Source organism: Meles meles, chromosome X (assembly GCF_922984935.1).
Source record: "Meles meles chromosome X, mMelMel3.1 paternal haplotype, whole genome shotgun sequence".
Taxonomy (NCBI): Eukaryota; Metazoa; Chordata; class Mammalia; order Carnivora; family Mustelidae; genus Meles; species Meles meles.
This window is the reverse complement of record NC_060087.1, coordinates 60,184,855-60,245,802: the sequence shown is the minus strand read 5'-3', so window position 1 is coordinate 60,245,802 and position 60,948 is coordinate 60,184,855. Positions and strand designations below refer to the sequence as shown.

Here is a 60,948-nt window from a genome sequence, read left to right as displayed (position 1 = left end):
TTTGCTCAGCGGGGAGCCTGCTTTCCCCTCCCTCTCTGCCCGCCTCTCTGCCTACTTGTGATCTCTGTCTAAATCTAAAAAAAAAAAAAAAAGAAGAAGAAGAAGAAGAAGACATTGATGTGGCTGAGGTCACAAAGATCGCTCCCTGTGTTCTCCTCTACGATTTTGATGGATTCTATTTCACATTTAGGTCTTTCACCCATTTTGATTTATCTTTGTGTATGGTGTAAGAAATTGTCCATTTTTGTTTTTCTGCATGTGGAATATTGAATATTCTTTCCTGCTTTGTCAAAGATTAGTTGACCATAGTGTTGAGGGTCCATTTCTGTGTTCTTTATTCTGTTCCATTGATCTATGTATCTGTTTTTGTGCCAGAACCATACTGTCTTGATGATCACAGCTTTGCAATACAGCTTGATGCCCGGGATTGTGATGCCTCCAGCTTTGGTTTTCTTTTTCAACATCCCTCTGGCTATTTGGGGTCTTTTCTTGTTCCATACAAATTTGAGGGTTATTTGTTCCAGCTCTGTGAAAAATGGTACTTTGAAAGGGATTGCAATCTGGGCAGCATAAACATTTTTAACAATATTTATTCTTCCAAACCATAAGCATGGAATGTTCTTCCATCTCTTTGTGTCTTCTTCAATCTCTTTCAAATGTCTTCTGTAGTTTCTAGTTGAGAGGTATTTCACCTCTTTGGTTAAGTTTATTTGTAGGTATCTTAGGGTTCTTGGAGCTATTGTAAATTGGATTGGTTCCTCAATATCTCTTTCTTCTGTCCCATTGTTGGTGTATAGAAATGCAACTGATGTCTGTACATTGATTTTATATCCTGCCATATTGCTGAATTCCTGTATGAGTTCTAGCAATTTTGCAGTGGAGTCTTGGGTTTTCCACATAAAGTATCATGTTCTCTGTAAAGAGTGAGAGTTTGACTTCTTCTTTGACAATTTGAATGCTTTTTATTTCTTTTCGTTGTCTGATTGCTGAATCTAGGACATTTAGTACTATGTTGAACTACAATGGTGAGAGTGGGCATCACTGTTGTGTTCATGACCTGAGGGGAAAACCTCTCAGTTTTCCCCATAGAGAATGATATCTGCTGTGGGCTTTCTGTAGATAGCTTTTAAGATTTTGAGGTATGTTCCCTCTATTCCTACACTTGGAGAGGTTTAATCAAGAAATGATGCTATATTTTGTCAAATTTTTTTTCTGCATCAATTGAGAGGATCATATGGTTCTTGTCCTTTCTTTTGTTAACGTGATGTATCACATTGGTTGACTTGCAAATATTGAACCACCCTTGCACCCCAGGAATAAATCCCACTTTGTCTTGGTGAATAATCCTTTTTTTTTCCAAGATTTTATTTATTTGACAGAGAGAGATCACAAGTAGACAGAGAGGCAGGCAGAGTGAGAGGGGGAAGCAGGCTCCCTGCTGAGAAGAGAGCCTGATGTGGGGCTCGATCCCAGGACCCTGAGACCATGACCTGAGCCGAAGACAGAGGCTTAATCTACTGAGCCACCCAGGTGCCCCTAATCCTTTTAGTATACTATTGGATCCTATTGGCTAATATCTTGGTAAGAATTTTTGCATCCATGTCTATCAGGGATATTGGTCTGTAATTTTCCTTTTTGGTGGGGTTTTTGTGTGGTTTTGGGATCAAGGTAATGCTGGCCTCATAGAACCAGTTTGGAGGTTTTCCTTTTCTTTCTTTCTTTCTTTCTTTTCTTTGAAATAGCTTTAGAAGAATAGATATTAGTTCTTCTTTAAATGTTTAGTAGAATTCCCCTGGGAAGACATCTGGCCCTAGACTCCTCCTGTTTGTTAGGAGATTTTTGATTATTGCTTCAATTTTCTTACTCTTTATGGGTCTGTTCAGGTTTTCTATTTCTTGTTTCAGTTTTGGTAGTTTATAAGTTTCTAGGAATGCATCCATTTCTTCCAGATTGCCTAATGTTGGCATATAGTTGCTCATAATATGTTCTTAAAATTGTATTTCTTGGTGTTGTCATGATCTCTCCTCTTTCATTCATGATTTTCTTAATTTGGGTCCTTCATCTTTTCTTTTTGGTAAGTGTAGCTAGGGTTTTTAAAAAAGATTTAATTTATTTGTTTGACAGAGAGAGACACAGAGAAAGAGAAAACACAAGCAGGGGGAACTGGGAGAGGGAGAAGCAGGCTTCCTGCTGAGCAGGGAGCACAATGTGGGCCTGGGATCCTGGGATCCCAGGGCCCTGGGATCATGACCTGAGCCGAAGGCAGCCACTTAATGACTGAGCCACCAGGTGTCCAAGTCTAGTTAGGGTTTTATTGATTTTATTAATTCTTTCAAAGAATCAGCTTCTAGTTTCATTGATCTGTTCTACTATTCTTTTGGTTTCTATTTCATTGATTTCTGCTCTAATCTTTATTATTTCTCATCTCCTGCTTGGTTTAGGCTTTTATTTGCTCTACTTTCTCCAGGTCCTTTAGGTGTAAGGTTAGGTTGTGTGTTTAAGACTTTTCTAACTTTTTGAGAAAGGCTTGTACTGTTATGTACTTCCCTCTTAGAACCATCTTTGCTGCATCCCAGAGGTTTTGAACTGTTGTGTTTTCATTTTCATTTGTTTCTATGATATTTAAAAATTCTTTATTTCCTGATTGACCCATTCATTCTTTAATAAGATACTCTTTAACCTCCAGGTATTTGATTTCCTTCTAAATTTCCTCTTGTGATTGAATTCAAGTTTCAAAGCATTGTGGTCTGAAAATATGCAGGGAATGACCCCAATATTTTGGTAATAGTTGAAACCTGATTTGTGACCCAGTATGTGATCTATTCTGGAGAATATTCCATGTGCACTAGAGAAGAATGTGTATTCTGTTGCTTTAGTATCGAATGTACCAGTGAAGTCCATCTTCTCCAGTGTGTCTTTCAAAGCCCTTGTTTCCTTGTTGATCTTCTGCTTAGATGATCTATCCATTGCTGTGAGTGGGGTGTTGAAGTCCCCTGCTATTATTGTATTACCATCAATGTGTTTCTTTCTCTTTTTTTTAAGATTTTATTTATTTATTGGACAGAGATCACTAGTAGGCAGAGAGGCAGGCAGAGACAGAGGAAGCAGGCTCCCTGCTGGGCAGAGAGCCCAACGTGAGGCTTGATCCCAGGACCCTGGGATCACGACCCGAGCCGAAGGCAGAGGCCTTAACCCACTGAGCCACATTTTGTTATTAATTGATTTATATGCTTGTCTGCTCCCAAGTTACAAGCATAAATGTTTATAATTTTTACATCTTCTTGCTGGATAGTCCCTTTAAGTACGACACAGTGCCCCTCTTTATCCCTTAGTATAGTCTTTTGTTTAAAATATAATTTATCTGGGGCATCTAGGTGGCTCAGTCTGTTAAGCATCTGCCTTCATCTCCGGTCATGATCCCAGGGTCCTGGGATCAAGCCCTGCATCAGGCTCCCTGGTCGGTGGAGAGTCTGCTTCTCCCTCTCACTTGTCTTCTCCCCCTGCTTGTGGTTTCTCTCCCCCTCTCTCTGTCAAATGAATAAATAAAATCTTTAAAAAGAATAAAATATAATTTGTCTGATATAAGGATTGCTACCCCAGCTTTCTTTTGTTGTCAGTTACGCCTGACAAATGGTTCTCCACCCCCTCACTTTCAATCAGGAGGTGATTTTAGGTCTAAAATGAGCCTCAAGTAGACAGCATATGGATGGGTCTTGCTTTTTTATCCAATCTGATATCCTGTGTCTTTTCATTGGAGTTTATAGCCCATTTACATTCAGAGTAACTAATGAAAGAGACCATTGTATTACCTATAAAGTCCTTGTTTCTGTAGATTGTCTCTGCTTCTTTGGGGTATATACTACTTTTGGAGTCTCTCTTCATTTATAGGATCCCCTTTAATATTTCTTGTATCAGGTGCCTGGGTGGTTCAGTTGGTTAAGTAACAGCCTTTGGCTCATGTCATGATCCCGGGGTCCCGGGATCGAGACCCACATCGGACTACTTGCTCAACGGTGAGTCAGCTTCTCCATCTCCCTCTGCCTGCTGCTCTCCCTGCTCATGCTCTCTCTCTCTGTCAAATAAATAAAAATAAAATATTTAAAAAAATTTAAGTAGTTGCAGTTTAGTAATCACAAATTCTTTCAATTTCTGTTTGTCCTGGAAGTTCTTTATCTCTCCTTCCATTCTGAATGACAGATTTGCTGGATAAAGTATCCTTGACTGCATGTTTTTCTCATTTAGTACCCTGAATATATCATGCCAGCCATTTCTGGCCTGCCAGTTCTCTGTGGATAGGTCTGCTGCCAGTCTGATGTTCCTACCCTTATACGTTAAGAACCTCTTGTCTTGAGCTCCTTTCAAGATTTTCTCTTTATCTATGAAATTTGCAAGCTTCACTATTATATGTTGGCATGCTGATTATTTTTATTGATTTTGAAGGGGGTTCTCTGTACCTCCTGGCCCTGAATGCCTGTTTCCTTTCCCAGCTTAGAGAAGGTCTCAGCTATGATTTACTCAAATATATCTTCTGTCCCTCTCTTTCTTCTTCCTCTGGGAGCCCGACAATTCTTTTTTTTTTTTTTTAAGATTCTATTTATTTATTTGACAGAGAGAGATCACAGGTAGGCAGAGAGGCAGGCAGAGAGAGTAAAGGAGGAAGCAGACTCCCCCATGAGGAGAGAGCCTGATGTGGGACTCGATCCCAGGACCCTAAGATCATGACCTGATCCGAAGGCAGAGGCTCACCACACTGAGCCACCCAGGTGCCCAGTTCTTTTTTTTTTTTATTTTTAATGGATTTTATTTATTTATTTGGGGTGCCTGGGTGGCTCAGTCATTGGGCATCTGCCTTTGGACCAGGTTATGATCCCTGGGCCTTGGGATCAAGCCCTGCGACAGGCTCCCTGCTGGATGGGAAGCCTGCTTCTCCCTCTTCCACTCCCCCTGCTTGTGTTCCCTCTCTCACTGTCTCTTTCTGTTAAGCAAATTAATAAATAACATCTTTTTAAAAATGATTTTATTTATTTGAAAGAGAGAGTGAGAGTGAGCACCAGTGGGGAGAGGGAGAAGAATACACCCCACTAAGCAGGGAGCTGGATGCAGGGCCTGTTCCCGGGACCTCAGGACCACAACCTGAGCCACCCACATGCACCTGGGACCGAAATAATTCTAATACTCTTTTGCTTTATGGTATCACCAATTTCTCAAAGCCTTCTCTCAGCTTCCTTCCTTTCCATCATTTCCTCAGCTTCCTTCCTTCTCACCATTTTGTCTTCTATGTCACTGACTCTCTCTTCTACCTCACCTACCCTAGCTGTTAGAGCAACCATTTTGGACTGCATCTCAGTTAAATAGTTCTTTATTACAGCCTGATTAGATTTTGTTTCTGCACTATGAGATTCTCTAGTCTTTTATGCTTTTTTCAAGCCCAGCTAGTAACTTCATAATCATTATCCTGAATTCAATTTCTGACATTTCACTTATATCCATATCAATTAGATCTATGGTGGGGACTGTTACTTCCGGTTCTTTCTTTTACTGTGAATTTCTCCTTCTAGTCATTTTGTCCAGAGAAGAATAGATGAACAAAGGAACAAAATAAAAAAATGTCTATCATGATACCACTGAAATACACAGTAGACAAATCTGAAAAGGTCAGAAACCAAAACAGAAAAGAAAGAAAAAGGGAGAAAGAGAGATTATAATCTCACAGGTGGACAAAACAGGGTGATCCACTTGGTCCTGGGTATATTTTGGTCTGTTTGTTAGAAGACACTAAATCCCAAATAAAGAAAGAAAAAGTATATATGTGTATAGTTAAAGGAAGACCAAATGAAGAATATATCTATTAAATGTACAAATGAAAATTTAAAAAGACTTAAAAACAGAAAGTTGACAAAATGAGAAACTAGTTGCCAAGGGGAAAAAAAAACTGAAAAAGAAAAAGAAAATTTTAAACTGAAAGACAATAGACTCATGAGAAAAAACCCCAAATTCTATATACTATTTTTCCCTAGTGCAGGAGTTTTTCAGTTCTGAGTGATCCATAAACTTGTTATTTGACTGATGTTCATGCTGGTCTTCTGGGGGAGGGGCCTGTTACACTGATTCTCAGTTGTCTTTGCCTGGGTGGAGTTGCATCACCCCTTGCCAAGGGTGCAGGTTCAGTGTAAGTTGCTTTGGGTTTCTCTATGTGGCCTTTGCTTCCTGAAGACTCCTTTCACCACTCTTGCAAAAAGTGGTCACTTTTCTATCTGCAGAATTGCAGTAATTCTTTTTTTAGACTTCAGGTTGAATTCACAGGTCTTCAGAATGATTTGATACATAACTAATTGAATTCAAGGGACAGATGAAATGCAGACCACCTTTTCTTTTACCAGCTTCCCTCCTTTTATATACAGTGGAATATTATTCAGCCATAAAAAAGAATGAAATCTTGCCATTTGCAACAACAAGGATGGAGCTAGGGAACATAATGCTAACCGAAATAAGTCAGAGAAAGACAAATACCATACAATTTCACTCATATGTGGAATTTAAGAAACAAACCAAACTAGCAAAGGAAAAAAAAAGGAGAGAAACAAACCAAGAAACAGACTCTTAGCTATAGAGAACAAACTTTTAGTTACCAAAGTGGTGGGGGTTAGGTGGGAAAAAAGAAAACAGATAGATAAATGGCAGAAGTAAATTTCTCTTTATAAGTACTCACATTAAATGTAGATGGTTTAAACTCTCCTGGTAAAAGGCAGAGCTTGCCAGATTTGATTTGATTTGATTTAAGATTATTTGACAGAGAGAGAGAGAGAGAAAACAAGCAGAGGGAGCAGCAGAGGAAGAAACAGGTTCCACGCCAAGCAGGGAGCCTGATGCAGGGCTCGATCACATGCTTAAAAATGAGTTTTTAAACATGACCCTGAGCTCATGACCTGAGCTGAAGGCAGACACTTAACCAACTGAGCCACCCAGGAGCCCCTAAATTGGATTTTAAAAAGAGGATCAGAATCTATATGCTGTCTATAAGAAACTCACTTTAAACATAAAAACATAAAGAGGTTGAAACTAAAAGGATTTAAAAATATGTTCCATGAAAATAGTAACCAAAACAGCACAGGGGTAACTATATTACTGTGAGACAATTAGGCTTTAAATATAAAAAGATTACAAGACAAAAAATGACATTATATAATGATAAAATGTTTGATCCAGCAAGAATATATAACAATTTTAAACATTAAGAACAGAACCCTAAAATATATAAAGCAGATACTAACAAAGCTGAAGGAGAAATAGACAGTTCTATAATAAGTTGGAGACTTCAATACTCCATTTTCAATAATGGATAGTACAACTAGACTGGTCATTGCAGAGACAAAAACTTGAACAAAACCATAAAACATAAGACTTATAGCTGGGAGGGGCTCCTCGGTGGCTCAGTGGGTTAAACCCTCTGTCTTCAGCTCAGGTCACAGTCCCAGAGTCCTGGGATTGAACCCCGCATCGGGCTCTCTGCTCAGCAGGGAGCCTGCTTCCCTTCCTCTCTCTCTGCCTGCCTCTCTGCCTACTTGTGATCTCTGTCTATCAAATGAATAAATAAAATCTTTAAAAAAAAGACTTGTAGCTGGGGGTTTCTGGATAGCCTCAGGATGAGTATGGTAGCCAGGAGAACCAACGATGTATATAGAGAATATGGAAAGGAGAGAGGCTGGAGACATACCAATGGCCAATTATGTAATCAATCATGGCTATGTAATGAAGTCTCCATAAAAATCCGAACTGAAGAGGTTCAGAGAGCTCCCAGGCTGGTGAACATGTTTAGGTGCTGAGAGGGAAACATACCCAAGGAAAGCACGTAAGCTCCACACCACTTCCCTTACACATTTCTGTATCTTTCCATCTGGCTCTTCCTGAGTTTCATCCTTTTATAATAAACTGGTAATCTAGTAAGTTAACTGTTTTCCCGGGTTTTGTGAGCTGTTCCAGCAAATTATCAAATATAAGGAGAGGGTTATGGGGACCCCCGATATGTAGCTAGTCAGTCAGGAGCACAAATGACAACCTGGACTTGCAATTTGCATCTGAAGTGGGGGGAGACTTGTGGGACTGAGCCCTTAACCTGTGGGATACAATGCTATCTCCAGGAGACAGTGTCAGAATCGAGTTAAAGTACAGAACACTTGGTGTCTGCAGAGAGATGTGGATAATTGCTTGGTGTGGGAAAAACACCCACACAGTTGGAATACAGAAGTATTCATTTGGTAGAGGAAACAAATATGTCCCTTTCACACACAATCTACCAAAACCAACCCAGGAAAAAGTAGAAAATCCATAAAGACCTGTGAGTAGTAAGGATTTGAAACAGTAAAGAGTTCCCAACAAAGAGAAGCTCAGGACTAGATGGCTTCACTGGTGAATTCAACCAAATATTTAAAGAAAAATTAACATCAGTCTTTCTCTGACTCTTCCAAAAAAAAAAACTGAAGAGGAGGAAACTTCCTAATTCACTCTATGAGGCCAGCATCACTCTGATACCAAATCCAGACAAAGACTCCATAAGAAAAGACAACTACAGGCCAATATCCCTGATGAACATGGATGTAAAAATCCTCAACAAAATCTTAGGAAACTTATTTCAACAGCACATTAAAAGGATCATATACCATGTCCGAGTGGGATTTATCCCTGGGATGCAAGGACGGTTCAACATATGCAAATCAATCAATGTGATACACCACATTAACATAAAAAAGAATAAAAATCACACAAGCATGAGGCACCTGGGTGGCTCAGTGAGTTAAGCATCTGCTTTCTGCTCAGGTCATGATTCCAGAGTCCCGGGATTGAGCCCTACATGGGGCTCCCTGTTCAGCAAGGAGTCTTTTCCTTTACCCTCAGCCTCTCCCCCAACCCCTGTTTGTGCTTTCTCTCTCTCTCAAATGAATAAATAAAATCTTTCAAAAATTAAAAAAATAAAATGGTAAATTTCATGTTATACATATTTGGCCACTAAAAAATATAAAATAGGGGTGCCTGGGTGGCTCAGTTGTTAAGCATCTGCCTTCAGCTCAGGTCATCATCTCAGGGTCCTGGGATCAAGGCCCACGTCAGGCTCCCTGCTCAGTGGGAGGCCTGCTTCTCCCTCTCCCATTCCCTCTGCTTGCATTCCTTCACTTACTATCTCTCTCTCTCTCTGTGTCAAATATATAAATAAAATCTTTAAAAAATGAAAATAGGAGATTGAGTTCTCATGAATTCTCCCAGGAGCCACTGCTCTTCCTCTTCCCCTAAGCACCCTGAGGTGACCTCTGAAAACGGTTCGCTATTTGCTTGACCCCGAAGACCCTATGAAATCATGCAAATCAAGAGGTTCAAATCTCTGTGTTCTCTTTAATAACACACGTGAAACTGCCCAGGCTGGCAAGTGTATACATATCCAAAAAGCCACCAAGTACCTGAAAGACGTCAATTTGCAGAAGCAGTGTGTGCCATTCCCTTACTACAATGGTGGAGTTGGTAGGTGTGCCCAGGCCAAACAGTGTGCTGGGCACAGAGTCGGTGGCCCAAGAAGAGTGCTGAGTTTTTACTGCACATGCTTAAAAATGAGAGAGTAAAGCTGAACTTAAGGGTTTAGATGTAGATTCTCTGGTCATTGGGCACATCCAGGTGAACAAAGCCCCCAAGATGCAGTGTAGAATTTACAGGGCTCATGGCTGAATAACCTGTACATGAGTTGTCACAGCCACATCGAGATGATTGTTACTGAAAAAGAGAAGATTGCTCCTAAACCAGAAGAGGAGGTTGCACAGAAGAAAGAGGTATCACAGAAGAAATTGAAGAAACAAAAACTTATGGCCTGGGAGAAAAATGCTGCATAGAATAAAAGCAAATAAAAAAATAGAAAACAAAGGTAAAGTCAAAAGCCAAAGGAGAAACTCTGAAAATATATTACAACCCATCTGACAAAGGCCTGATTTTCTACTTAGTATACAAAAAGCTTCTACAAAGCAGTAAGAAAAAGAGAAATAGAAAACTAGGCAGAGGACATGGGCAATATATACCTATATTCATGGACACACAAAGGAAATACATGTGAATCTGAAACATTAGAAAGATGCTTAACCTTACTCATGATAAAAAGACTGTTTAAAAACACAATAACACTCATTTCCAGTAAAAATGGCAATTATCAGAAAATTTGACAATACATTGTTTTGGCAAGAGTGGGGCAAAACAGACACTCTTGTACTATGTTACTGGCATTATAAATTGGTATAACTTTTGGAAGGCAACTTATCAAAAACTTTTAAAGTATGTATGCCTTTTTAGTGTTAACAGAAAACCTAACTCTAATAGGCTTAAACAATAAAGAGAATTTATTGGTTCATACATAAATTCCAGCGGGTGAGAGAACTTTGCAGTTGATTTGATTCCATGGATCAAAAATATCACCAAGGACCTAATTTCCTTCTGTCATATCTCTCTTCCAAAGTGTGAGCTTCATCATAAATTTGACTTCCTTCCTGGTAGCAAAAGGGCTGTAGCATTAGAAGGCTCCACATCAGCCACACCACACTGTCCAAAAGAAAAGACAAAACTGGCTTATTATCTGTCTCAGAAGAGCAAAGAACAAAACCAAAACCAAAACCTTCTCCCATATACTTCAACAAACATCCTCTACCATTTCATTTACTTGAGCTGGGCCAATGGCCCATTCCTGAACAATCTCCTTGACAGGAGAATGGTTTGCATTCATTGGCTATGACCTGGATAGTCAGAACCAATCACTAAGGGATGGGTTTACCCTGATTGGGTTAGGAGGGTGGTGCCCCTCAGCCAGAAGCTGGAGCCGAGATCAATTCCACCCCTTCAAATTTTATGAGCACTAAACAATGGGGAAGATGTAGAATGGAATTTGGGCAGGGAATCACATTGGCCACTAACCACTTTGATCCAGGAACCATACTTCTAGGAATTTATCCTATAAATATACTGGCAGATGTATACAAATAAGTGTGTATTACACATTTCAATTATTATTATATTATATTACAAAGGAGACCACGTGTAATAACAAGATATTGAAAACAATGAAAATGCCTGGAACTGGTCAAATAAATGATATAATCATAAAAAAGAAAAGGCAGCTGTAAATGTATTATTATGACACAATCTCAAAGATATGTTGTGAAAAAAAGCAGAGTGAATAGCCTGCTGCCATTTGTGAACAAAAGGGAGAAGAAATGGATATAGGTATATAGATATAGATAAGATTTTTAAGGAGAAGGGGGAAGGTAAATTTGTTTTCATCAAAATATCTGCCAGATAGAGATACTCAAACACATGTACACATACATACACCCATTTATACTTGCATATGCATGATTTGCACAGAATGTATCTGGAAGATTCATGAGAAACTGAGACTAGTGGTAGTCTCTGGAAAGAGAACCAGGGGAACAAGGGACTAGGAGTAGGGGTAATATATAACTTTCACTGTATATCCTTTTATATAGCTTGAATTTTCTTAACCATGTGCATGTATTTTTAGTTAAAATCTGTATTAACTACATGTTTCTATTTGTTACCTGTCAGATTGGCAAAGACAAAAATATTTAATAGTTGGCAAAGATGGTGGGAAATAGGCCCTCATGTATATTGTTATTTAATATAATACATCCTCTTTGAAGGCAATTTGGCATTATTTATTAAAACTAATAATACACGGGGCACCTGGGTGTCTTAGTCAGTTAAAGGCCTGACTCTGATTTTGGCTCAGGTCATGATCTCAGGGTTGTGGGATCAAGCCCCACGTCAGGCTCCACACTCAGTGCAGAGTCTGCTTGTCCCTCTCTCTCTGCTCCTTCCCCTCCTCGTGCACACACGCGCACACACAAACACACACACACACACACACACACACACACACTTTCTCTCTCTGAAATAAATAAATAAAATCTTAAAAGGAGTCAGCCTTCTGTGGTGCTAGAAATGTTCTGTATTTAGACCTGGGTGGGGGCTTTTACATAAATGTATACACATATAAAAATATATACTTGGGGTGTCTGGGTGGCTCAGTGGGTTAAGCCTCTGCCTTCAGCTCAGGTCATGATGTAAGGATCATGGGACTGAGCCCCCATCAGGCTTTCTGCTCAGCAGGGAGCCCGCTTTCCCCTCTCTCTCTCTCTCTCTCTGCCTGCCTCTCTGCCTACTTGTGATTGCTGCCTGTCAAATAAATAAATAAAATCTTTAAAAATATATATATATATTTATGATACATGCATTTTACTAAAATATAAGTTATATACCTCAATACATGAAAAAAAGGAATGAGGTACATTATACAGTGATATGGAATAAATTTCAAGATATATTTTTAAGTGTGTATAGTGACATATATATGTCACTATGTATATATATATATATATATGTATATATATATATATATATATATATGTATATATCCATACACATATATATGGTACACTGAGAGTAGAGGAAACAATGAATAACTGCAACTCTGCTGGGTAAGTGCTGAACAGACTTTTGCTCTGAAGTTATCTGATTTCTGGTGGCCTACAGCTTAAGTCTATTTATTTATAAAGATTTATGTATTTATTTATTTACTTATTTGAGAGAGATTGAGTGGGAGGGAGAAGGAGAGAGACTCTGAAGCAGAAACTCTCCCTCTCCCGTGCTGAGCACAGAGCCCAATATGGGTTCGATCCCACCACCATGAGATCATGACCTGAGCCAAAACCAAGAGTCAGATGCTTAACCAACTGAGCCACCCAATAGCCCCCATCCCCACAGCCCAAGTTGGAAAGGCCCCATCCTTACAGGTGATGTCCAACTGGAGTTCAGGTGAAGAAGAGAGAAAACAGCAGGATTTGAAGAAAAAATAGCTGAGAATTGATGAAAGATGCCAATCTCCAATATCTGGAATCCCAAACAGAAAAAAGAAACAATGAAAGAAATCTGTACCCAGACAGGTTATAGTGAAACTTCAGAACACCAAAGAGAATACCTTAAAAGGAGCAAGAGACTTGGTATCTACTTATAAAAGTATACAATACTACCTATGACATATTCTTGCCCCCCAAAAGAGGGAAAAAATAGAACCTGAATCTAAATCTAATCAAACTTTAGATCTAATCTATATTAGGAAATAAAAAGAACAAGGGAACACCACCACAGGGATGCAATCACTAAAATTCATTCTATAGGAAGCACTACAGGATGAGCAACACAGTTTCTTCAACAAATAAATCCCATGGGAGGAAAAAAAAGGAGGGGGAGAAGGAAGGGACACCTATAGATTAAGAGATTTAAGAAACGTCAACCAATTGCAATGTATAGTCCTCATTTGGAGCCTGACAATCCTTGACAACAAACTCAAAATAAACACATAAATGTTTATGAGACAATCAGGAAAATGTGAACAGTGACTGTAACATTTGATGATAATTAAAGAATTATGATGATGGGCACCTGGGTGGCTCAGTCATTAAGCGTCTGCCTTCGGCTCAGGTCATGATCCCGGGGTCCTGGGATCGAGGTCCACATCTGGCTCCCTGCTTGGCAGGAAGCCCGCTTCTCCCTCTCCTGCTCCCCCTGCCTGTGTTCCCTCTCTCTCTGTGAAATAAATAAATAAAAATCTTTTAAAAAAGAATTGTGATGGTTTTATTCCAATGTTTAATGAAAGTCCTTATGTTTAAGAGATACATATCAAAATGTTTATGGATAAAAGGAAGTAATACAATGTCTGATATTTGCTTCAGAATAACCTTGGTGTGCAGCTGGGGGAGCAGGGGTTAGGGGAATATAGATAAAACAAGACTGGCCGTGAGTTAATAATCACGGAAGCTCAGTGACAGGTACATGGGGATACAGTATACTATTCTCTTTACTCTTGTATGTTTGAAATTTTCCATAATGAAAGCAGGGGAAAAAAGCTAAAAAGAAAAGATAGATTACCTACAAAGAAAAGACTGACAACTGATTTATCAACAACAAAAAAACCCCATAGTATTTAGAAGGTGTTTATAGTATGACACTCTGTATAAAAAATAACACAGTCAAATATATATTTTTCACATATATTCTTATATATGCATTGATTCATTTCTGGTAGTTCACATAAAAATTGTTAATAGGAATTGCTTCTCAGTAAGGGAACTGGGAAACTGGGGAATAGAGATGGGCAACTCTTCACATATGCTTTTGTATTATGTGAATTTTTTAGCTTGTGTTTGTAGTACTTTAAAAATATTTTCTCAGTAGGCTAGGAACAGGAGCATTTATAACTTGATAAAGAGTATAACAACTGCAATCATACTCAATAGTAAGATATTAGTGGCATTCACCTTAAAGTCAGAACAAATCAAGAATATTTACCTCTTTTTGCAAATACTACTACTCAACATTGCTCTGCAGGTTCTAGTGAAAACATTAAGACAAAAGAAGATAAAAGTTATAAATATTGTAAAGAAAGAGTCATAAAATGTTCTTCTTTACATAGGCTATATAATCTAAGAAAATCAACTGAGAAATAATTTTTAAAAATTTCTTTTAAGATTATTTATTTATTTGACACAGAGAGAGAGAGAGATCACAAGTAGGCAGAGAGACAGGCAGAGATAGAGAGAGAGAGGGAAGCAGGCTCCCCGCTGAGCAGAAAGCCCGATGCAGGGCTCCATCCCAGGACCTGAGCCGAAGGCAGAGACTTAACCCACTGTGCTACCCAGATGCCCTGAGAAATAATTAAAATTAAACAGGAAAAGAGTTTGTTTGAAATCAATAACTTCTCTATACAAAAACTTTTCTATATAAAAATATCCATTTGAAAATATAATGGGGACAGGCACTTGGGTGGCTCAGTTGTTAGGAATCTGCCTTCAGCTTGGGTCATGATCCCAGGGTCCTGGGATCAAGGCCCATATCGGGCTCCCTGCTCAGTGAAGAGTCTGCTTCTCTCACTCTCCCACTCCCCCTGCTCGTGTTCGCTCTATTGATCGCTCTCTGTCAAATAAATAAATAAAATATTTTTTAAAAAGATTATTTATTTATTTATTTATTTGACAGGTAGAGATCACAAGTAGGCAGAGAGGTAGGCAAAGAGAGTTGGAAGCAGGCTCCCTGCTGAGCAGAAAGCCAGATGCAGGGCTTGATCCCAGGATCCTGGGACCATGACCCGAGCTGAAGGCAGAGGCTTCAACCCACTGAGCCACCCAGGTGCCCCTAAATAAATAAAATCTTTAAAAACAAAAAAAACCACATAATAATAAAAAGAAAATATAATGGGGAAAAAGATCCCATTCACAGTAGTGGAAAAAAATGACAGAAGTAACAATGAATGTACAAAAAGGGGTGCCTGTGAGGCTCAGCCAGTAGAGCATCTGACTCTTACCTTAGGGTTTTAAGTTCAAGCCCTACGTTGGATGTAGAGATTATTTAAAAATAAAATCACACAAAAAAGATATGTACAAAACATTTACATGAATAAAACTACAAAATATTGCTGAAGGCTGTATGTATGAAGATCTGAAAAATAGATAGATGCACAATATTCCTGAATGAGAGGCTTCATAATTGAAAAAAATTTCAAATAACTACAAATTTCCATAACAATCTCATTGGGATTTGGAGGGGGGCTAGGGTAGGAATACCAGACAAGCTGATTCTAAAGTTTATCTGAAAGAATACACAGAAAAAGACAAGAAACCTTTAAAAGATAGAAAAAAGAAATAAGGGAAGACTTGCCTACCCAACATAAAATTACTATATAAAAGTGTGATAAGCTTCTAGAATAGACAAATAGGGGTGCCTGGCTGGCTCACTTGAGCCAAGAGCATGAGACTCTTGATCTCTGGGTTGTGAACTGGAGCCCCATGTTGGGTGTACAGATTACTTAAAAAAAATAGACAAATAGACAAGTGGAACTGAATAGAGAGACAGTTAGATGTGGGAATTTATCTATTTTTTAAAGTAATCTGTACACCCAAGATAGGGCTTGAACTTACAACCCCAAGACCAAGTTGCATGCTAGTCTTGCAACTGAACCAGCCAGGCACCCCTTATGTGGGAATTTATGAAAAATATAGCATTTCAGAACCCTTATGAGACACTACTAAAAGTATACTAATAAAAAAAGTATGTACAAACCCAAAGGACAAAAAGTTCCAGGTGTTCTCTAGAACCAGGAAAGCCATTTGAGAAATGGTACCTGAAATAGTAGCTAGGAAGAAATTCTGGTCTAGTGCAAAGGATACAGAGCCACCCAGGGGCGTGAGTCAGTTAAGTGGCCATCTTTTGATCTCAGGGCTGTGAGTTCAAGCCCCGGGTTGGGCTCCACACTGGGCATGGAGTTTATGTAAAACAAAACAAAACAAAACAAAACAAAACAAAACAAAACAAAAACTGGGGGGGAAAAAAGGATACAGATGAGAAGGGGCAATTTTACCAATAAAACTATGGAAAGACTCCAGGATCCAAGACAACAAGAGTATGAATGACACATGGGGCTGAAAACTAAGTTAATTTATTAATTATTACCATTGTTGTTTATATTTTTTAGAGAAAAGCAGGCTCCCCAATGAGCAGGGAACCCAATGTGGGGGCTCGATCCCAAGACTCTGGAATCGTGACCTGAGCCAAAGGCAGACACTTAAGCGTCTAAGCCACCCAGGCACCACTGAAAACTAAGTTTAACCAAAAGTCTATATATGAATATTCAGTAAAAAAACCCTCACCCCTTGCTTTCCTTTAAAGATCTTATTTATTTGTTTGACAGAGTACAAGTGGGGGTGGGGAGAGGGAGAAAGAATCTCAAGTAGACTCCCCACTGAGTGTGAAGCCCCACTTGGGGCTTAATTCCAGGACCCTGAGAGCATGACCTGAGCCGAAATCAACAGTCAGACACTTAACCAACTGAGCCACCCAGCCAACCCTCACCCTTTCTTGTAATCTGAGGAAAGGCAAAATAAAAATGAGATACAATCATTGGCACATCTGGCTGATAAATATTTTTAAATTGATAACAAAGTATTGAGGGGTATTAGGGAAACTGGTACCTCAAATATTGCCAATGGCCATGTAAATTGGAATCATTTTTGTGGAGGGAAATTGAGTAACACCTATTAACATTTTTTAAATTTTATTTTTTATTTTATTTTTTTAAAGATTTTATTTATTTATTTGACAGAGAGAGAGATCACAAGTAGGCAGAGAGGCAGGCAGAGAGAGAGGAGGAAGCAGGCTCCCTGCGGAGCAGAGAGCCCGATGTGAGGCTCGATCCCAGGACCCTGAGATCATGACCTGAGCTGAAGGCAGAGGCCTAATCCACTGAGCCACCCAGGCACCCCTAAAATTTATTTTTAAGTAATCTCTATGCCAATGTGGGGCTCAAACTCATGATCCTGAGATCAAGAGTCACATGCTCTTCTGATTGAGCCAGCCAGGCGACCATCTATTAACATTTTAGATATATAAAAACGTGTATCATTCTTTCTAGCAATCCCACTTCTAGAAATCTATCTTTAAGAAATACTAGCACACCCTTTCCTCTTCTCAAACCCTGGAGCGTCCGGGACGCAGAGCCCGGAACTGGGGGGACGCGGCGACTGCGGGGGTGCCGGCTAGAATCTCCCTGGGGAAAGAGACATGAATGTCTGCAATGATATTTCCTGAAAGAAGTTCATATAAGAGAAGGAAAGGAGATCAACAGCTAGTGAGCAGAATTTCAGATAACCACGATTTGGTATTTATCACCTCCAACTGCAGACTTCCGTTGCCTACTTTTAAATCAGAGATAACTACGGTCAGAACCCAGACAAGGCAGAAGGATACTTCCATCTGTAATTTTGAGATCAAAGAAACCACAATGTCTAGGAAACAAAACCAGAAGGATACGTCAGGATTCATTTTCGATTTGCAGTCCAATACTGTATTGGCCCAGGGAGGAGCTTTTGAGAACATGAAAGAGAAGATAAATGCGGTGCGTGCAATAGTTCCCAATAAGAGCAATAATGAAATCATCCTGGTTTTGCAGCACTTTGATAATTGTGTGGACAAAACAGTACAGGCGTTCATGGAAGGTAGTGCCAGTGAAGTACTCAAAGAATGGACAGTAACAGGCAAGAAAAAGAACAAAAAGAAGAAAAGCAAACCCAAGCCTTCAGCAGAACCAAGTAACAGTATCCCAGATTCCAGTAAATCGGTTTCCATTCAAGAGGAACAGTCTGTGGCTTCTTCAGAGAAAGGTGGTATTAATGGTTACCATGTCAACGGTGCCATCAATGATACTGAGTCTGTGGACTCTCTCAATGAGGGTATGGAGATACTTTCAATAGATGCCAGAGAACTGGAAGATCCTGAGTCTGCCACACCAGATATGCTGGGTAGAGCAGGGTCCATGCTGGAGAATGGCATCTCTGATTTTGAGCCTAAGTCCTTGACTATGCAGTCGACTCAGAATTCTCAACAAAATAGGAATGCTAACAGAACTCTTTCACGACCAACCACAGCACCTCAGTTTGCAAATCTGGGGATGGAAGACATTCCGCTCTCCACCAACAAAAAGCTAGGTTCCAATATTGAAAAATCTGTGAAAGACCTCCAGCGGTGCACAGTGTCTCTTGCACGGTATCGAGTTGTAGTTAAAGAAGAGATGGATGCTTCCATTAAGAAAATGAAACAAGCTTTTGCCGAGTTGCAGAGCTGTTTAATGGATCGAGAAGTGGCATTGCTTGCTGAAATGGACAAAGTCAAAGCCGAAGCAATGGAAATTTTGCTCAGCCGACAAAAGAAAGCCGAACTTCTAAAGAAGATGACTGATGTGGCTGTTCGAATGTCAGAGGAGCAATTGGTTGAGCTCAGAGCTGATATCAAGCACTTTGTCAGTGAGCGCAAATACGATGAGGATCTGGGACGAGTAGCTCGGTTCACCTGTGATGTAGAGACCCTAAAGAAGGACATTGAGTCATTTGGGCAAGTGTCCCACCCAAAGAACAGCTATTCAACCAGATCCCGGTGTAGCTCAGTGACATCTGTGTCCTTGAGTGGCCCATGTGATGCCTCTGCTGCTTCCTCTTCCACCTGTGCCTCTGCTTCCAGCCCGACGAGCGCTAACAAGAAAAACTCCGCACCAGGAGAGACTCCCGCAGCCCCAGTCAGCTCCGGCGGCCGGCCCTACCAGCCTCATCGAGAGGTATTGCCGGGGAACAGACGAGGAGGACAAGGCTACAGGCCACAAGGCCAAAAGTCCACTGATGCCATGAACCAAGGGCGACATGACAGTGTGGGTCGTTACAGAAATAGTTCCTGGTATTCATCTGGTTCCAGGTACCAGAGCGCTACATCCCAGGCATCAGGAAACGTTAGCGAACGGGGCCAGGCCCCCTCTGCAGGGACCAATGGAACTGGAGCCAGCATGGAGCCCAGCCCCCCCAAGCCCTCATTCAAGAAGGGGCTCCCCCAGCGCAAACCTAGGACCTCTCAGCTTGGGGCTGTGAACTCTTGAGGGAAGTTCCGGTTGGCCTCTCTCCTCTATCCCACACAATTCAACTTGGTAACTGGACTTATTAGGAAACTTATAGTTAGATGTGATAACAAAAAGAAGTTTACGCATATCACTTTTTATGCCATTCTATTTTTGGTTTCTTCTCTCCTCATTTCCCCTCTACTATTTTTGGAGGGGAAGCTGTTTTTTTCCCTTGACCTTTCCCAATGATATGGATTGATTCTGATTGGTCATTTCCACTTGAACTCACAGGCCACTGATGCCCAGGTTTCCCCAGGTTCAGCAGTGCCCTTCCTGGTGCACCAGACCTTTCAATCGCCCAAGAGGCCTTCCTCAGCACCTCCCTCCCGTTCAGGCTCTCAGGAGGAGGAGGAGGTGGGTCAGAGCTAGTCCGGCTCCTTCTCCAGGCTCAGCAGAAGCTGCACATTGCTATCAGGTGCCCCCTACACGACACTATAACCAGGAAAGGCAGGGAGAGGGTTGTGTCCAGCACTGAATTAGCCAGAGAAGGGGATACTGAATTGGTGAAAAGGAAGGAACACTAGAGAACATTTGAGAATCTGCCTGTGCTCCCAGAGCGTGCCTGAGATAGACCCCCAGATCAGGGTTTCAGTCTCCCGCTTGGCATCGTAGCTTAACCTGCGGTCGCTTCAGAATGCCCAGAGCCTTGTTTTCCTATCTCTTTAGACTGCAGACCAGTCTAGGGAAGCCTACAGGAGAGTAGCTTTTAATTAAAGGAAAAAAAAGTATTTCTTTGTTTCAATGTTTGAAGACTTCTGTTGTTGTTATTCTCCCTTTTTTCCCCCCAATCCTCTTCTGATCCTCAACCACATTTATAGCAATATAATTAGTGTTGATCTAAGGTGTTACCCATCAAAAAATTGCCGCGGTCTTTATAGTTGAATAAATAAAAACAACTGCGTGAATGTTCCCAAAAAAAAAAAAAAAAAAAAAAAAAAAAGAAATACTAGCACAGGGGCGCCTGGGTGGCTCAGAGGATTAAGCCTCTGCCTTCGGCTCAGGTCATGATCTCAGGGTCCTGGAATTGAGCCCTGCATCAGGCAGGGAGCCTGCTTCCCCCTCTCTCTGCCTGACTCTCTGCCTACTTGTGATCTCTCTCTCTCTGTCAAATAAATAAATAAAATCTTTAAAAAAAAAAGAAATACTAGCACAAATAATCAAAGATACATGTAAAATGATTTCCTTGCTGCATAATTTGTAATAACAAAAACTTGGAAACAACCTAAGTGTCCATCTGTAGGGGAACAGATACATAAATTATGGCATATATGTACAATCAAGTACAATATAGTACAAAAAAGAATGTCTGAGATCTGACATGGAAATATCTTCAAGGACCATAAAGTGACATATTTAATGATTAAGCAAGCAATGGAAAAATACCATAGAATGATTTCAAATTGGGGCACCTGGGTGGTTCAGTGGGTTAAAGCCTCTGCCTTCGGTTCAGGTCATGATCCCAGGGTCCTGGGATCAAGCCCTGCATCAGGCTCCCTGCTGACAGGGAGCCTGATTCCCCGCCCCCCCATATGCCTCTCTGCCTACTTGTGATCTCTGTCAAAAAAATAAAATAAAAATGTTTGCAAATGCATACAGTGACTTCCTCTGTAGGATAATTTAAGGGTTCAAATATTTTATTTTCAATTTTATTCAACTTTTGGAGTTTTTGTTTTTTTTAAAGATGAAAGTTGAATATTTAAGTGTCACATTGATGAAGATGATGCTCAAATCTATTTTCAGTGCTGACTTTTCTTATGAATTTCAATTTTGCATTTATAATTAACTTTCTGCTAGCATTTCTACTCATGTTTTGCCATAATTTCAAGCTCATATCTAAAATAAAATTATCAGAATTTTCAAATATTACTTCTAGTTCCCACTTCTCCTATTTTTGTTAAAAGCACTCACCTTCTACCTATTACTTAAACTTGAAGACTTGGAGTAGTCATCTTACACCATTCCATCCCATATCAGAAAAAAAATCTCTAAGTCCAAGGTTTATTTCTTTTTAAATAATATCTTACGTGTCTCTTTCTTGTCTATTCTATGCTACTCTAATTCAGGCCCTTCGTTCAACAAATATTTATTAAGCATGTCTCATATATGTGCTAGGCAGTTTTAGGTTCTGGGAATAGCACATAAGTACAGACTTATATTCCAGTAAAAGAAATAATGTACAAATAAAAAACTGATTATGCATTAATAGTGTTAACATTTTTATAATGCTTATTCCATACCAGAAACTATACTAAGCTCTAAGGATATGTTAACTCATTTAATACTACTAATGACCTTATGATATAGGCACTATTATTAATTCCATTTTACAGTTGGGGAAACTGAGGCACATAGCTCTTAAGTAGTCTAAGGTCATATAGCTAGTAAGTGGAGGAGTAACGATTTGAATCCAGGCTGGCTGATATTATAGTATATCCTCTTAACTGTTAATGCTATACTGTTCCTCATGTAAAGAAACCTCAGCTGATGATAAAGGCTATGGGGAAAATCAAACGGGATAATGTGATAGTAACATGGACAGAAGGTGCTAATTTAGAGGCGATGGTCAAGAAAGGCCTCTCTAAGAGGTAATTCTTTTGTGGAGGAACTTGAGCGGTTTGACCTGTAAAGCTTCTCACTGTGGGTTTTGCTGATTACACAGGCATTGTGCAGTTCCTCTATTTCCTACAAACTGGCAGCTGGATCGAAAGACTAAATCAAACTTGGGTTCCATCTCTTTGGTATGACTATAGGATGGACACAAGGTCTGACATCTCTTACTAATCTTAAAGCACTTAAAGCACTCTCTTTATAATCTTAAAGTTGTTGATGCTTACTATTTATAGCTATTTATCAAGGATTGCCAAAAAGTGATGTTCTGATTTTATTATTTCTTTTCATTCACTGGAATAGTTTTGCAAAAAGACGTACCACCCCATCTATCTTGTTACCCAATTCAGATAGGAAAGGCAGGATAAATGCTTGATTCTCTCTATTAATTAATTTTCAAGATAATGAATTGGTTACCTATCATGAGCTGAAATATGAATGAAAAGAAGGAGCCAGCTATTCAAAAACCTGGAAGGAGACTATTCCAGGTAGGGGGATCAGATATTACAGAGACATCAAGGAAGGAGTGAGTTGTGTTAAGTTTAAGAAACACAGAAGTGCATGGCCACATTACTTTCATTCTTACCTGGGGACTATCTTATTACAGACGGATTATGTCCCCTTACAATTCATATATTGAAACCCTATCCTTCAATATGATGGTATTGGGAGGTAGGGCCTTTGGGAGGTAATTAGGATTAGATGAGGACATAAATAAGATTAGTACCCTTTTAAGAGTCATGAGAGAGCTTGCTTCCTTTCTCTGCTCTCCACCTGGTAGAGGGCCCTCATCAGAACTCAACTGTGGAGAAACAAATTTCTGTTGTTTATAAAATACCCAGTTTATGATACTTTGTCACAGCAGCCTGAACTAAGACATGCCTCTTACATCTATGACTCCTTCCGCCATTCTTACTACCATGCCCACTTAGTCTGCAGCCTTAACTTTCTCCCCTGGACCACTGTCAATTATCTTCAATTAGTTTCACTGCCTTCAACTATCTCTTCCATCCTACTCAATTAAATCCTTACTCATCAAAAGTTTTCAGTTTGGTGTATAACTATTTTTGGTGACAATGGATCCATAATTACAGATGTCACACGCAAAATAGGATTCATTTAGTGGAGGGAGGTGTTTGTTGGAAAGTACCGCTGGAACACCAAAGAACATGGGCTATGTAGTCAAGACCTAGATTTGTGTCCCAGGCTCTGATACCTGATAGCTGTGTGACCTAGGGAAAATTATGTAACCCCCCTGAAGCTCAATTTCTTCGTGTTTTATAAAAATGATAATAAGGGCACCGGGGTGGCTCAGTCAGTTAAGCATCTACCTTTGGCTCAGGCCATGATCCCAAGGTCTTGCTGAGCAGGGAGCCTGTTTCTCTCTCTCCCCCCAGGTTGTGCTCTCTCTATCTCTGTCTCTCTCTCCCAAATAAATAAAATCCTTAAGAAATAATAATAATAATAATAATGTTTTTAATACACTGTTCTGAGAATTAAATATATATTCTCATTTGAGATACATGTATATATTATATAGAGATAGAAAAAGATAACAGAATAGACAGATTTATTACAGTGCTTAGATCACAGTAAAGGCTCAATAAAGAGTAGATTAATTTTTTGCTACTCTTCCCACCATGCCTCTTGCAGAAGCTCCAAGTTCAATGATGAATTCCTCCTTAAAACCCCAGTCATTGCTAAGGGCTATTCTAGAGCCACTTGAGAATATCCAAAACTTAAGGACCCTGGAGTCCTAGAAGAGTCCCTTTGCCAAGCCTATCTCGGAACCAATGAGGCCTTGGTTAATCACTCATATCACACATTGATGTAACGCTTCTCCAAACAACTTTTATGTCTCTGATCTCTTCAACTCTAATCTTAGTGGAACCCTTATGTACTTTACCTCTCAATTTATCCAGATCAGTTATTATTTCCCAGTTACACCAGATTCAATGTTATGGTCTTTTGGATCCCTGCTTCCACTGTCCTCTTTCTACCTTTCTGCTCCCCAAATCCTAGAACACTTGCTACAGGGAGAACAGAGCAGAACAGCATAATTTCATGCTGTCCAATTTCAAAATGGCCCTTACAGCTGCTCAGCAACTCCTTTATTTGTCTCATACGTTCTCCGGCACTCTCCCTGCAGAGGCTGTTCCAGACCATCCTCATTCTACTCAATCTCCCTGCTTTTACTTCTACCAAATTCATAGCAGACATTTTCATCAAATTAACTGTCCCTCCTGCAACAGATCAGTAATGTCTTTCTCCCTTCCAGCCCTGTTCTCTGGACATCCAATTCCCTTCCTGGAAAAGCAATCAGTATTTTTTTCTTTAGGTTTTATTTATTTTTTTAGAGAGAGAATCTCAAGAGACTGTGTGCTGAGTACAGAGCCTGACAGTGTTCAATCCCTGTGACCCGGAGATCACAACCTGAGCCGAAACCAAGAGTCAGATGCCTAACCAACTGACCCACTCAGGTACCCCAAGCAACCAATATTCTTATTTACCCTTTTAGAGATATTTTATGATTCCACAAGCAAAAGTATGGAAAACAAAGAGCTTGTACTGGCCATTAAAGATAAATAGGATTTGGATAAATGGAGACAAAGGAGATGATATTCCAAGCAGAGGAAACATTCCTGGGCAAAGGCACAGAGGTGGGAATAAATGGATAAGATATATTTAGAAAACAGGAGATAACAAGTGGAGTAATCCCCTGAGAAATAATCCCAACTGCTGCCTCAAGTACTACATCTCCTTTTCCAGTTCTGACTTCAGCCTGATCACCTCTTCCTTGCCTGCCCTGCTCAACATACCAGCAGAGTAGAAATCTGACACTGCACAGCCCCTCACCCATCCTATCTTGCCTGGACCTCCGTTACTATTTATTGAGCTCTGACCCCAACCATCTGTTTCAGTACTGCTAAAGAGTCCTAGCTCTTTCCTGAGTCACTTGCCAAGCCAGACACCTTCCACTTCTTTGGTCACATGGACAATTTCCCCATCCCACTGAAAACAGGACAATGGATATAGAGGGTGCATGGTACAGACACTGATTTTACCAACATATATAACAGAGGTCAAGGAAACATTTAAAACTATACAGCAGAGATGCAATCAGCAAAACCCAGACTGTGTGAAACTACTGAAAATAATCTGATTTCCTCAATAAAAAGTTGTAAGAAAAAAAGGGATAAAAGGGAATCTTTAGTTTTAAAGTGATATATGGGGTGCCTCGCTGGCTCAGTGGGTAGAGCATATGACTTGATCTCTGGGTCATGAGTTCAAGCCCCACAGTGGGCATAGAGCTTACTTTAAAAAGATAGATAAAAGTGACATACAATACATATCCACCAATCACAATGTGTAGGCTTTATTTCGATACTGATTCAAACAAAAAAGCTGTAAAAAATTCTTTTGACATTTATGAAACTATTGGAAATTTTTTTTTTAAGATTTTATTTATTTATTTGACAGACAGAGATTCCAAGTAGGCAGAGAGGCAGGCAGAGAGAGAGAGAGGAGAAAGCAGGCTCCCTGCTGAGCAGAGAACCTGATGCGGGGCTCGATCCCAGGACCCTGGGATCATGACCTGAGCCGAAGGCAAAGGCTTTAACCCACTGAGCCACCCAGGCGCCCGAAACTATTGGAAATTTAAATACTGATTGGCATTTAATGATATTAAAGGGAATATTGCTTTTTGTGTGCTAATGGTATTTTTTTTCAAAGATTTTATTCATTTATTTGACAAAGAGAGATCACAAGTAGGCAGAGAGGCAGGCAGAGGGAGAGGAGGAAGCAGGCTCCCCGCTGAGCAGAGAGCCCAATGTGGGGCTCTGCGGGGCTCGATCCCAGGACCCTGAGATTATGACCCGAGTTGAAGGCATAGGCTCACCCCACTGAGCTACCCAGGCGCCCTGTATGCTAATGGTATTACAACTATGATTTTTCTTAAAAAAAGGATCCTTACCTCTTAGAGATACATGCTGAAATATTAAAAGTGTGGAATAATATCATGCCTGGGATATGCTCCAAAATAATGTGGAAAGGAGGAAATAGATGAAACGAGTATGTGAGAATTGATACTAGTTGAAGCTGGGTGTGTGGTAAATGGGGTTTTTTATGCTATTCTGTCTACTTTTGTATATGCTTTAAATTCTCTACAGAAAAAAAAAACCCTTTAAAATAATGTTATTGAATTGTCAAGCATCTCAAGAAAGTGTGTGTATTAGTCTGAAGGAGTAGAACAGGAGGAGCTGGAACTTGAGAAGAGGAAGATCTGTTAAGATCTGTGGGGAGAGTGACAGGGGACATATGAGACAAATAAAAGAGTTGCTGAGCAGCTGCAAGGGCCAAGTTGAAATTGGACATGGACAACAAGAATTTATATCGGTCTGCTCAGTTCTCACTGTAGCAAGTGTTCTGGGATTTGGGAAGCAGAAAGGGAGAAAGGGGATAGTGGAGGCAAGGATCCCAGAAATAGTAACTCTGAATCTGGTGTAAAAGTTGTTTGGGAAGGTGTTACATCAATGTGAGGTATCACTGATCCACCAAGGGCTTTGTTGTTGCCTAGATAGGCTTGTCAAAGGGACTCTGCTAGACTAGAGTGGCTTGGTGCTATGCTTGGCACCTAAGACTCCTCTTCTAAGACCCCCCATTGGGTTCTTAGGATTTGGATATTCTCAAATGGCGCTAGGACAGCTCTCAGCAATGAATGAGGTTTTTTTTGTTTTTATTTATTTATTTATTTGACAAACAGAAATCACAAGTAGGCAGAGAGGCAGACAGAGAGAGAGAGGAGGAAGCAGGTTCCCCGCTGAGCAGAGAGCCCGATGCGGGGCTTGATCCCAGGACCCTGGAATCATGACTGGAGCCAAAGGCAGAGGCTTTAACCCACTGAGCCACCCAGGCGCCCCAATGAATAAGTTTTAATCAGTAGCTATGTTACTTCAAGCAAGCTATTTACTGCCCTGAGCCCTGGTTTCCTCATCTATAAAAATCTGGGATAATAATACCTACCTCACAGAGCAGGTGTGAGGATTAAGTAAAATAATGTGGGTGGAAGTGTTTAGCACAGTGGCATTCTATACAAGATGTTTTATTCCTTCAGCAAGTGAATACAATCTCCCTTAATCCTAGCGCTGAGGCAATGAATGGTATGTTAAACATGTTATCACTAAAACAACAACAACAACAACAACAACAACAACAAAACATGTTATCACTTTGTGGACTAGCAAAACCTGACTGTCAAGAAAATCCCATTTTCTTATTGAAACATTATGAACAGGATATTGAAGATGTGTCCCTCCTAAGAGAAAAAAACACCCCAACCTAATAGTCTGAAGTGAAAGCTTTTGGTGACGAGAAAGAAGAGTAATAGTAGTACTATTAACAGCAAACATTTATATAGTACTTACTATATATGCCAAACACTGTTCTTTATATGTGTTAGCTATTATTAATATAATATACAAATCTGGACCTCAAAGGAAAGCTATGACCTAGAGATAAACATGTGTGAGTCATCTGGATGTGGGTGGTATTTGAAGTCATGGGCATAACTGAGAATGTCTAGAAGAGTTATATATAGGAAGAGAGAAAAACTAGGGCTAAGTCCTGAGGAACTTCATCATTTGATGGCCAGGTAGAAAAAGAAGAGCCTGGGGCGCCTGGGTGGCTCAGTGGGTTAAAGCCTCTGCTTTCGGCTCAGGTCATGATCCCAGGGTCCTGGGATCGAGCCCCACATGGGGCTCTCTGCTCAGCAGGGAGACTGCTTCCTCCTCTCTCTCCGCCTGCTTCTCTGCCTACTTGTGTTCGCTGTCTGTCAAATAAATAAATAAATAAAAATCTTTAAAAAAAAAAAAAAGAAAGAAAAAAAAAAAGAAAAAGAAGAGCCTGCAAAGGAGACCGAAAAGAGTGGCCAGATAAGTAGGAGGACAACCAAGAGGAGCCATGGGTCATAGAAGCCAGTGTATTGAATGTATTTCAAGGAAGAAACCATTATGAGTTGACACTTTGCATGTAAGATCAAGTAAGACAAGGACCAAAAAGTTTCCACTGGATTTAGTGACTTGATGGCCCAAAGTGACCTTATCACCACAGATTGAGCGGGTTGGAAGTCAGATTAAAGTGTGTTTTGAAGGGAACAGGAAGGTGGAAATAGAAAATGAATAGTTATTTCAAGAAGTTCAGGGGCGCCTGGGGGGCTCAGTGGGTTAAGCCTCTGCCTTCCGCTCAGGTCATGATCTCAGGGTCTTGGGATGGAGCCCTGTATCAGGCTCTCTGCTCAGTGGGGAGCCTGCTCCCCCTCACCCTCTGCCTGCCTCTCTGCTTACTTGTGATCTCTGTCAAATAAATAAAATCTTTTTTTAGAAAGTTCACTTATAAAGGAGAGAAAGAAATTAAGTAGCAGTTGGTATATGTGCTGCCGAAGCGAGCACTTAAGTAGCAGTTGGAAAGGGTTATGTAGTCTAGTGAAATTGTTTTTGTAAAATCAGAGACTTGAGCATTTTTAAAGGTCAATGAAAATATCCAATGAGAGGGAAAGGTTGAATAAATAGGAGAGAGAAAGGATAATTAATAGTATAAAGTTTCTGGGAAGGTGTGAGGGAACAGGATACAAAGCACAATGGGAAGACATGAGAAGTGTAAAGGAAGTTAGGAGAGGATTTGCGCCAATGTGAACCTATATGTACATCTGATGATAGGAAGTAGGGAAGTAAATGAGATAATGCATGCAAAGCACTTAGCATAGTGCCTGACAGGTTAGTTTGTATGAGAAACAGTAGCTATGGTTATTGTTGCTGTTATTATTATTAATGTTGTGCACCTGTTTGAAACTTTCTTACATTTTAGGCTTTGGACTATGTAAAGTAAGTATGATACTTTATTAATTCTGTAAACTTCAAATTTTATAGATCAAGTTTATATACAACAAGGGTTACTTGAACTTTCTGATTCTTCACCTTCATCCTCTCCAGGAATTCTGGGTAGTTGCTGGTCCCCTGATTTTGATTAAGATAGAAAAAAGTTGTACATTAAAGATCAGTGCACTTTCTGCACTTTTCTATATGCATTCTACACCTCTAAATTTTTAAAATGTCCATCAAAGCCCCTTTGATGTCAACTCACCTGTAGAAAAATGACATTAAAAGTAAACTGCTGCCAGGGTTTGAAAGAACCTAAAAGGTTCAGGTCAAAGGGGAAAATTTAGTTGCACTTCAAATCTGTAGAATGAGAACAGAGAAATGAGCCAGAAATGCTGAATATCCTGAAAGTCCAGGAAGCCCCTTTAACTCTGATCAAACTTCTCTGTGAGATAGAGATGCATTCCTTGGATGCATTCTCCAATATCCCCTAATCTTGCCTCAATCTCCAACTTCTCAGCCATGCTATCCTGTGACCCCTTTCCTTTGTTGCCCATGTCCGTTCTCCCACCTCCATTTTACTTCTAGCTCCCAATGAGACCTTACGTTCCTTGAATCTGAACTGAGAGGAAAGGGTGCTATGAAAAGAATTTGAGGTCATTTTGAGGCTTGGTGAAACTTCCTAGTGTGAAGTTTCTTAGAGTTTGAATCTCCCAGATTCCTGGCCACCCTGTTGAGGGAGTAAATCTGACTCAAGGGAGACTCAAGAGATTATCACTCCTCTGATTAAGAATCTACATTTTATTTATTTATTTTTAAAAAGATTTTATTTATTTGACAGACAGATCACAAGTAGGCAGAGAGGCAGGCAGAGAGAGAGGAGGAACCGGGCTCCCCACTGAGCAGAGAGCCCCATGGGGGGGGGGCTCCATCCCAACCTGAGCCAAAGGCAGAGGCTTAACTCACTGAGCCACCCAGGCGCCTGAATCTACATTTTAATGAAGCACCTGGGTGGCTTATTTAAGCACCTGCCTTAAGCTCAGGTCATGACCCCAGGGTCCTGGGATGGAGCCCTGCATTGGGCTCCCTGCTCAGCAGGGCATCTGTTTCTCCCTCTTTCTCTGTCCCTCCCCACAGCTTATGCTATTGCTTGTACTCTCTCTTTCTCAAATGAATAAATAATTTTTTTAAAAAAAGAATCTACATTTTAAAAAGGCCTATACTACCTTTCTCTTTTTAAAATTTTATTTAAGTTCAATATAGTGTGCTATGAGTTTCTTTTAACTCTCTCTTTTAAATCATGTTCAAAATCCTTAATCTAGAATTTTAGCCTCCTCCCAATCCAGCTTAACTCAACTAACTTTTTTGTTCCCTCCCTTAAACACATCCTCTGTCTGATATGTTTGCAGCAGTTACAAACAGCAAAGGGACTAAGCTTGGAAAGCGTCTAAAGAGTAACATTTACTTTTTACTTTACATACTTCTGCACTGAGTATTTTACATTGAGTAAAATAAAACACAAAAAGTAAAACAAAACACCTTCCAGCCTCAGCTTGGCTCTCCCCACTCTTCCATACCCATCAAAATTTCTCATGTCTAATGAAATCTTGCCATTTGCGACGATGTGGATGGAACTAGAGGGTATCATGCTTAGTGAAATAAGTCAATTGGAGAAAGACAACTATCATATGATCTCCCTGATATGAGGACGTGGAGATGCAACATGGGGGGTTAGGGGGATAGGAGAAGAATAAATGAAACAAGATGGGATTGGGAGGGAGACAAACCATAAGTGACTCTTAACCTCACAAAACAAACTGAGGGTTGCTGGGGGGAGGGGGTTTGGAAGAGGGGGAAAGGGGTTATGGACACTGGGGAGGGTATCTGCTATGGTGAGTGCTGTGAAGTGTGTAAACTTGGCGATATCCCTGGGGATAAAAATACATTATATGTTTATAAAAAAAAAAAGAAACAAATGTAGAAAGCTTCCTGTTAAAAAAAAAATTCTCATTTCTAAAAATTTTCATTCAAAACTTATTTCTTACCCCTTACATTTTTGGTCAATTGATTTTCAACTAGGGTGCCAAGACAACCCAGTGGGAATAGAATAGCCTTCTCAGGGAACCCTCTTACACTGTTGGTAGGAATGCAAGTTGGTGCAGCCACTTTGGAGAACAGTGTGGAGATTCTTCAAGAAATTAAAAATAGAGCTTCCCTATGACCCTGCAATTGCACTGCGGGGTATTGACCCCAAAGATACAGATGTAGTGAAAAGAAGAGCCATCTGTACCCCAATGTTTATTGCAGCAATGGCCACGGTCGCCAAACTGTGGAAAGAACCAAGATGCCCTTCAATGGACGAATGGATAAGGAAGATGTGGTACATATACACGATGGAGTATTATGCCTCCATCAGAAAGGATGAATACCCAACTTTTGTAGCAACATGGGCGGGACTGGAAGAGATTATGCTGAGCGAAATAAATCAAGCAGAGAGAGTATCATATGGTCTCACTTATTTGTGGAGCATAACAAAGAACATGGAAGACATGGGGAGATGGAGAGGAGAAGGGAGTTGAGGGAAACTGGAAGGGGAGATGAACCATGAGAGATTATGGACTCTGAAAAACAACCAGAGGGTTTTGAAGGGGCGGGGGTGGGAGGTTGGGGAACCAGGTGGTGAGTAATAGGGAGGGCACGTACTGCATGGAGCACTGGGTGTGGTGCAAAAACAATGAATACTGTTACATTGAAAAGAAAAAAAAAGAAAAAAAAGAATAGCCTTCTCAACAAATGGTGCGGGGACAACTAGATATCCACTGCAAAAACATAAAGTTGGGTCCCTACCTCATGCCGTATACAAAAAACTCAAAATGAATCAAAGACCTAAATGTAAAACTATAAAACCCTTCAAAAACATAGGAGCGAATCCTCTTTATGACCTCGAATTAATAAGCAATGCTTTGGTTATCAAAAATATAAGCAACCAAAGAAAAGATAAATTAGACTTCATAGAGGTTAAAGACGTTTGTGTACCAAAGGACACAATCAAGGAAGTAGAAAGACAAAACAAAGAATGGGAGAAAATATTTCCAAGTCATATATATCTGACAAGAGACTTGTCTCCAGAATATATTAAAAAAATTCTTACAACGCAATAAAAAGACAACCTAAGTTAACAAATGGGCAAAGGACTTGAATAGACATTTCTCCAAATAAGAACACAAATGGCCAATAAGCACATGAAAAGATGCTCAACATCATTAGCATTGGGGAAATGCAGTTAACACCATAATGAAATTCCCCTTCACACCCATTAAAAAAAGGACAAATAACAAGTGTTACTGGAGATGTGGAGAAACTGGAACCCTTACACTGCCGATGGGAATGTAAAATGGTACAGCCCCTTTGGAAAACAGTCTGGTAGTTTCTTAAGAGGTTAAAGTTACCATTTGACCCAGAAATTATACATCTAGGTATATATCCAGGAGAAGTGAAAACAAAAGTCCACATAAAAACTTGTATATAAATGTTCATAGGAGCATTATTCAGAATAATGGAAACAACCCAAATGTACCTCAGTTGACGAAATAAACATAATGTAGTATAGTCACACAATGGAAAATTATTCACCCATAAAAGGAATAAGGTACTGATACATGTTACAACATGGAGGAACCATGAAAAAATTATGCTAAGTGAAAGAAGCCTCTTACAAAAGACCACATATTATATGATTCCAATCATATGAAATATCCATGATAGGAAAACCCATAGAGTCAGAAAGTAGATTAGTGGTTGCCCACAGCTATGATTTTGGGGGGACACTGACAGTGACTGCTAACGGGTACAGGGTTTCTTGCTGGAGTGATGAAAATTGATGGTGGTTGCACAACTCTGAGTATACTAAAAAATCACTGAATTTTACACTTTAAATGGGTGAATTGTATGGTATGTGAATTGTATCCCAACATAGCTATTAAAAAACATTCTTCCATGGAGCTTTCCCTTTCTGCTATAGTCCACATTAATCGCTCCACTCTCTCTCAACAACTATAGGTCTTAATAACAGTACTGCACAATTTAACACTCAGTTAAACCACCTGATAATGTTTATTATTATTTCATGTGGATTAGTCTGTCAGCCAGACTATAATTTCCCTGAGGGGAACAAATAAGTCTTTTGTTTCTCAGACAGATAGCTCTAAACTGACTGATGAATCACTGGAAAAAAAATTTTTTTAAAAAAGTTAAAAAAAATAGTGTTATGGTTCTTACGGAATATTAAAAAAAAGATAGCTCTAAAACCTAATACACAACTGGGCACACAATAAGTATTCAGTAGATTACCTGGTGATTATAAAGAACAGATTGAATGTACATGTGCTTGTTTTCACACGTGTGTTAAAGACACACAGAAGTTGGGAGGAATGAATACAATCTTGGTGAGGTGAGAGAACGACACTATGTGAAACTGCAGAATACAAGATTTATTTAAGGGAAAAAACAGCATGGTTTGGACACTTGTTCTCCCCTCCTTCAGCCTGCTGCTGCTCAATGACACCACATGGCCAACCATATCCTGGTCTCTGAGATTCTAAGGGAATCACTGATGTCTTATCTAGATACTTGACTGGTGTCCCTATTCCCCCATTGCTTCCTCCTCTTCCTCCTCCTCTGTCCAGCTCAGATCATCATCTGAATCCTCAGATTCTTCCTCATCCATCTCTAACCCAACCCCTGCCTTAGCCTTCTCAGCTAGTGCATCGGGGTGCTCCAGCTGGGCCCAGGATCCTGGGTCAGCCTTGACCAAGGAGATTTCAACCCGAGATGGCATCAAGGAGACAGAGCTCTGCTCCACGTTTACGACCTGAGGAGGAGGAAAAGATAGAGGAACACAGAAGAAGAAAATGAGGAAATCAAAAGGATTTGGGTGAGGGTGGGGTAGTAATGAATGACAAAGAAAAATAAACAAATGTAAGGTGGGCAAAACAAGATAGGGAAGGAATAAAATGAGATAATAAGAAAGAGAGAAGGAGGAAGAGAAGAAGGAGGGGAGAGAAAAAAGGGAGAGAAAGGGGAAGAAAGACTAAGCAAATGAAGAGAAAACCTCTACTTTCCCACTGGAGTTCCTTCCCTCAAGACACCCGCTATTCATTCCAGTCTGGCCCTTCTTTTCACCCCATGTTCCTCCCCCTCCTGTGTCCCTTATCTTCACTTACCCCCCAGAGCTTCATCTGTGCCTGGAACACACGGTTACCATCAAAGACAATGTGGACATGAAGCTGAGAGGAAAGAATTACAGGGGTAGTAACAATCCCAGAAGGTAAGAACAATCCCAGAAGGTAAGAGAACCAGCCCAGAGGTGTGAGCCCTACATCCACAGGTCAGCCAGATAGCCCTGACCTACTAGTTCTACCTTCCTCTCAGGGGACTATGGAGCCCACATGTCTGTTGCATACAGCAACTCTGCCTATAAAACTGTAGTATCACCCAATTCACCAGCCTGCCATCCAGGATCAGACATTCCTCACCTCAGTTTGACTGGCCTTCACCCAGTTGAATGCAGGAAGTGGAATCTGGCCATATACAGTCACCACTACTAAGGAATCTGTCTGATGCCAATCATGACGGCAAGACGCTGGCAGCTAAAGAGAAGATGTGAAATGTGTGTGGTAAGAACAAACTCTTAACCCAAGGAAAGTTCTCAGGTGTGCCTAGAGAAGAGACACAGAATCTCAGAAAGATTAATACTACTTCATATTGCAAAGCCTCCAGGCTGCTGAGGATAAGGAACAGAATCTTATTTGGTCTGTACAAAAGGGAGGAGTTAGAGAGCTTGGCCATGAGGTACAAGGAGGGGAAATTATTTCTGAAATTGGGTTCTAATCAAAAGTTTGGGAAAGCTGGGGCTTACCTGCTTCCCCCAGTCATGCCTACCAACTCTGCATCCTGGCTGTGCCAGGAATGCCCCAAAATCCAGGGTCTGGATACCACAACAGCTCCAAGACTTCATCCTGAGGTAGGAAGATAATTCAACTGAATCTCCTTTCCCCTCCCCATGAGTCCCCATGCCCCCCTTATCAACAGTGGGAGAAACTGGTCTTATAGACCATACCCAGTCCCCTCTCTCACCCCTCATGGAAGCGAGGTGCTCCTGGGTGGTAGGTACATGGAGTAGTATCACTCTCAGGGCTTTGGTAAATCTAAGATGGGTAAAGGAGAATCAGAAGAATCAGGTTATTCTAAAGTATACCCACACACCCTCCTATCTGTTATCCCAGGTATAGTATCTCTCAGCTACATGTTTGCACCCCCTATAAGCTCTCACTCACAGCATCACATCCTGGATTCTGGCAGCTGGAACCAGTCTGGATCAGACTACTGTCAAGTCCTGGGCAAAGGAAACAGAGTCAGGAACCTATCTATTCCCTCCACCTAATTGCCACTTGCCCTAAATTCCAGTTTGCAAAGCCTGTCCTACTGAGGACCCACTTACCTGTTCCAGGTTCCTGGTCCAATTCCTTCTGTTCCAATGCCATTTCCAGGGCTTGGGATATATTTAGTGGAAGCAGCTTTGGAGGCAACTCTGACCTAGGGGGTATGGGTGGGGTGATTTAGTTCTGACCCATTAACCATGATCATCAGCTCCAACACTCCCACCAGTGGTAATGGTGTCAAAGAGATCTGGTGAAAGTGGTGGCAGGGTTGGAAAAGTTGAGTAGCAACTCCATTGCCAATAATCTTCTTTGTGGACATCCCAAGTCCCTGAACCCTGGGGAAATCCCTAGGGCTTTTCTGAGCAACTACTCAGTTGCTCTCAGTCTAACATTGCTCTGCAGAACTCCCATCATATCCTCATCCTTTTCTAATTGTAGACCCAACATGACTTTCTTCTATTGTTCATGCTACTTCCACAAGATTTATTTATTCTCTACGGCCTCTTGGCTGCCAATACTGCATCTTTTTCTTGAACTCATTTTAACGTTTTCCATAATGAAAAAAAGAATCATGTCATCTTCAACAATCTCTCTTGTATTATAACTAAGTATGTATTTATGAGGAGCTATCTACTCTGATTCTAAACACCTATCCCATCACCCCCACACCAACCTTAAAGCAAAGACATTATTTCTGGATACAAATTTCCCCTAAGGTATAAAATATACACAAAACCCTGACACTTGCCCCATCTCATATCCCTAGTCCCCAAGCCCCAGTGACCATTAATCACTTCTAGGAAGCTCCATGAATGTAGGAAAAACCCAGGGACTTTCTCCTCTTTACTTGGGCCTCTCCCGACGCAAAGTCTCTGCTGACTTTGGAATCGTATTCAGAGGGTTTTGCTCCTGAAGTGAACTGCTTGTGGCAGGCACCTCAGGTTGAGGGGCCTCAGGGAGCTTCTCAGCACAGTGTGGTCCCACAGTACAGCCCTAGTACAGATAAGGAAAGAAGGATTAGGGATAGAATCCTTCTATTAGGGACAGAATCCAAGGAAGTAAATAATTTACCTTGATGTTTAAGAACTCAGAGAAATCTACAGTTCGCTTCCGGCAGCAGGACCAACCCTGGTAACAAAAGACCCAGCTCAGCTTAGATTCCTGGGTATATTTCCTCTGGGAAATGCTCTTGCTATCCCTTCTTGCCTACTCCTCACCTTAAGGGCATCATGGAAGATTGGGACCCCAGGGTGATGGCAACAGGAATCTGTGGATACCAGCAGAAGGATCAAGGAAAGGCAACTATACCAAATATCACTAATCTCACTTCTTCCCCAGATTTATGTACTCATGGTTTTTCTTTAGAATAAAAAATAAAACTGAAGACCACCCAGACTAATTAAACTAGGGCAGATACACTTAATTTCTCTACTCCTTTAACATTCTGCCCACAGCTGACCACTCCCCCAGCACTTAAGAGCCCCCTGGCAAAGTCAGAATTACTCACCAGGAAGGTTGGCATTGGGGTCAAAGTGCTGCCCACAGCCTTTGTTACGGCAGAGTAGAGACATGGAAGCTGTTGGTAGAATTACTCAAAGGGTATTTCAAGGAGTCTGGCTGCCGAGTGGGGAACACCTCCTAGTCTGGAGGGTTTTAGCTGCCTGCAAGGGCCAGCTGTTTCTATCTTTAGTTCAGGAGGCGTACACCTCCTAACATGGGCAAGGGAACTTCAGTTGGTCTTCTCAACCAATAGGAGCACAGCTCAGGAGCATTTTAGCTCTGGGGCTCAAGAAAAAAGGATCAGGCAGACTAGCGCCTGGAACTTGGGTGAGGTCAACTAATACTGCTGAGACAGTTTTAGATTTACCAGGCCAATTCCAAGCCTCTGACATACCAGCAGCTGCTCAGAAATGAATCCTAATTTCGAGACCCCTCCCAGCTCAATGAAGGTATCCCAGTTCTTCCAGCTAATTTTCTTCCTCTTTTGAGCAGCAGCTTTCTGCTCATCCTGACTGCTTCTGTATACCAATAGCACCAATCTTTGTCAACCACATAAGCCATAGTATGCATCCAACCTCCCAAGTTTGCCTAAATGGATATCCATACTTTTGAGCAAAAGGTAATAAAGGATTATCCTTATGGAACCTATGATTATCTCAGGACAGAACTCCCCTCCCTCCATTCCCTTTCAAAAACAGCACAGAAAATTAAAAGGCTTAAAACGTATTTTAATAAGTTGATGCTGTATTACTGCTCCATTTCTCAGAAAAACTCCAAAGATATCAGGGACAAATCAAACATGGTACGCCAATTAAAAAAAATGCACAGCATAACTACCTAAGATAGGCAAGGCTAAGAGCTACTGTCCGACCTTCAGCATACAGCAACCCTGTTCCCAAGATTGTACTAGGCCTATCAAGAAAAGCTGTAAACAGCAACATCATAGACACAAAAGGGCCATTCCTGGGTTGTCCAAACCCAAGAAAAAAGATGGAGGCAACTTAACACAAGATTTTTTAAAGATACACTAAAATGAAAATCTCTAAGAGAAAATGTCTTCCTTAGGACATGAAGGGGTAATATATGGGATATAACAGAACCCTATGTATATTGTCTGTGACCTCTGTGGACATTTGCCTGAATTCCCACCTGTGAATGAATGGAACAATGGGGCTAAGGTCATTGGGGTATTTGTTTTTGTGGTGTATGTGGCAGTGTCTCTGGGGTTGAAGGGTATAATGAGAAACCAAATAGAACAGGATGGACAAAGAATGGAATGATCAAGATTAATGGGGGCTCTAACTGGATCCATTTTGCCATGGTTCCCCCCCCACCAGGCCCTCAACAATCACATGAGACTTCAGGAATGCACCACACAGAATCGATTCGTTAAAGGATATACCACACTGAACTGATTTGTTAAATATCGCCCCTCCCTTGCCCTCAGCCTCCAGTAAACTCCCTCATAGTAGTACAGGCAAGGAAGACCTAACTATTGGGAGGAATCCCTAACACTTTTCCAGGGCAGAATTCTGGCTAGTCCAAAAAGGGTCTTTCTTTAAAGGGTTTTTTGTGAAACTAGACATTGAAATTTTTATTAGTATCGGCGACGTTTGTTTGGAGCAAATTCAGCTCCAGGAGCTGCACGGTTGAATGCAGGAGGGGTTCCACCAATTGCCCCAATTCCTTCCATTGTAGCAGCTTGACCAAAGCGTTCAGTTGTTGGTGGGGTCTTGGAAGAGAAGAGAGCAAAGTTACAATAGAACCTATGTCCCAAGCTTCCCACCCATTTGTAATCCTTCCCCTGGGGGCCATTCCCACCCTGACTACTCAAAGCTCTTGATGTGCGAGGGGTGACCAAGACTGTTTAGAACTTAGAGGACATCCCTGAAAAGAAGGCTATCTGAATTATAGACCCACCCAACCAGGCTACCTTTCTTTTTATCCCAATTCCTATCACTAAGCAATATTACACAACAAATTCCCAGACTAAGTAAATTCTACCTAACTCCCTCTTCTTGAACTAAGTATATGGACAAGGAGAAGCCATCACTCTTCAGCAATCTTATGCCCACCCAGTTTTAAAATTTTGACACTAGAACTAGAACTCAGTATGAGCCATAAAGCCTTTTGGGTTCCTAATCTATTTTAAGTGATAATACCTAACCTTCAGTTGCCTTCTCTCCAAAACAGTAACAACAACTAAGCGAAACCTGTTACCCCCGTTAACTCAGGATAGCACCTCAACAGTCAGACAAGCCAGTCAAAGGCATTTACTTAACTGCTAGACAAATTATAGAGACTGTGTTTGTTCAAAATTCAAAAAATTAAGACCTTGAGTTTACATTTAATGGAAACCAGTGGCCCTAAAACCCAATTATCTGTAGTAAAATTAGGCAGGCACAAGGACTGAAATCAAAGTCCTTTCTCCTATCACCATTTAGAATTACTGTAAGGCTCTGCAGTGTATTACCAATCCCAAGGTTCCATCTGGCATCATAGTGGCAGGTCCTGGAGGAGCTGGGGTACCAGCTGGCACTGGAGCAGGGGGCATGGCGCCTCTGTTGTTTATGCCCATAGCACCTAAAGCAGAACAATGTGATCAGTACAGGAGACAGACACTGTCAGTCTTTCGGTGCAAGAGAAAACAATTCAACAAGATCTCTGAGCTAAGGATATGTTACCCACCCCCAAAACGATGCTCCCTGACAGAAATGTCAGCCCCCTTAAATCTGGACTATGTCTGGGAAGCCACTGAGTTCACCAGAAATCATACAAAAAAGGAAATCAGAGCCATTAACCTCCTAAGTCCTTACCTCCCATAGCCATCTGGCCCATCCGTATCTCCTGTTCTCTCTGAAAAATATGAAATACTCAAGACAGTCCAAGACAGTACTGCATCCTACCATTCACAATACATTGAGGACCACACATTAAGGGAAGCAAATAGAGTGGTAACACATTCCAAGTACAATGAGGCCAAGATGAGGAAAACCAACATCTCCTTGCTAGTTGTGCAGTTGAATTCAAGGTTAGAATTGCAAGGACACAAGTCAGTGTCTCCTAGAACAGAAGAGATAAAAGGCAAGGGGAGAGATAGCTGACGACTTCAAGGACCTCAACCTGCACAGTAACGCCAAGGACATCAGAGAACTAGTTTAGGCTGCTATAGGACTGGATATGTCTCATCATGTAATCACTGAGTCTAAACAGTGTTAACACTGGCCCTAGCTCTCCATCCTAAGTTGCCTGTGAAGCAAGAACTCCCCTTCACACCTTACCTTTCCTTCCTATGAACTTCTTTCTAAAAGGAGTTTCACAGAATACAAAAACTGGCCATAACCTGGTATGTTTTATAGTCCTAGTGGACAACTTATGGTGGGTTTGTCGTATCATGACTGGCCTGGTACATCATGGGCACATGGGAGATATACCGCATCAGGGAATGTTCCCTTGAATCCTTCCTGCTGTCGCCGCATCATTTCTTCCTGTTGCCGTCGCATCTCTTCCTCACGGCGCCTACGCTCCTCCTCCTGCCTACAGAGAGTGAGTGACCAAAGTATTTAGGAGAGACATTCCAGAACTTGAGCAGATTATCTAAACAGGGAAGATCAAGAGCCTACTGAAAGCTATCAGAGCTTTCCAAGAAACTCACTGCTAAATGTGTCCAGCCCTAAAGCAAGCCAAAGGTGTCCTTCAGGGGAAAATTCCTCCTTCTGGAAAGGAGCCTCCTGACAGCAGCACTCAGCTGCGTTCCCTTTAGTGCGGCCCTGGGTAACTCCTAGAATCACGGGCCTCTGAAATGTTTCCCATCTGAAGGGAGAACATGAGAAGCCTTCAGGCGATATTGACAAATGCATGAGGCAGGCTGGCAACAGGAAAAGAGAGTGAGACCTTATATCACAGAGCTATCAGAGGAGAAGGTTCAGAGGTAGTCACCTGAGCTCCAGCTGCTTTCGTTTTTGCACCTCTTGGTTGTGCAGCTCCTCCATCCTTCGAAGTTCTTCCTGGCGCCTCATCAAATCTAGGAAAACAATAGACCGCGATCCAGAGCACTCTTCATTCTCCTCATATAGGCCCAATAATTTTCCATAAAGAAAGATCCAGAAAGCAAAGGGGATATATAATCCCCACATGGCCATCTGAGCTATCCAGATTCCAAAAATGAAGTCACACCTATTATGTCCTTCTCCACAGAATCCAACATTCTCTGTCACATCTCCAAGCTCATCTGCCTACCGAGATCAACAAAATATTTCAGAGAATAAAAGCAGAGATTTAGGCCTTTCTCTACCAACTGATAAAAAACATTCCTGAAGAAAGTCCTCTTGTTCTCATTCTAGATTGAATACCTCTATGACCATACTCACCCTGTCTCATCAGCATCACCTGGTGCTCATGGCGAGCAGCCTCCATCTCCATCTCCAGCTTCTCACGAGCCTCCTTGATGTTGCGGTCCACTTGGTCCTGCTGCTGCTTCTCCATCTCAATGAGTGCCTTCCAGCGCATGGCATACTCATACTCAAAAGAGCCAGGCTGTGCAAATCTGGGTGGCTGCTCTCGCTCCCTGTAGACAAGGTTCCTGGGTTATTAAAATTGTGTCCAAGATTCCCCCCAACTAAGCACTGCATTCCTCCTGAGGGCCAAGACTATGGTGGCCAATGAATAGCTACAGGAAAGACCTGCCTTCTTTGATACATCCCTTTACAAGCTTCCTTAAGAATAGACAAGGACATAAAAGGGACTATTAGAACCACATACTTGTGAAATTGCTGGTTCTTTATAACCAGCTTCTCTGGAAGTCCCTCTTCATCATCCAACTGGTCCATGGGCTCCACAGTCACGGGCCGAGGAAATCTGGGAGAAAGCAGCTCAGGGTCAATCAAATTATACCCTACAACAGGCTTTCTCACTATACCTGCCACTGGCATGATTAAGTAGTTAGGGATCAGGACTGGACAATTAAATGTATTTCTGAAGGAGTCTTTATACCCAGCCCCAAGCAACCAAGTTCTTTTAATGGTATTATGTGGAATCTGAGGTTGACGGGATGGAATGAGGCTTTAAATCTCAGAATATAGCTTTAAAGATGTTCAAAGTAAGTAGATAGGATACTTAAGTGCAGTTTAAATATTCAGTATCTATAAAACTCCAGAAAATGACGTCAAGTAAACACAGAGATGTTGCATGCACAAAACAACTTTTCAGAGTTCTAAGACTTCAAAGGGGAGATTTAACACTGACTAACAACCTACTAGAAGACTGAAAGGTTTATTTCTTTTTTAAAAAAAAATTTAGGGGCGCCTGGGTGGCTCAGTGGTTTAAGCCACTGCCTTCAGCTCAGGTCATGATCTCAGGGTCCTGGGATCGAGCCCCACATTGGGCTCTCTGCTCAGCAGGGAGCCTGCTTCCCTCTCACTCTCTCTGCCTGCCTCTCTGCCTGCTTGTGATCTCTGTCAAATAAATAAATAAAATCTTTAAAAAAAAATTATTTATTTATTTTTTCAGCGTATCCTCATACCATTTCTGTTAATTTAAGATTACACTGGAAACCCTACTAAAAAGCTGAATTATAATATCTAAAGTCTTTAAGTGAACACAAAAACATGGTTCCTAGAGGTTACCTTCCCACACCACCGATGGAAGTAACGATCTAAGGTCTATTTCTAAAAGCACCCCTTCACTTACGTGGTTAGCAGGAAGGAGCCTTCACTGCACCTGTCCAGAGCTTTCCGAGCAGCTGGCTTCCCTGAGAATTCAACAATGCCTTTTCCTGAGGGCCTTCCTCGATCATCCACGATGACCACAGCCCTTTCCACCTGGCCAAACACCGAAAAGGCTTCCTCCAGCAGTTCATTGGAAACATACTGAGGAAGGTTTCGGACTGTAAGGGATGCACTATGGCAGGCAAAGCGCACACGCAGCTGCTTTCCACGGAGTGGCATGTTGTCCAGTTCTACTTTGGCAATCTCCGCTAGGGTTCGCGTTTCCTGTAAAGCAGAGGAAAGTTAGAGTAACTCGAGTTTGACAAAGACCACGTGTGCAGCATCAAGAGTCAAAAGTAGCACAACCCAACATAAAATATCTGCCGCCCCAAACCGTGACAACACACAAGAAATAGTGTACTGATAGTACTGAAAGACAGTGATAGTACTGATAGTACTTTCAGTACTGACAGTACTGAAAGAGTAGAAATTACATGTTTCAGGTAACTCTTCCGGATAGTTAATTGCTCTGATATCCTTGCAATAAATCAATTGGAAATTCTATAAGTTAATACCACTTATATGGTCATCAGTATCGTAGGTTATTCTCACAAGTGGTAACAGATCTTTGGGACAATGACCAGCAGCCAGAATATTTTATTACCATTTTTATACGTGTAATATATGTAATGTAAAAAATGTAATATAAAATTATAATTTTATTACAATAATTACAATACAGCAGCCAGAATATTTTAATTTCAGCTAGCTACATACAAGTTTAACGAAAATCATGTATGCAAGGGCATGCATGAGACCTCTTTACAACCACAGACCTGAATGGGAACCCCTTCTCATATTACTAAAGAGGAACCCTGAACCCCAGAAAAAATTACCTGCCCATGTAATCTTGAGTTAGTGGTAGATCTGGAATGAAAACTAGCTCTGACCACGGTATCTAGTGAACTTGCTAACACATTATGTTCCTTGTTTACATGGAGAATGCTTAGAAAAGTTCCTCCCTCATATACTTAAACATGTTTCCTAATCAAATCAGTTTTTATGAAAAAGATCTACACTTAAAAATGGTTAAATAACTTTTATTTGTATTTTAGCACAACTTAAAAATTTTTTAAAAAATAGGTATGAATAAAACTGTCCCTTCATAGTTTTAAGAAGTCTTAAGTGAGATAATACATAGGCAAGAACTTAGGAAATAAATTATATAAACCTTAATCATTACTAAGATAAAATAAAATTGAGTTGATAATTATTGAAGCTGGACATGAAGTATATATAGGTTCATTATACGAGTATGTCTATCTCTGTATGTTTGAAATTTACCAATTAAAACAGAAGTTCCAAAGAGCATACTTTAGTCTCAGTGTCCTAGACAAATAAACCTATGTTGCCCTTGAAACAAAACAAAAACCTATGAGGAAAAATAAAAATAAAACCTGTATCTTCTGTCCTGTTCTACCAACTATAACTACTAAATATTTTAATTTATCAAATGTTTCAAACAAACAGACCATTTGAGAATTATTTCCACAGCCTAATTTTCTATATCCATCATTCCCCGGCTTCCCCACCTTTTAGAGAACATACTCTAAAAGCCCATTGTTGCTCACCAAGCGGATAAAGCCAAAGCCCTTATCCTTATGAATGAAGACTTCGCCTGCCTTCCCATATTTCTCAAATAGTTTCCTCATCTCCTCCTCAGTGATGTCAGGAGGAAGATTGCCCACAAAGAGCCGGCTACGTTGGGTGAAGGTCTTCTCTCCTGGTTTCCTAAAATTCTTCAGGTCAATAGTCAAGCCTTCATCTGAGAGAATACACAAAGTCACTCAAAAGATTGGGCAAAGAGATCTACAGTCACATTCTCAAAGAGGTACAACTGCTGCTAGATTAGGAAACCTAATTGCTGTAAAGAAGTCAAACACCATTTCCCAAAATAATCTATCCAATAACCACTTATCAGTAAATTGAACCTTAAAATGTCAAAGCAGTATGCAGACATCTGGGAGTATTTCTCAATAGCTCTACTAAGGGTCAGGAGCCACCAGGACTAAGAGACAGAAAGATAATACAGAAGCTATTGGTCAAAGAGAAAATTAAGCAAGTCAAGGAGACTTATGTCAGAAGAGATCAGTTTTTAAAATTTGAAACATAGGGGTGCCTTGATGGCTCAATCAGTTAAGTATCTGCCTTTGGCTCAGGTCATGATCCCAGGGTCCTGGGACTGAGCCCCACACTGGGCTTCCCTGCTAGCACTAGGCTTCCCTGCTCAGTGAGGAGTCTCCTTATCCCTCTCCCTCTGTCCCTCCCCCTATTTGTGCACTTTCACTCACTCTCAAATAAATAACATCTTTAAAAAATGAAACTGAAACATAATTGCTCCATTTCCCCAATCTCTCACCAATCTTCAAAACCTTAACAGTTCCCATTCTTTCATGCTTGAGTTAACAGAATGAAAGGAAATGAGTTAGAAAACAGTATTCTTTGTAGGGATCTCTGGAAATAAAAGAGGGTTGAGATTGGTTCTAGTTTTAGAGGCACACAATAGATACTCAAAGTTTGCTGAATGAATGGAACATGCCTTTAAAGAATGTTTATTCTGATTAAAAACAGGTTGGCACAGAACCCAGGCTTAAAGTATAATAACACTCAATACCAGACTTCTTTTCCCTTAAAGACTTGTTCTATATTTTCTAACTACCAATCATTTGATGATTACCTCTAAGAACCGAGCTCTGAGGTAAAACACACAGACATCTGTTTAGAAGAATATGCTAACACAACACAGCAACTTGTACTCATCTGCTACCCAACATGTCTGTTCCTCCTTTGAGTGAATCACCCTTAGGGGAAGAAAGAGCAAAAGGTGTGCCACAAAGGCTTATTCCTTTATAAGCCGAAGAGACTAATCTAAAAGCCAAGAAACCTTTCCCAAGAGGGAACCTATTCTGACCCCCCACAAGCATGTACTCACTCTGACTGCTGGCCTGTTGCCCATTTGCAGGTATTGGTGGTGGTGGCGGCTGCTGCTGCTGCTGCTGGTGATGCTGCTGGTGGTGATGCTGATGATGCTTCCTTGGAGTATGGTTTTGCTTCTCCAAGTTAAAGGTTTTATTGCTCTGCATTTTTGCACCCTAAAAGGAAAATGTGGACTGTCAAATACATTCAGGACTAATCAGTCACCTTCCTGATGATTTACGTGTCACGAATCATCTCTGATATCCTGGCTTTTGCCAGATCAAACTAGTTATTGTAAACAAGTATGGCAAAGTTGCACCACTCAAAAACCTAAAAACCACTAGACTTTAGCAGTTATGCTGCACAGAGAAACTAGACAAGTACTAAATGAGAACAGCTTGCATGAGAGTAGCTTGAAGAAACTTCAGTTCACTAGTTCTATACATTAGTTGGAAACTACTTTCCCCAAAGAAGCTAGTGCCTAAAAACTAGCTCTGTCATAATATTAAAACATAATGAGGGAAATAGATTCTACTTATCATAAGGACAAGGACTATTAAATCTTGTTACCTGGCACTCTGCAGTCCCAACCTACAGTAGATATTGAGGAATGAACAGTAGAGAAGTATGAGCTGCATAGTTAGACATACTTAGATTGGAAGCATGGTCCTAGTACTCACTAGCTATGTACTACTTAGTAAATCACTTCTGCACAAATTAAAGCTGTTACAAAGAGGCTACTAAAAATACCTCTCAAGATGGCTATGAGGATTCATAAACATGTGAAAACACTAGCTTAGTACTGAAATATAGTAAGCATTCAGTAAATATGGTTATTAATCACAATGAAAAGCATCAAAAAAAAAAAAAGAATATAGGGGCGCCTGGGAGGCTCAGAGGGTTAAAGCCTCTGCCTTCGGCTCAGGTCATGATCCCAGAGTCCTGGGATCGAGCCCCGCATCAGGCTCTCTCCTTGGCGGGGAGCCTGCTTCTTCCTCTCTCTCTGCCTGCCTCTCTGCCTACTTGTGATCTCTCTCTGTCAAATAAATAAATAAAATCTTTAAAAAAAAGATGAATATATAATCATGTTAAATCTCACCTAAAAATTAACATAAGATTAAAACAAAATGAAAATTCCCGGTACAATCCAGAGTGAATTCAAAAGCCGATGGCTTTAAAATGGAAATTTTCTAATTGATCTAGTTAACAAGCTGAGGACCATCTTCCTCATTTAAGGACAGTTCCCCAGCAATAAAAGGGCAAAGCCAATCCTAAATCCTTTCCCCTAAACAAGACCTAGTCAGAATTTAGCTCAAAGATGGGGCGCCTGGGTGGCTCAGTGGATTAAGCCGCTGCCTTCGGCTCAGGTCATGATCTCAGGGTCCTGGGATCGAGCCTCACATCGGGCTCTCTGCTCCGCAGGGAGCCTGCTTCCTCCTCTCTCTCTGCCTGCCTTTCTGCCTACTTGTGATCTCTCTCTGTCAAATAAATAAATAAAATCTTTAAAAAAAAAAATTTAGCTCAAAGAAAAATGCTGACAAGGACCTTTTCATCAACATTTATTGGTAACATTGCATAATTCCTCTAAAATAGAGAAAACTGATTTCTCAGACAGGGAAAATGTGACAATGACTTGATAATTACTGATTCTGGGGTATATGAGAATACTTTTATGTATAAAAAAGCTTTCCTAATACATTTCTTATCATACCCCTCCAAAACTTAAACAACTTAATTATCAAATTCTTGTTTCATAAAACAAGTAATAACAAGAGCTATCAAATTGTTCATATTCTGTAACTCAGGAAATTCTACTCCTAGAAATTTACCCTAAGGATATAATTTTAGAGGTGCCTGAGCAGCTCAGGAGGTTAAACATCTGACTCTTGATTTTGGCTCAGGTCATGATCTCAGGGCTGTTGAGATCCAGTCCCGTGTAAGGGTCTGTGCTAGACATGGAACCTGCTTAGGATTTCTCTCTCTCTCTCCCTCTGCCCTCCCCCGAAAGAATGTAATTTTAAAAAACCATACCCATGTAATAGTCACTGTGATGACCTTTATGGTAACAAAATAATGACTTAAAATACTCAAAATCAGAGGTACGGTTTTTAATAAATTATGGTACATCTATTCAGTGGAGTGTTACACAGCATTAAAAATTATGAAGACCTCTGCCTGCCTCTCTGCCTGCTTGTGATCTCTGTCAAGTAAATGAATAAAATCTTTAAAAAAAATGTTTTAAAAATTATGAAGACCATGTACATGTGAAAATGTTCAACATTTTGGGGCGCCTGGGTGGCTCAGGTTATGATCCCAGAGTCCTGGCTCCCTGCTCAGTGGGGCATCTCCTTTCCCATCCCTCTCCCCACTCATGCCGTCTCTTACAAATAAATAAATAAAATCTTTAAAGAAAAATGTTTGAGGTTTTAAAAGGGAAAGGTTTAAGAAACAGGAAATGATTTTTTTCCCCTCAAAAATGCATGTAGACTAGAACAGAAGGCAGGCAAAAATGAAAACTCCCCTGTTTATAGCTTATTGATCATTATTTACTAATTTTATTTTTTACTAATTCACCTAACAAATATTCACTGAATGCTATTTGCTAGGCACAATTATAGGTGCCTGGGATGCATCAATGAACAAAGGAAAATATTCTTGCCTTCAGTTGTGCTTACCTTCTAGTTAGACCAAAAAACCACCTAATAATTACATAGTACTTAATAAGAAATAAGTGCTACTAGAAAATAAAGAAACAGGGACAAAGTCGACAGGGAGTGAAAGGGGTAAGCCTGCAATTTTCTTTTTTTTTAAAGATTTTATTTATTTATTTGACAGAGAGAGAGATCACAAGTAGGCAGAGAGGCAGGCAGAGAGAGAGGAGGAAGCAGGCTCCCTGCGGAGCAGAGAGCCCGATGTGGGGCTCGATCCCAGGACCCTGAGATCATGACCTGAGCCGAAGGCAGCAGCTTAATCCACTGAGCCACCCAGGCGCCCCTAAGCCTGCAATTTTTAAAAAAGACTATTTATTTGAGAGAGAGATCAGGAGCGGGGCGGCGGGGGGGGGGGGCAGTGTAGAGGAAGAAGCAGACTCCCTGCTGAGCAGGGAGCCCCATGTAGGACTGGATCCCAAGACCCTGGGATCATGACTTGAGCTGAAGGCAGAAACTTAACCAACTGAGCCACCCAGGTGCCCAGTTAAGACTGCAATTTTAAACAGAGCTGAAGTAAGCCTCACTGGAGAGTTGACACATAAGCCAAGACTTAAATCTTATTTGTATTATTTCATCAAACTTATGTTTCTCATTAACAAGGTACCTATTATAAAATGTATCTTTTTTTTAAAGATTTTATTTATTTATTTGACAGACAGATCACAAGTACACAGAGAGGCAGGCAGAGACAGACAGGGAAGCAGGCTCCCCAGTGAGCAGAGAGCCCAATGCGAGGCTCGATCCCAGGACCCTCGGATCATGACCGGAGCTGAAGGCAGAGGCTTTAACCCACTGAGCCACCCAGGTACCCCCCCCTTTTAAAAGATTTTATTAGAATGTATCTTTAATATAGAAAACTTAGAAACAAAAATATTAAATAAAAATCCACCACCAGAAGTCAGTTACTTACTTCCCCTTCCAGTCACTGATTTATTTGCATGTACTCTAAATGAAATATTATAAAGACTATTTTACAACCTGCCTTTTCTACTTTATTACATGATGAAGAGCTTTTATGTCACTCAATCTTCTACACTACTTTTTTCTTCTACATAATTTTTAATGGACACAGTATTTGGCTGTCAACTAAGCACCTATGGTGTTGGGACACTTGGGTTGCTCTTATTTTCACCATTATTTATAAACAATGTTCATAGTTAAATCTTGGGCACATCCATGAGTAAATATTCCTCCCACAATTTCCATTTTTACTTATTTAACTTCTAAAGCATACATTATCATTTCAATATAATGAAGTTATACTGCAGCACTGTATGTTGTTTTTCTTAACTTCTATGTCAACACTTACAATTTTTAACAGCTACACAAAGTCCATGTGGATATATACTAACTTACTAAACTACCCCCTACTATGAGACATTTGTTTTCACCCTTTTCCTATTAGAATGATGCAGTAAACATCTTTTCACTTATAGCTCTTTTTGACTACTTCCTTATAATAAATTCTTAGAATAATCACAACTATCTTTGTTACTCTTACCCACAGTGCAGCATTTTTTCCTCTAAAAAAGGGGGCAATGTTTCTAAAAATAAGACATAAAAATAGGAAATTAAAACATATAAAATTTATGAAGTCTACCCCAGCAACATTTGGAGATGGGGTTAAGTTGGCATTTGATTCAGATCTTTAAGTATTTTAGTCCCAGCTATTAAACACCTCCCTTCCCGACTCCAAACAGGTCTACAGCAGAAACTTGAGTTATCTTCACAGCCATTTCTCCAACTAGGTTCTTACCTTCTTACCACTGGCTGGAATCCAAGGACCCTCTTTTTTTCTCTAGGCTTTAATTTGGGAATCAGTGGCCCCAGCCTCAGTATCTTGCATCCCATTCAGGAATCCACAATTTATATTTACACATTTATAAAAATCCTCATAGAGATCCACTCAAAACTCAAATATTAAAAACTCTGTATACACATCGTAACCAAATTTCACCACTCCTTTTCAAAAAGGCCATTTTATAACTTCTTAGTAGAAATGATCTACCTCCTTGAAGAAAAAGTGCTAGGATGTTCTAAACCATGTAAAGTAATTTCAAGGGAGGTTATTTTGGTTTTAGATGTGTAGTCTGGTAGTTAAGATGGTAATATCAGATATTTACCAATCATTATATGCCAGGTACTGTGCTAAGTCTGCACTCACTCAGAGCTCAAAACTATTATCTTCTGGGTAAGAAAACTGATGCCCATCTAAGGTTACCCAAATGTGATGGAGCAAGGAGTGGAACTCACAACTATTTAACTCTAAAGCTCATTCTCATCACTGTGCTACAAGCTTAGTAATCAAACTCACCTTGATTTCAAAGTTTAGATCCAACAAACTGACTAGCCATGTCACCTAACTTCTGAGCCTCAAGTTTCTTCACCTGTAAGGGGTGGTAACAACGGCAACTTCAAAGGGCTGGTTATTTTAAGGACTAAATGAGACTGTGTACACAGCACTTGTTCCTGCTGGCAACCACTATCCGTATTTCTGCATTCAGCTGGTGCTGTAGTTAGACAAATATCATTAATGACACTCTTCCTCTTCTCTTTTGGATTCTAGCAAAAATCATTTTTTTACAACCAAACTGCCTACCTCTGTGTTTCTGAATAAATGTCTCCATGATGCTAATCTTTACAATCCTTCCTTCCAGTTTACTCTTTCCCAAGAAGGCATTCAATGGTGAAGACGAAATAATATTGAATGTCACTTAAAACAGTGCCCATAGGAGGTGAACCATGAGAGACTATGGACACTGAAAAACAACCTGAGGGTTTTGAAGGGGCGGGGGTGGGAGGTTGGGGGAACCAGGTGGTGGGTACTGGGGAGGGCCCATATTGCATGGAGCACTGGGTGTGGTGCAAAAACAATGGGCCTCTAAGAACTAAGCACCAAGATCAGCATCAAGGATTTGTCCACTTATCTATCCCAAAGCCTAACCCTGACGAGGGACTTTTCTTGAAAGAAAGTATGTACTGCTGGTTTAGAAAGACTGGGGCTACTGGACACAGTATGACTGCATAAATGTGGTTTAGGTACAAGACCAAACACTACATCACACGTATTTGAAATCAGTTTTCAGGAAAAGGATCAACTTTTTTTAAGTGGAAGCTGGGGGGGGGGGGAATCTGGTAAAAAAATCTACCGACCTAGATGGCTGCATGGATATGGATTCGTCTGAAAGCTGTAGAATGCACTGATATGGTAAGGTACTTTTCCAGGAGCTTCTTAAGACCTCTCATTTAACAAGAAAGAAGTTGGACAAAAACACAGCATAAATCTAGTCAGTGCCCCCCCCGCCCCGCAATGAGAGTTGCCAGATTTATCAAATAAAAATACACAACGTACAGTTCAATTTAAGTTTCAGACTTTAAAAATGATCTTTTAGTGATTAAACCCTATGAAACGGATACTAAAAATAATTTGCTATGTGAAACCCAAATTTAACGGGGCGTCCGGTGTTTTACCTGGCAACCTTACCCCCTACACCTACCTCAACTTCGGTTGATAGCAAAGTATCTCCAAGTCGTCTCTAACCTCAACTTCCCCGTTAAGAACACAAAGAAAGGTTTCAGTTGACAACAATAGTTTCCCCAAGAGGAAAATACCCAATAGGAAATCCATAAAATTAATTTTCGTTTTAAAAAGTGATGATATAAATGGGTCGAGTAGCTAGGCAACAAGACTTAAAAAAAAAAAAAAAAAAGGCATACAGGAACCTGACTAGCGAAGCCATGGGGTCTGCACTAGCAGATGAACTTCCCAGCCTAGAGTTTTGACAAAGAAACATCGCTTAGGGCCTCCCCCCCCCACTTCTCATTCTGAATTAATGGCCTCGCGAGGCTGAGAGGAGGAGCGCCGACAAAGCGCCTCCTCCTCCAGGCTCGACTTCAGGGCTCTCGGGTAATAGACCCCACACCCTGAGGCCCAAGGCGGCTAAAAGCTGGGGAACATACTGACAGGGATCCGAATCGAAGATGAGTCGCACAAAGCAACCGGGCGAGAACGGCAACGGGAGCCAGGTTAAAACAGAAAGCAAGGACAGCGGAAAGCGATGGGCCCCCGCGGGTGGGCTGAAGCGGCCGTGTGGCGGCGGGGACAAGGCCTTAAGGGGCCTTGGAACGAACGGCCAACCTCCCTCCAAACCTAACCTCGCCCTAGCCTCCTGTCGCAAAAAATCCTGCTCTCCTCTCAAACAAGAACTAAGTCATCCCAAAACTCACCCTCTACCGACTGTTCTCTCCTCTGAGTAACGGCGACGCTACACGGCCTCTACCGTCCCGAGAAAAGAGCGCGCGACCGCCGGAAACGAGACGACGGAGCTCGGTGCCTCCCAAGGGGTACAAACTGGCGTCCTTGATTGGTTATCTGCCTTGCCAATCAAGGTTTATCTCCAGAGGCGGAATCCTTTTTCCGCCATTTCTTCGATCCTATTGGCTACCGAACGCGAAAGGTTCGAGTTCGTGTGAACGACAGATGGGGGACAAAGAGCGAGGCGTTCTACTTAATGCGCATGCGCAAATTGTCGTCTGCTCGAGAAGGTAAAGGAAGGGGGAGGGGGATAAAGTGGTTGGGAGGGGGATGGAGGGTCGGATGGAGAGCGTAATGGGGCTAACAGAAAGACTGAAAAACCAAGTGATGGTAGAGGCAAAGGAGAGGGCGAAAAAGGAGAGAGAGGAAAGTGGAAAGAGAAGAAAAGGTGCGAAAAAGTGCGCGTAGGCGTGTGCTGAGAACTCCTGTACTGCGCCTGTGCAAGAAGCAAGAGTAACAATGTCATTGTATCCGTGCGGTAGATCTAGCCTTTTCCTTCTGAAAAAATGCCCCGCCATGTTTCTTTTTTCACACTTCCTCATTAGGGATTGCCCTCTGACATTCCATACTTAGATTTCTAGTTGCTTCTGCCGCCAGGTCTACTCATGAAGCCTAACTGAAACAGTCATCACTATGGCTATGGTTATGGTTATGATTATAGAAAGGGGTGGAGGAGAGGACGGGGATTGATAACTTAGTTTCTGTGATTAAATACAATTGTAACCACCTATTTCCATGGTAACCAGGGAACCCAGCAGTCCAAACACCACTATTGTTCCTGTGAATCACAAAGAGATTCAACAGGTGTCTTTATTGCCATGGGTACATTGTAGGCCTCCAGATCAGACTGATTTTATATTCTGTAGGATGCCAGTCAGGTAGGCGCCTTCATTTTCCGGTAATGCCAAACTAGCCCTGTGATTAATCAAGAGCTACAAGGCTCAACTGATCGGTGGTCATAGTTCATTCCCGCTAAGTAAATTCACACTCAGGGTTTCAGGGTGTCCCAACTGGTGCCTCATTATGTGCGGACACAGTGATCTAGACCTGCACTGTCCAGTAGGAACTTCTGCAAGGACAGAAATGTTATTCGCGGGGTGCCTGGGTGGCTCAGAAGGTTAAACGTCTGCCTTCAGCTGGGACCATGATCTCGAGGTCCTGAGATCAAGCTGTCCCTAGGGCTCCCTGCTCCACGGGAAGTTTCCCCCTTCCTGTACTCTCTCTCTCTGTCAAATAAAAAAATAAAATCTTTTTTTAAAAAAAGAAGAAATGTTATTTGCTTTGTTCAGTACAGTAACTACTGGCTCTACATATGTGGCCATTGAGGGCTTGAAATATGATTAGTGCAACTCAGTTACTGAATTGTTAATTCTATTTAATTTTAATCAGCTACAATTTAAATAGTCACATATGACTAGTGGCTACCATATTGGACATTTCTAGACCATTTTTTTCCAAACTTTTTGAGAATAAGTAACACCTCTAATATAACAACAAAAATATTACCTCTATTCCTGAAAAACATTTATTTCCCTGCTCATGGGGGGAAAAAAATTAAACAATACCCAAGAGTATAAAGAGAAAAATCTCTCCCTCTGGTTACGATTATGACCACTTTCTTCCATTTCTATTTTCTATGTATTTACCCAGTCAAAAAGAAATGTTTATACTTTTTTTATACACATAGGATTAAGCTAAGGTATACATTTTTTTTGAGCCATGACTTTCTCACTTTAAAAAAATACTTTAGCTCTCTTCCCATATAAATGCATGAAGATCTATGAGGACTTTTTAATATAAAATATTAAAAATTAAAATGTTTTATGGACACCCACATGATGGTTTTTAGTGTCTCCAGTGAAAAAATATAAATTATAGAAAAGCTACTGTGGATTTGGTAACATTTATTTTGAGATTTTATTTATTTGAGAGAAAGAGAGAGAGAGCACAAGCACCAGAGCAGCAGGAAGAGGGAGAGGGAGAAGCAGGCTCCCTGCTCAGCAGGGAGAGCCTGATGCTCTGAGCCACCCAGGTGCTCCTTGGTAACATTTTTTTAAAAGATTTTATTTATTTGACACACAGAGAGAGCACACAATCAGGGGGGAAAGGCAGAAGGAGAAGAAGGAAAAACAGGCTCCCCGCTGAGCAAGGACACTGCTGCAGGAATGGATGTTACCATGGATTCAGTAACATTCTAATGAATATATACTTTGTTAAAAATCACAACAGCTGTTTATGCTGGAAAATATTTGGTAACAAAATAAAAGGAAGACTGTTGCACTTGCATGTATCTCCTCAAGACAATCACAACATAAACAGAAATGTTGATATAAACAAATAATTGCAATACTCTAGGCAAATAAAATAATAGCACCAGGGGCACCTGGGTAGGGCTCTCTGCTCAGTGGGAGCGTGCTTCTCCCTCTCCCTCTGCCTAGGGCCTGCTTGTTCTCTCTCCCTGTAAAATAAATAAATAAAATCTTAAAAAATAATAGCACCATATTAGAGTTAAAGTGGTTAACTCGAAGTTAGCAGGGGTCTGCATGAGTGGATCAGGAATGGCTTCACAAGAAAGAACACTTTTGAACTGGGTCCTAACCAAGAGGTTGAAGTCAGACCAACTGGTAATGGATCAGAAGCAGAATGACCTATGTTTTAGGTAATTCAGCCTGGCTGAAGAAAAATGGGGAGGCTAAGAGATAGGAAATTAGGCTAGAGAGATAGGCATAAGCCAAATAATTGAGGGCCTGTGCTGTGCTTAGAAGTTTGTACTTTACTCTGTAAGTGATGGGGAGACATTGAAGATTTTTTAAAGTAATTTATGGGTTTTCTTTTTAAGATTTTATTTATTTATTTATTTGAGAAAGAGAGAGCATGAGCAGGGTAAAGGGCAGAGGGAGAAGCAGACTCCCTGCTGGGCAGGGAAACCCATGCAAGGGTTTGATCACAGGACCCCCAAGATCATGACCTAAGCTGAAGCCAGATGCTTAACCAACTGAGCCACCCAGGTGCCCTAATAATTTATGTCTTTTTAAAAGATATTTATTTATTTATGTCAGAGAGAGAGAGAGTACAAGCAGGGGGAGTGGCAGGCAGAGGGAGAAGCAGGCTCCCCACTGAGCAGGGAGCCTGATGCGGGGCTTGATGGGGGGGGGGGGGAACGACCCTGGGATCATGCCCTGAGCCAAAGGCAGACGCTTAACTGATTGAGCCATCCATTCCTATGTTGTTTTTTTCCTGATTATAAAAGTAATATATGCTTATTGAGGGCAAAGCTAAAAAAACAAGAGTATAAGAAAAATCATCATAATCCCATTATGGAGAAAGTGCTGTTAACATTTTAGTGTACTTTCTTCCAGACTATCACAGATAGGCAGACATGTGTGCATGAGCGCCTCTGTGTGTGTATGTGTATTTACATATTTATTTATTTCTAGAGAGTGAGAGAGACAAAGAGACTGAGAGACAAAGAGAAAATACATTTTTTCTATGTATGATAGGTTTGAACTTCAGAAGGATCACTGTAGTACTGTCCTGAAGCTGTTGTAAAAAATTACCACAGAATTGATGGCTTAAAATAACAGAAATGTATTCTCTCACAGTTCTGGAAGGCAGAGTCTGAAATCAGTATCACTGGGATGAAATTAAAGTGTGGACAGGGCCGTGATTCTTCAGAATCTCTTAGGAGGCTCTAGGAGAGACAGTCTTGTGTCTTCCAGTTCTTGGTTGCTACCAGGGTTCTTAGCTTGGTGCCCCATCACTCTGATTTCTGTATACCAATGTTTATATTAGTATTATTCATAATAGCCAAAAAGTACATCAACTGATAAATAGATAAGCAAAATATGGGATATCCATGTAGTGGAATTTTTTTTTAAAGATTTTATTTATTTATTTGACAGACAGAGATCACAAGTAGGCAGAGAGGCAGCCAGCGAGAAAGGAAGGGAAGCCGACTCCCCGCTGAGCAGAGAGCCTGACTCAGGGCTTGATCCCAGGACCCTGGGATCATGACCTGAGCCAAAAGCAGAGGCTTTAACCCACTGAGCCACCCAGGCGCCCCTGGAATATTTTTCAACCATAAAAGGAATATGTTCTGATACATGCTGCAACATGGATGGACCTTGAGAACATTATGCTAAGTGAAAACGCCAGTCACAAAAGATCACATATTATATGATTCCACTTATATGAAATGTCCAGAATAGGTGAATCTATGGAGACTGAAAGTAGAGTGGTGCTACATAAGGCTACAGGGGTGGGGGGGATTAGAGAATCTAGCTTAAAAATATAGACTTTCTTGGGTGCCTGGGTGGCTCAGTTGGTTGGGCGTCTCTCTTTGGCTCATGTCATGATCCTAGGATCCTGGCATCAAGACTCACTTCTGGCTCCCTGCTCAGCAGGTAGTCTGCTTGGCCTTCTGCCCCTCCCTCCCTGCTTGTGCTCACTCTCTCTCTTTCTCTTGCAAAAATAAAATCTTTTTTTTTTTTAGATTTTATTTATTTATTTGACAGACAGAGATCACAAGTAGGCAGAGAGGCAGGCAGAGAGAGAGAGGAGGAAGCAGGCTGTCCGCAGAGCAGAGAGCCCGATGCGGGGCTTGATCCCAGAACCCTGGGATCATGACCTGAGCTGAAGGCAGAGGCTTTAACCCACTGAGCCACCCAGGCGCCCCAAAAATAAAATCTTTTAAAAAAGAATACAGACTTTCTTTTTTTAAAATGATGAGAATGGGTGGGAATGCAAACCGGTACAGCCACTGTGGAAAATAGAATGGAGGTTCCTCAAAAAATTAAAAATGAACCCTATGACCTGGTAATCACATTACTGGGTATTTACCCCAAAGATACAAAGGTAGTGATCTGAAGGGGCACCTGCACCCCAATGTATATAGCAGCAGTGTCCACAATAGCCAAACTATAGAAAGAGCACAGATGTCCATTGACAGATGAATGGATAAAGATGATGTGATACACACACAGACTGGAATGTTATGCAGCCACAAAAAAAAAAAAAAAAAGAAATCTTGAGACACCTGGGTGGCTCAGTCGGTTAAGCATCTGCCTTCAGTTCAGGTTATGATTCCAAGGTCCTGAGATCGAGTTCTGCATTAGGTTCCCTGCTCATCAAGAAGTCTGTTTCTCCCTCTCACTCTGCCTCCTCCCCCCTGCTCAGACTCTCTCTGACAAATAAATAAAATCTTTTTTAAAAAATGGAATCTTGCCATTTGCAATGACATGGATGGAATTAGAGGGTATTCTGCCCATAAGCAAGACAAGTCAGAGAAAGACAATTATCATATGATCTCACTGATATGTGGAATTTAAGAAACAAGGCATAGGATCATAGGGGAAGAGAAAAAAATGAAAGATGATGAAACTAGAGAGGGAGACAAACCATAAGAGACTCAATCTTAGGAAACAAATTCAGGGTTGCTGGAGGGGAATGGGGCTGGAGGGATGGGAGTAACTAGGTGATGGGTATTGGGGAAGGTATGTGTTGTAATGAGGTATTATATAAGACCGATGAATCACTGACCTATATATCCCTGAAACGAATAATACAGTATATGTTAATTAATTGCACTGAAATAAATAAATTGAATTTAAATTTTAAAAGAATACAAAACAGTGGCACCTGGGTGGTCAGTGGGTTAAGCCTCTGCCTTCAGCTCAGGTCATGGTCTCAGGGTCCTGGGATCGAACCCCTTATCGGCTCTCTGCTCAGCAGGGGGCCTGCTCCCCCCACCCCCCCCGCCTGCTTCTCTGCCTACTTGTGATCTTTCTTTCTGTCAAATAAATAAATAAATAAAATATTTTTAAAAAGAATATAAAACACTAATTTGAAAGGATACATGCATCCCTATGATTATAACAGCGTTATTTACAGTAGCCAAATTATGAAAGCAACCTAAGTGTCCACTGGTAGATAAATGAATAAAGAAGATGTGGTGTATCTCTCTCTCTCTCTCTCTCTCTCTCTCTCTCTCTCTCACACACACACACACACACACACACACACACACACACACAGGAATATTATTCAGCCATAAAAAAGAATGGACTCTTACCATTTGCAACAACACGGATGGATCTAGAGAGTATAATGCTAAGTAAAATAAGTCAGTCAGAGAAAGATAAATACCATATGATTTCAGTCATATGTGGAATTTAAGAAACAAAACAAATGAAAAAGGCAAAAAAAAAAAAAAAGAGAGAAAGATAGACAAACCAAAAAACAGACGCTAAGCTATAGATAATAAACTGATGGGGGGGCAAGAACAGGTAAAATAGGTGAAGGGAATTAAGAGTACACTTATTGGGGTGTCTGGGTGACTCAGTCAGTTAAGCATATGCTTCTTGATTTCAGCTCAGGTCCTGACCTCATGGTTGTGAGATGGAACCCTGTGTCAGGCTCCATGCTGGGTGTGGAGCCTGCTTGAGATTGTCTCTCTCGGGGCACCTGGGTAGCTCAGCAGATTGAGTGTCCATCTCTTGATTTCGGCTTGGGTCACGGTCTTTGGGTCATGGGATCAAGTCCCACACCAGGCTCTATGCTCAGCATGGAGTCTGCTTGGGTTCTCTCTCTCCCTCTCCCTCTGCCCCCCCAAAATAGATAAATAAAATATTTTAAAAAATATTTTTTCTCTCTCCCTCTGCCTCTCCCCCCTCTCTCTGAAAAAAGAGTACGCTTATCATGATGAGCACTGAGTAATGTATAGAATTGTTGAATCACTATACTGTACATCTGAAACAACTACCACACTGTATGTTGATTACCCTGGAATTAAAATTTAAAAATGATGGCAATGTAGTAAAATTGTGGTAATTGTTACACAGATCCATGAATATACTAAAATCCATTGAATTATACACAACAAATGGACAAATATTGTAATATATGAATTCTACCTCAATAAAGCTCTCATTTTAAAAAGAAGTGAGGGCACCTGGGTGGCTCAGTCGTTAATCATCTGCCTTTGGCTCAGGTCATGATCCCAGGGTCCTGGAATCGAGCCCTGCATTGGGCTCTCTGCTCAGCGGAGAGCCTGCTTCCTCCTCTCTCTCTGCCTGCCTCTCTGCCTACTTGTGATCTCTTGTCTGTCAAACAAATAAATAAATAAATCTTTTTTAAAAAGTGTAAATGGAACTCAAAGAAATATTATTAACCTAAGTTGATTTCCTGAGGGACAGTGCCATAGCAGAAAATCTATAGGGACCTTGGGACCCACATAGATCGTAGGGTGTGTCTCATAATGTCAGTTGATTTTATGTGGAGGCAATTGGGATATGTTGCCTCCAAAGCTGGGGGAGATGTTTGGACAGGACAGAGGGAATGTTAAAGAGGAGAGTATAGTCTGAAGCACACTAGTAGGTCAGACTGCCATAATTAGACTTGCTGGTAAGGAGGAATAGGTGTCTTTTCACTATATTTCACTAATCCCTCTCTTTAGAAAATTTTAATTCCACTTAGTTAACATATAGTGTTACATTAGTTTCAGGTTTATGGTATGGTGATTCAAGGATTCCACACATCACCCCCTGCTCATCACCACAAGGGACTCCTTAATCCCCAGCACCTATTTCACCCAACCCCAACCTCGTCCCCTCTGGTAAATCATCAGTTGGTTTTCTATAACCAAGAGTATGTTTCTTGGTTTGTCTCTCTTTCTCTCTCTTTTTCCCTTTGCTCACTTGTTTTGTTTCTTAAATTCCATGTACGAGGGAAATGATATGGTATTTGTCTTTCTCTGACTAACTTATTTTTTTAAAGATTTTTAAAAAATGTATTTACTTGACAGAGAGAGAGAGAGCGCACAAGAAGGCAGAGCAGCAGGCAGAGGGAGAGGGAGAGGCAGATTCCCTGCTGAGCAGGGAGCCTGATGCGGGGCTCAATTCCAGGACTCTGGGATCATGACCCGAGCTGAAGGGAGACACTTGACGACAGAACCCCCCAGGCTCCCCTAACTTATTTTTCTTAGCATTATACTTTCTAGCTCCATCCATGCCGCGGCAAATGAGAAGATTTCAGTCTTGTATGTAATAACATTCCATTGTATGTGTATCTACCTCATCTTCTTTATCCACTCATCAATGGTTGGACACTTGGGCTGCTTCCATATCTTGGTTACTGTAAACAATGTTGTTATAAATATAGGGTGCATGTGTCCCTTTGAATTAGTGTTTTGTACTCTTTGGGTAAATACCCAGTAGTGAGATTATTAGATCATAGGGTAGTTCTATTTTTTTTTTAAAGATTTTATTTATTTATTTGACAGAGAGAGATCA

The 60,948-nt window shown here is 40.9% G+C and overlaps 3 protein-coding genes and 1 pseudogene across 12 annotated transcripts; 2 read left to right on the top strand and 2 right to left on the bottom strand.

Moving 5' to 3' along the window:
- Positions 1 to 3,805: 3,805 nt before the first annotated feature.
- On the bottom strand, positions 3,806 to 37,536 carry ITGB1BP2 (integrin subunit beta 1 binding protein 2). Of its 10 annotated transcripts, XR_006816830.1 has the most exons (13): positions 36,961 to 37,536; positions 36,671 to 36,720; positions 36,525 to 36,581; positions 36,301 to 36,446; positions 35,513 to 35,607; positions 35,349 to 35,407; positions 35,149 to 35,219; positions 34,931 to 35,030; positions 34,548 to 34,661; positions 34,236 to 34,298; positions 12,835 to 12,933; positions 10,385 to 10,569; positions 3,806 to 4,072 (listed from the first exon to the last, which is right to left on the bottom strand). XR_006816830.1 is itself a non-coding variant. In XM_045994911.1 (12 exons), the coding sequence occupies exons 1-12, from the start codon at positions 37,022 to 37,024 to the stop codon at positions 10,498 to 10,500; spliced, it is 990 nt and encodes a 329-aa protein (XP_045850867.1). In that variant the 5' UTR covers positions 37,025 to 37,536; the 3' UTR covers positions 10,361 to 10,497. The 10 variants fall into 10 exon arrangements, 7 of the variants coding, with proteins under 7 accessions (XP_045850867.1, XP_045850870.1, XP_045850869.1 ...); XR_006816832.1 differs by lacking the exon at positions 12,835 to 12,933; XR_006816831.1 differs by lacking the exon at positions 34,236 to 34,298.
- Positions 9,300 to 9,916, top strand: LOC123934661 (annotated as a pseudogene).
- On the top strand, positions 17,578 to 19,632 carry LOC123934811 (spermatogenesis-associated serine-rich protein 2-like). Its single transcript, XM_045994907.1, has one exon. The coding sequence runs from the start codon at positions 17,660 to 17,662 to the stop codon at positions 19,511 to 19,513; it is 1,854 nt and encodes a 617-aa protein (XP_045850863.1). The 5' UTR covers positions 17,578 to 17,659; the 3' UTR covers positions 19,514 to 19,632.
- Positions 37,537 to 37,660: 124 nt separating the features above from the next.
- Positions 37,661 to 52,683, bottom strand: NONO (non-POU domain containing octamer binding). The gene is made up of 11 exons (XM_045994908.1): positions 52,573 to 52,683; positions 45,651 to 45,810; positions 44,290 to 44,483; positions 42,642 to 42,943; positions 41,715 to 41,810; positions 41,324 to 41,520; positions 40,893 to 40,977; positions 40,388 to 40,490; positions 39,770 to 39,809; positions 39,427 to 39,536; positions 37,661 to 38,685 (listed from the first exon to the last, which is right to left on the bottom strand). The coding sequence occupies exons 2-11, from the start codon at positions 45,799 to 45,801 to the stop codon at positions 38,551 to 38,553; spliced, it is 1,413 nt and encodes a 470-aa protein (XP_045850864.1). The 5' UTR covers positions 45,802 to 45,810; positions 52,573 to 52,683; the 3' UTR covers positions 37,661 to 38,550.
- Between the last annotated feature and the right edge of the window lie 8,265 nt (positions 52,684 to 60,948).

Bases quoted from the DNA above. Each gene is read 5' to 3' on its own strand.
- LOC123934811 (XM_045994907.1), top strand. From the start codon at position 17,660: ATGTCTGCAATGATATTTCCTGAAAGAAGTTCATATAAGAGAAGGAAA.
- ITGB1BP2 (XM_045994910.1), bottom strand. From the start codon at position 37,024: ATGTCTCTACTCTGCCGTAACAAAGGCTGTGGGCAGCACTTTGACCCC. The intron at 36,721-36,960 runs GTGAGTAATTCT...TGGTATCCACAG, and splicing joins CCCCAATGCCAACCTTCCTG to ATTCCTGTTGCCATCACCCT. The intron at 34,299-34,547 runs GTGAGGAATGTC...CTTTCCTCTCAG, and splicing joins TGAAGGCCAGTCAAACTGAG to CTTCATGTCCACATTGTCTT.
- NONO (XM_045994908.1), bottom strand. From the start codon at position 45,801: ATGCAGAGCAATAAAACCTTTAACTTGGAGAAGCAAAACCATACTCCA. The intron at 44,484-45,650 runs GTGAGTACATGC...GTATTCTCTCAG, and splicing joins GCAACAGGCCAGCAGTCAGA to ATGAAGGCTTGACTATTGAC. The intron at 38,686-39,426 runs GTAATACACTGC...TTCTCTTCCAAG, and splicing joins CAGATGGAACCTTGGGATTG to ACCCCACCAACAACTGAACG.